The sequence below is a fragment of the Pistacia vera genome, unplaced genomic scaffold, assembly GCF_008641045.1.
Source record: "Pistacia vera cultivar Batoury unplaced genomic scaffold, PisVer_v2 Contig94, whole genome shotgun sequence".
Lineage (NCBI taxonomy): Eukaryota > Viridiplantae > Streptophyta > Magnoliopsida > Sapindales > Anacardiaceae > Pistacia > Pistacia vera.
This window is the reverse complement of record NW_022196823.1, coordinates 24,530-96,618: the sequence shown is the minus strand read 5'-3', so window position 1 is coordinate 96,618 and position 72,089 is coordinate 24,530. Positions and strand designations below refer to the sequence as shown.

The window sequence follows — 72,089 nt, the reverse complement described above, 5'->3', positions numbered from 1 at the left end:
TTGACTTATTAACCTCCATCTACACGCCTTACAGTAATAGCAGAGTAATATGAAAACAGTGATTTTTTATGATGTCTTGGGAGGTCGATTTGCTCATTCAAGATCTTCTTAACCTCACTACTTTTGACTCTTAAATTTTCTAGGCCTGATCCAACGTTAGTCGAGGGAATTGTCAAGGATATTTTGAAAAATTAGATGATATGTCATCCTCAGTATTTCCGAGGTTAGTTGGAGGTTCCCCACATCAAGTCAAATAAAATCATTGTTTTCAGAGTTTCAGATTGAGGAATTTGTGGGTATGGAGGCATAGGTAAACAACCATTGCTGAAGCTACTTACAACCAATAGTCGAGACAGTGGAAGGTCATTGCTTCATCGCAAATGTTGTGAAGAATTAGAAAGAAGTAACGGATTAATTCATTGCGACAAGAAATTATATCTAGAATACTAGGAGAAAGATTTTACATCGCCTCTCAAATACTATAACCCCAATTTATTAAGCATAGGCTTCATACATAAACGTTTCATGTTCTTGATGATTCAATACATAAAAGCATTTAGAAGTTTGAGCGGAGGACTGATGGATTTGGTCCAAGAAGCCGGGTCTCATACTGCTAGAGACAAACAATTGCTTTATAATTTTGGTGTTCATACCATATCTGAGGTTAGGAGGCTCAAATACATGAGCCCGTACCACTTTTTGTATTATGTCCTTCAAAAACCATCCTCCTAAAGATCTTGTGGAGCTCACAAACAAGATATAGGTTACGCAACAAGGTAACCCATTAGCTCTTAAAGTGTGTTGGTTCATCTCTCTATCGAAAGAGTAAACAAGACTGGGAAAGTGTGCTTTATGTACATTGAACATGATTGGTACTCTCCAAATTATGTGTTTGTGAAATCTAGTTATCATGGACTACATTGGAAAGAGAAGAATATATTTCTGATATCGCATTTTCTTTAATGGATTGGAGTAGAAATTATGTAACATATTATTAGGACATTGTTATAATTGCTCACGCAATATTGGCTGAGTTCCCCATTGATAAGTCTGATAACTATCCCAGAAGATTTGTTAGAGATGCATGATTTGTTGGATAGAAATTGGTCAAGAATGTTTTTGAAAGAATCAGAGACACAGCCAGCAATCGTAGTCAACTATGGGTGATATTGACATCTATCACATATGAAACAAAAGAAGGTATGAGCCTAATTAAGAATGATTTTTATTTTTTTCATATTCTAGTAAAATAACAATATTGTGTGTTTTCTTCTCTATTATAAATTGATTGGGTTTTGTAATTTCATGTTTTCTTATATTTTTTCATTTGTGTAAGGGAATGACACAGTGAAAGCAAAGTTCCTCTAATATGGTCAGAAAATAAGAGATCTTCAATTGAGCTCCAAGCCTTTACTAAGATGCCTAATCTCAATTGCTTAAATTGCTACAATTCTCGGGCTAATAGAGCTTTACAAAAAGTAGAAGATATTTCTAAGTGTATCTCGGGATTAAAATATCTTCTGTATGAATTGAGGTATTTGCAATGGGATGGATATCCTTTGAGAACATTGCATCAGCAGTGTAGTCTAGAGAACCTGGTCAATTGAGATTGCCTTTAGCAAAATTGAGCAACTTGAAAGGGAAAAAGGTATAATTTATTTTGCTTATAATTTAATTCTGTTCTTTGAATCCAATCTTTATCCTTCAGCCATACTAATTTATTCTGAAATTTGTCAATTGCAACGTGTCCATCCAAACTGAAAGCATTAGTCTTCAAAACTCTGACTGCTTTCATTGAGCTCCCACCTCTCAGATTCATGGAGCTGAGGTCATAATCTATCATCGTTGTAGGAGTTTGGTTGAAGTTCACACATCTATCCAATTCTTTACAAACCTTCATAACTAAATTGGAGATACTGTGAAAATCTTAAAATGCTTCAGAAACAATATTCATTTTAGGTCTAATTATTGACTTCTCTTATTGCACTAATCCTCAACAAGTTCCACAATTTCCGGAAATATAGTTGATTACACTTGTGTGGGACTGCATAGAAGAAGTTCCCCATCAATCGGGTCGTTCTCAGTGATTAGATTAGATATGGATAATTGTAGAAGGCTGTGAAGCGTCTTCCAACTAGTATTTGTAATTAAAATCTCTTACCCCGTTGATTCTTTCCACTGCTCAAAACTTGAAGTTTCCAGAATCTTGAGGAAATGGATGGTTACCATCTCCTTGTTTTAATGGGCAGCAACAATTAAAGACTTCCATCTCTATTGAATATTGAAAGGGCTTCACATTTGGAGTTGAAGGATGCATAAATCTTGAGACATTCCAAGAAGTATGTGTAGTTTTTGACGTCTATAAGGTTTTGATATTTCTGGTTGCTCAAAGCTGAAGACTTCTCTGGAAACTTGGAAAATTTAACACATTTTGACAAGTCTTTATGCACTAGAACCTCTCCGTAATAATTACATCTTCATTGCATGTTGGAATAACATTTATGAATTGTACTAGCTTCTGCGATCTAACAGAAATACCGAAGATCTTTGTTGTGTATCCTGCTTTCGTATTTAGATCTAGGGGAAACAATTTGAGAGCTACCTGCATGTATAACAGTTTTCTGACTGAAACAACTTTCTTAAGCAATTGCAATATGCTTCATCGTTGCCGGAGCTTCCATGTCTCTAAGCTACGTTAGAAGCAATAAATTTGCAAGCAGCTCCATCTTACCAGAGATTCCATCAAGTCCAGAAAAAATAGATGCATCAGAAGTGGAAATATAATGGTCGAATTTCTTCATATTCCAAACTGCACAGTCGGATAGAAAGCAATGAACGTTTTGGCAATGCACCACTAAGATTTCAACGTATGGCAATGCACAAGTGTAGTATTCGCAGAGGTCTCTCTTTTTTTCTCTCACACCCACAGACATTAGCATATTAATTATTATTTTCATTTTTCAGGAAGATAAACCAACACGGTTTTTCACTTGTTTGCCTGGAAGTGAACTTCCTAACTGGGTCCACTATCAAGTTCGGGATCTTCGTTAACTTTTGATCTACCTCACAATTGTGTTTTACAAGCTTTATCGGTTTGTCTATATGGGCCGTTATTGCTTTTGATGAGAGTTTGAGACTCGAGATCTTAGTCAGCTGCAATTGCTATTTTGAAACCAATGATGGTGAAAGGGTTGACTTTTCTTGCAACTTAATGTCACGTAGACTATTTCCAGGATGACCCAGATCATATGGTGTCAATTAACTCATATTGTGGTCTTGGGTAGCTATTTTGATGCTGAAATGGCTAGGCTTCTCAGGGTGACCATACTGCGTGACATTTGAGTTCGGATCAAATTATGATTGGACTCCAAATATAGAAGGTGAATGTTGTGGGGTCTGTCACTTTATGCACAGCCATCAACCAGGCTAATCCAAACCCAGCACTTTTGAGAATTTTGTAAGCCAAGGTTTTGGGGTAACAGGAGATCATGTGGACACACATGAAAGCCAAGTGACACACAGATGGCAGTTCATCTGATGGGAGGAGTGGAACCGAATCCTAAGAGATTTGCACAAACCAATTCGATACTTCTTAACAACATTTCTATTTTCAGTAACGGAGGTGGTTTAAGCTTTTCTCTTCCAGACTTCAATTTTGTTTGCGGACTTTGAGGCGTTCGAACACAGAATCAAGGTACTCAATGAAGCTACTCAATAATTTAATAATAGATGGGATGGTAAAATATCTTCAATTTGAATATTTTTTTAAAAGTTATTTGTAAGGTATTTTCAGAAACAACAAGGTTTTCATCATGTTTTGACCTAGCAAGTGCTTGTTGATCGTAAGTTTTTGACTTGGACATTTGTTTTTTTCGCGGACTTTTTTTTAATTTTTGGCTTCTACAGCTGCTAATTTCATGTGCAAATTCTTTCAAGGCGCTCAATCATGTAATGGTCAAGTAAGTTATAGCATATTGTGGCCAATTAGTTATATAAATGAATTACTAGTTCAGGTTTTGTTTTATTTTATGATTTTATTATAATTCCTCTTTTTAATTTATGTTGGGTAATTAGGTATCCTAAAGTAACAGTAGTAATGTTTAATTATTAGGATTTACATTTGTCATTACCTTTCATTATGATATATGACCTCGTTAAAATCGTGCGCGGTATTATTTTATTTTTATGATTAGTTTTCTAAATTTGTTGTATGCTCAAAGCTATATGTCTTTCACTACTCTCTAGCAGTTTTGCTTAAATCAGAGTGAATATTCTCACTTATTTTTGCATATTTATTAGCATTGTTTATTTTCTAATTTACAGCTTCATTTGCTTTCGAAGTAAGCAGGTGATTTAGTAGGAAAACTTTGTCTTTCTCAACTCCTATCATCTGCTTCTTTAGCTTTGATACTGAGATTTTTTTGGTTCTGATTTAGAGTTTGTGGAGTAATTTTGTGTCCTATGAAGTTGCAATTTGTTTGGTGAAGGACAAGCAAGTCAAGTTCTAGGTCTACAATTGGAGAAGTGTGTAGAGAACTCCTGTTGTTTCATCATTAGGTGAATAGGTGAAACAACGATAAGGACTCTGAAGATTAATAGCAATTTTTATTGGTCCCTATTCACTTTCACTGTTATTCCTCACTCTCACTTTCACTGTTATTCTTTAGTCATCCTGGTTGTTTCATCAACGATAGCAGACTTTGAAGATTTAATAGCAATTTTTGTTGGTCCCTATTCACTCTCACTGTCATTTTCCTCACTCTCACTTTCACTGTTATTCTTTAGTCATCCTGGTTGTTCATCAACGATAGCAGACTTTGAAGATTTAATAAGCAATTTTATGGTCCCTGATTACTCTCACTGTCATTTCCTCACTTCACTTTCACTGTCATTCTTTGGTCATCCTGGTTGTTTCATCACATAGCAGACTCTGAAGGTTTAATGAAATTGCATGATGAGAACTCTAGTGGAACTGAACATGTTACATCTAAAGAGGTGGAAGTGGAACCAATGCCAACAAGTATTGCTATTTAAGAGCTGGTTGCTTATTGCTTCTCTAATTGCGCTTTTTGCTGCTGCTGGAGCCTCTTATTGGTAATTTATCTATTATAATTTGCTTTTCTTTTCTTGTTCATATTAGAAATATCTTGTTTTTCTCTGGAAAATTATTTATCTCCTGTTTGTTTTGGCATAATAGAGAACTGGTAATTAATTTATGGTTTTTTATTGTTTTGATTTCTGGTTTACTGAATTTATCAGCAATTATTGTTCAAGAAATTTAGATTTGCTGAAAATCTAGTACAAGGAAGCATTGAGTTTCATATCACTAAATTAATTCTGTTATTTGGTTTAGAACACTTGGATGTCTCTCCTATAATTGATAGTGAGTGCTTGGAGCCTTGGATAGCTTATGTCGCTTTTGGAGTGTAATAACTCTTATTGATGTTTATAAAGATTTAAGGTGCTCAATTTGGGTTTTGGCGTCACCTTCAGCCTAGCTCCCCGATCCATAGGAATCTAGTTAAAATTACAAGATTCTGATGCTTACTTGGTGGTAAAGATGGCGAAATATTCCACCACCTCTTGCAACCAAAATCGACTTAGGAATCTAGTGATTCCTATAATCAGCTTGTTCCGATCTTAACGAGATCATATTTGACACTACGAATTACCTTAATTGACGTTGACTGCTAATAAAGTGGTTAGCCTGTCGTTGACTAGCGTCAGCGGTGCCCAACCATTGTCATTTCATCTTTTTTTTTCTTTTATAAAAAAAATATAAATTATTTATTCCATGATTAAATGCTTTTTTTTTTTTTGTTTTTGGTAATTTTAAGAATTGTTTATGATAATGAATTTATTTGGATATCCATAATTCAATCCAATCTATTTGTATTTTTATGGATTCTATCCATATTGATCTATTTTCATTTATGGACAGGATCAATCCAATCCATCAATTCAATCCAATCCGTTTGTATTTTTTGCTATTTGGCAAGTGAAATGAAATTTCTTAAACAAATGACACCCAGTGACTTAAGTCTCACACAAAAGGCCATAGGCCTTGATATCATGACCTTTGAAAAAGCATCAACATACCCATAACTCCACTACACCATAATTCCAACATTTTAACTCCAACACGTCTGGTAATTACAAAGAAAGCAGAAGCACAGAAGCCAGCTGAAGAAACTTTCAACAGAAAAACGTTTTAGGCCACAATTGAATGTAAAATGGTAACCAATTTTGTCATTGAATTGAAAGTTACGACACAACAAAATGTAACTTGTGAAAGAGAATGATTTTAGGATATAAACTTTGGCAGCAGAATTGAAAATTCTTCCGACTTCTTATTAAAAAAAAAAAAAAAAAAAAATTGTGTGTAAATTGTATAATTAACATGTTATTTTGATTAGCATAAATAATCGCTGTACCATATCATCTAAGAAATAGTTCTGTTCCATCTAAATCAGTACTTTCGGCAGAACAATATACACAACGGGGATGGGTTCCCCAGTTTCTGAGCACATATACAATACCAGAACAATCGTCATCATCAATCCACCAGCCCCTATTACTACTACTCACACACCAACACAAACACAAACAAATCACCAACATACAAGATTCAAAGAGAGTTAAAAAGAGAAGAGAAGAAGTGTGTAACTTGAGGCTTGAAGAGTTGAAGTCTTGGACTTAAAGCTTGGAGAAGAGAGTTAAAACTTAAAAAGAGAAGAGAAGAAGAGATCAAGACTCGGAGTCAAGAGATGAAGAAAAAAGAGTTGAATTGTTGAAGATTTGAAGAAGAGATGAAGACTGTGGAAGAGAGAAAAAAGAGAAGAGAAGAAGAGATCAAGACTCGGAGTCAAGAGATGAAGAAAAAAGAGTTGAATTGTTGAAGATTTGAAGAAGAGATGAAGACTGTGGAAGAGAGAACCGAGAAAGAGGAGAAGGATATTTTTTTAATTTTAGTCAAACCCCACCAAAACGACGTCGTTTTGCCTTATCATGTAATTATTTTTTTGTCTGCAAAAATTCGGCAATAGTTCGGGTATAATTCGCGAATTATACAGATAGGGTATATAATTCATGAATTATACGACAGCCCTAATAAAATACGTGAATTCACGTATAAAACGCGAATTTATTAACTAATAACACACCTATGTAATTAAAAGGTACTAGAGAATCGTTAGAAGCTTTACCTACAGTAGAGTGGCTACAGTGTTCAAGTACCTTCTAGATTTCAAGATCTTTTATCTGTTCTTACAGGCTACAGCCACCTTCTCTCAGGGCTAAGAATATTTTGTTCTGTTCTGTGACTTTGCGACAAAGCTTTCTTTTTTGATCCATGGCTTCATCATCAATTTCTTCTCCTGATATTTGTAAACCCAAATATGATGTCTTCCTTAGTTTTAGAGGGGAGGATACCCGTGANAGTTATTAGCATTATTGTGGCAAATTAGTTATATAAATGAATTACTAGTTCGAGGTTTTGTTTTTTAATTTATGATTTTATTACTAATTCCTCTTTTTAATTTATGTTGGGTATATTAGGTATCCTAAAGTAACAGTAGAATGTTAATTAATTAGGATTTTACATTTGTCATTACCTTTTTCATATATGATTAATGACCTCGTTAAAATCGTGCGCGGTATTATTTTATTTTTATGAATTAGGTTTCTAAATTTGTTGTATGCTCAAAGCCATATATGTCTTTCACTACTCTCTAGCATTTTTGCTTAAATCAGAGTGAATAGTCTCACTTATTTTTGCATATTTTATTAGCATTGTTTAATGTTCTAATTTTACAGCTTCATTTTGCTTTCGAAGGTAAGCAAGATGATATTAGTAGGAAAACTTTGTGTTTTCTCAACTCCTATCATCTGCTTCTTTAAGCTTTGATACTGAGATTTTTTTTGGTTCTGATTTAGAGGTTTGTGGAGTAAATTTTGTGGACCTATGAAGTTGCAATTTGTTTGGTGAAGGACAAACAAGTTCCAGGGCCGTCTCTAGAACATTTGTGACCCTAGACAGGAGTTACTTTGGGGCTCTCTAATAATATAAGCATATATTAAAAAAATTATTTTAATTATTATTATTATTATTTTATTTTATTTTTTGCCTTTTGAGATGAAAAATCACTAAGGGAGGTGGACAGCAATCGACAGGCTAACAAGGTTAGGTTGGTGGGGAGTTTTGGAGAGTAGATGTTGGAAAAGTGATGGGTGGTGAAATGGGTGATTTCCAATACCAAGATTGATAAGAAAAGGCTTGAGAAGTCATCGCCCAAAAGGTATCAGTGGCCAGCGATTGGCAGAGTAAACGAATGAGGTATGATAGGGGTTTTGGTGAGAGCGCTACGAGGAAGAAGATGGTGTTGTCGGGGAAGGCCAACAATGTCGGGTACATGCCGAAAAGGCTGGAAATGGCTGTCGTGTGGTGGAGTTGGGTTGCGAAATTCATCAAAAATTGGCCAAATCGAGGGCTATCAAGGTTGGGAAATGATAAAATGATGATTTCAGTCGATTTTGGTGAGAAAATTGACCGAAACCAAAATCAACCGAAATCAACTCCAAACCACTAGCAGCAGAAGATGGTTGAAGATGATTTATGTGAATGTCGAATTTTGGGATTGAATTGAGGGTGAGTAATTTGAGATATGTAAATAACTATTTTAGCCTTTCATTGTTAAAAAATATTCAATGTGTTAATTTAGGGGTATAAACTGGAATATATGAAACTAGAGGTATAAACTTGCTATTTTGTCAAACTTTGGGTGAGAATATATGTAAAAAGTTTATAATAAATTTGAGCTTTTTTGGTTTTTTTTTGGGGGGGGGGGGGGGGGGGGGGGGGGGGGGGGGGGGGGGGCCTTGGCTTGGATAAAAAATATAAACCATTTTCTTTTTTGTATCAAAAAAAAAAAAAAAAAAAAAAATTTATAAAAGATTTGGGGAAGCCGGCCCTGGCAAGTTCTAGGTCTACAATTGGAGAAGTGTGTAGATGAACTCCTGGTTGTTTCATCATTAGGTGAAATAGGTGAAACAATGATAACGGACTCTGAAGATTTAATAGCAATTTTTATTGGTCCCTATTCACTTTCACTGTTATTTTCCTCACTCTCACTTACACTGTTATTCTTTAGTCATCCTGGTTGTTTCATCAACGATAGCAGACTTTGAAGATTTAATAGCAATTTTTATTGGTCCCTATTCACTCTCACTTTCACTGTCATTCTTTAGTCATCCTGGTTGTTTCATCAACAATAGCAGACTCTGAAGGTTTAATGAAATTGCATGGTGAGAACTCTAGTGGAACTGAACATGTTACATCTAAAGAGGTGGAAGTGGAACCAAATGCCAACAAGTATTGCTATTTAAGAGCTGGTTGCTTATTGCTCTTCTTAATTGCGCTTTTTGGCTGCTGCTGGAGCCTCTTATTGGTAATTTATCTATTATAATTTGCTTTCTTGTCTATTGTTCATATTAGAAATATCTTGTTTTTTCTCTGGAAAATTATTTATCTCCTGTTTGTTTTGGCATAATATAGAACTGGTAATTAAATTTATGGTTTCTTTATTGTTTTGATTTCTGGTTTACTGAATTTATCAGCAATTATTGTTCAAGAAATTTTATGATTTGCTGAAAATTTAGGTTACAATGAAGCAATTGAGTTTCATATCCCCAAATTAATTCTTGTTTATTGGGTCTAGAAACACTTGGATGTCTCTCCTATAATTGATAGTGTAGTGCTTGGATAACTTATGTCGCTTTTGAAGTGTAATAACTCTATTAATGTTTATAAAGATATTAGGTGCTCAATTTTGGGTTTTGGCGCCACCTTCAGCCTAGCTCCCCGATCCATAGGAATCTATTTAAATTACAAGATTCTGATGCTTACTTTGGCGGTAGAAGATGGTGAAATATTCCACCACCTCTTGCAACCAAAATCGACTTCGGAATCTAGTGATTCCTATAGGTCAGCTTGTTCCAATCGGAATCTAGTGATTATAAAGAAGAGTATCCAGTTGTCCCAATGAAAGAGCAATAAGTTGCTAGGCTTATAAAGAAGCTCTCTCTTTCTCCACATAAAGACAACTTATTTTTCCATTCTGCTAGCATGTTCTCTTACTAAAAATAATAATTTTTTGCGTAAGATTTTTAAAGAGAAGATATGGTCCAGCTTATTGTTAAATTGAAAAAGTTTAAATGAGGCAGAATCTTCAGAAACCAAAATTCCATTGAAACCCTTATGCCTTTAAGAAACACTACCTGTAAACCTGCACCTGAGGAAGGCAGTACCTTGAATGTTCTACAAAACAGATGCAGCTGCCCAGAAACTCAGAGTCACCAATAAATTTCTTAAAAGAAACCAACAACAATTAACTAAAATGCAGAAGTTATGTTGACTTTTTTGTTCCTAATAACTTTCATAGTCGGATTTTATAAACTAGAGACCAAAAAAAAAAAAAAAAAAAAAAAAAAAAGGGACTTGCGATGAAAGATTTGTAAATATCATAACTTTTCTATCCAAGCTTCCTTTTAGTCCACTCATCAGTAACATGAATTGCTCATCTGGACGGAAACCCAAATATTGCATGAATCTAAAGAAACTTTAATACCCACAGTCACTTGAATCATAGATGCATGAATGTGATATACCAAAAAATCTGTAGTACCTGATTGAATAGGTAACAAAGCTACTTCCACCCACTACAGTGGGTGATGATGAGGTTAAATTCAGTTCAAAGAATCAAGGAGGGTGATGATGCAATTAAATTTAGGATCTGAGAATAGTACTTCATTTTCAACTTTGTTTAAACCAAAATACAGCAGATCTTTGGATCTCAGAGTCTGATAGGGAGATGTACTTGAAGTTTCAAATAATCCACTTTCATCGCAGGTACTAGCCTAAAAATGAATGAACAGTTACGTAGTTTATATATGGAATGTGATGAGCCGTCATTATCTTCTGTTTTCACCGTGCTGAAAAACAGTAAAAACTATATAATATAATAACCTAAGTTTAAGCATGTGATGAAATATGTTTAATATTGCAATATAAACACTCGTTAGTAGATCAGACAATTGTTGATCCACAATTCTTCAAGAAAGGTGAGATTTGGAAAACCTTTATGACATAGATATTTCGAGTACGGGAATCTAAAAATGATCAATTAATAAAATAAGAACTAGCAATAAGAATATTAGACTTGTGAAATAGAAAATTAGAAATGATTTGGGCATATCATGATTAAACTTTGGATATACAAGAGAGGCTAAATATATGGTTGCATAAAGTTGCAGAAAAATGCATCAGAAGAAACAAGACTTTTAAAGAAGTAATATACCTCTGAAATTACAACTTCCTTTTCGCCTCCACATCAGTTACATGAACTTTTAGCTGTTAATCTTTTGCAAAGAACTACAAATTATGCCACTAGAGTTGCAAATGATAAACTTTGAAAGAGGGTTCAACACAGACATTCCCACAACTCTCCAGCAGCCAAATTTTCAACATTGACCACTGGAACACCTATCAAAAGATTTCAGAAACCTTCAGTAAATTGCAACTGTAGGAGGCTAACAACAAAGAGTCACTACAACATTTGGCAAAAGAACAAAACTAAAATCTTCAACTACAATGCAAAAATTATGCCAACTTCTCTTCCCACAAATAACTTTTAAAATCCAGTTCTACAAGATCTGAAGTATAGTCTTTGTGGCATTTACCGGTGTTGGTCTAGATCTTCTAATTAAGGCTTCCCCAGGCAGAGTGTATCATCGCCTTCCACAACCAAATCTTGCTCCAGTACCCAACTGGAGTTTTTAATAAAAATTAGATATCTCCTCATAGTCCAAAGAGTTTAACTTAATAATAATGAATTACATTTTGTGCAGTACGACAAGCTCTGTTATGAAAGCAGAGGCCAATGATAGAATAACTTTAAAACTGCAATATGCTAATCCATCAGATTTTAAAATAGCTAATATACAAAATAAATGATTGTACTGCTTTTATTCTTTCCATATATATTTGGTGTGCTCTCAGTAGTAGTAAACTTGATGGTCAATTTCTGATTGGATTGTATGCTAAACCACTTCCACAGCAAGACAGAATATGTATAGCATGAAATGATGATTCTGGACTGCCAGGATTATTAGCCAGTTCCACCTCAGCATACCATAAATATAAAAGAGGAGCATTTGACTGTACATTCTGTTCATTACATTAAAAGTTAATACAACACTAGGTTCTAACAACTGAAATACCTATGGTTTTGGATTGAACTTTATACTAGGAGAAAAAAAGATGGAAGCTTCTAGAGAGAAAGAGAAAGTATTAGAAAGTGACAGTGCTATAATGAAAAACAAAATGAAGACCAACAAATTTACAATTTGTAAAAGAATAACTTGACCAACAGAAGAAATTTTTTTACAATTTGTATGAGTGCAAAAGCAATAAGATATATAGTAATTGGTTGCTATTTCATCATACAAAGAAGTCAATAAAAACATAGTAAAGGTATGAGGTATTCTGCAATCACCACTGCATTAAACTGAATAGCATCAAAGAGAGAAGCGAATGGAAATTGAGGGAGAGTAACAAATACAGTAAAACATTTCTATAGTGATACTCTATATAGGAATAAACTCTACATAGTCATAAAAAATTATATTCCCAATTTGGGATAGTTATAAATAAGAATAAACTTTACATTGTAATAAGTTATAACTTTTCTAATTCCCGTCTTAAGGAAAGTTGCCTCCACATAGTAATAATTATTTGTATATTGCAAAAAAATATATGGTATATTACATTAAAGCTTTAAGATGAAATAAAATATTTTTCTGAAGTTGTTGGAGACAATAATTTATGCTTTAGAGTTGTTACCACATCTTTTAACTTGCGGGTACATTACTCGTTAACATGGACATTTTCTTGTTAAAGCCAAAACATTTCTAACTTCTCAAACATGTTTAGAGCTTCTTAACATGAAACTTTTTGTATTTCCGTACTATCATCCTCATAATTATTTCCTTTCTCTTCTTGTTTAATTATAAAAATGATTTCTTCTTTTGTTAAAGTATACATGACTTGTAACTCATTTGGATGATTAAGAAAGACATTAATATTCATTTGATTAGTGTAGTGAAGTTGTCGAACTTGATCACTCAAATCTACAATGACTCTTTAATTCTACTCATCCACTTCATTTATAACTTGCAATTCATCGACATTGAGAGTCCTAATTTTGTAATGCTTTAAACAATCAATTGACAATTGTTTGTGGCTTCACATCAATTGCCATGCAGTAACTGTATTTACAATTCCATCAAGGACAGTTATCTTTGTTGGTTTCAAAACACGATCTTTTATCCGTTTCAAAAGTAGACAATTGAAGCACTGAATTGAAACCCTAATATTATTAAAACATGAATTGAAATCCTAATATTGTACTACTAAAACATGAATTATAAAATAAGAAATTTTTTTAACTACACCTCTATTAAGTTATAATCTCCTCATACTAATAAAATTAGTTAGTCCCACCATTATGACTATAAAGAGGTTTTACTGTACTACTAATATGAAAATTCGAAATAGAAAAATTTTCCTGAGCTTATCACAGATATGGTAGAATATGTTTTTCATTCCGTCATCAGATCATAATAAGTTATCAATTCTGGTACTGAAAAGGAAAATCAAATATTTGATTCATTTTCCCAGTCCACAAAAGTTATTAAATCAGTCATCAAAGAAGAAAACGATAGTGATAGTAGATAGACCATGCACTGGAAAAAAGAAAACAAAATGGAATCCAATTATATTGCTATCAAAATAAACGTTCTCCATAGAAGTAAAACTCACAAGGCAAGTTTAAATATATCCTCATAGTCAATTGCATTAGGTACTGTAATAGACACCCTTTTCTATCTTCACCTTGGCACAAAAGTTATCAGTATCAACTCCCAAAAACCTTGCATTTGAGCCCCTATAAGCCCCATTCCCAATCCTCACAACCCCCAACTTGAGGAATGGCTGTCTACAGCTCATTCTTATCAAATTGCACATGTTTATTATCAAGCATCTCAATTTCCCAAACAATTTTTTAGATGACCTTCCTCACAACACCCTATTTCAGAGATCACGTTTATTCGTATTTGATGCAATCTGGCAATTGAATCAATTGAAGTTGCGAAGCCTTTGTGTGGATTCCAAGAGTGCAATTCTGTTCTTGAATCGGTTTGCGAAACCTATTTCAGAGAGAAGAAGCCTCCAATCGCAGGTATGAATTAAACCTCGAATGGTTTGATTTATTGAAATTAAATCAAATATAATCAATCCTTGATCTTGGATTTCAGGGCTTCATTGAAAAAAAAAAAAATTTGTTTTTATTCCGCTGCATGATTCAATGAAATCCTTACATATAAATATCCTATTTTTCAGCTTTTAAAATATCAAAAATAGTAGTTCAAACCAAAAACTGACAACTATATATTTATGTACTCCTAAACAATTCTTAAATAAAGTATAATGACTCTTCCTAGTCTTCATTCCACTGCCTAAAGAGTTCTATATTGTAAAACAGTTCTTAACTGAAGTATATACGCACCAAACAAGTCAAGAAGAATATTTTTCTTTTTAAGATTTAACATTGATTAGTCAAAAAGACCATTCAAGAATTTTTGCGCATAAAAATCTTTTACCCAAAAAAAAAAAAAAAAAAAAATTGCGCATAAAAATCGCAGATTTTCTTAGTGTGATTAATCTTAATCAAATCAATAAGAGAATTAAAAAAAAGAAGAAGAAGAACCTGCTGCTTCGTCAGTCTCGCCGGAATTCTTGTCGTCATCAAGGCGTTGTTTCGGGCAGCTACAGGCGGCAGTTCACGGTGTTTCTCTGCGTGCTCAGCGACGACTTCCTTCGTTTCTCAAGCGACAGCTTCACTGACCGGATTCCTTGGATTCTCAGCTGGTGGTTGTGTAAAAAGTATTAGGGATTTGGAAGACGAAGTGTTAGAGAAGGGTTGAGTAAGAGATGCAGTTAAGAAGATGTTTGGACGTATAACCAACTCTATAATCACGGATTCCCAAAATGTATTAAATTTATTTAAATGACAAAATTAGTTACAAAATTCAATGACATTAATATTTTTAATAAAATTATAAATAATATATTTTTAATATATAACGATAGGAGACTAGATTTAAATTAAAAATAAAAAATTAATTTGACAGACACGTGGCTTTTTTTTGTTTTGGTTAAAATATAATTAGAATGTTTAAGAACTTGAAATCATTTTCCTTTGCTAATTTCACATGTTATTATTACATGGAAAAGGAAACACACTACTACATATATGTACTATATAAAGAGTGATGCTATAGAGAGAATGACATTTTTCCACCAAAGGTTTGGCGAAATGACACTTTTCGACCTATCGTTCCGTTAAAAATATTCGTTACTATTTTACTGTAAAGACAAAAATATCTTTTATTATTTGATTTAATAATTTTATTATTACAGTAAACCATTTCTATAGTTATAATGGTAGGATAAACTAATTTTATTATTATGAGAAAGTTATAATTTAATAGAAGTGTAGTTATAGAAATTATTGTTTTGATTTCTTATTTTATAAGCTATGTTTTACTAATGCAATATTAGAATTTCAATTCATATTTTAGTAGTATTAGGATTCTAATTTAGCGCTTCAATTACCTACTTTTGAAACGGATAGAAGATCGTGTCTTGGAACCAGCAAAGAAAGTGTCATTGATAGAACTATAAATATAGTTGATGTATGGTCAATTGATGTGAACCTACAGATAATTGCCAATAGTTTTAAGTACTACAAAATTATGACCCTCGATGTCGATGAATTGCAAGTTACAAATGAAGTGGATGAGGAGAATAAAAGAGTCATTGCAGAATAGAGTGATAAGATTCGACAACTTCACTACACTAATAGAATATATATTAATTTCTTCCTTGATTATCTAAATGAGCAACAAATCGTGTCTGCTTTAACTGAAGAAGAAATTATTGTTGCAATTAGACAAGAAGAGAAAGAAATAATGCTGAGGCTAATAGTATGGAAATACAAAAAGTTTTGTGTCATGAAACTCTAAACATACTTGAGAAGCTAAAAATATTTTGACTTCAATAAGAAGGTATCCATGCTAGTCAATAATTACGTACTTGCAAGTTAAAATATGTGGTAACAACTCTAAAACATAAATTATTGTCCCAAACAATTTTAGATAAATATTTTATTTTACCTTAAACCTTTAATGTAACATAAAAAATATTTTTTGTAATATTCAGATAATTATCACTATGTGAAGATAACTTTCTTTAAGGCAGGAATTAAAAAAATTATAACTTATTATAATGTGAAGTTTATTCTTATTTATAACTATCCCAAATTGGGACTAGAATTTTTCTATGACTATATGGAGTTTATTCCTATATAGGATATCACTATGGAATGGTTTTACTGTATTAGAATTTGACCAATGAAATGTCCTTTTTACCTTTATTAATAATTATCTAAATAATATATTTTCAAAATAATCTTCAATATTCATCATTAATTTTAAATTAATCCATAAACCCACCATTATTAAAACAATTTTAATTAATAAAAAATTAGTATCAAATTTTGCTTCACTGGTTAGTGATTCAGGTCTACCTTGAGGTGATGGACCATTGCCTCCAGACTGATTCCTGTCATGTCGATGTGGGACCAGGCAAAATAGTCTTGGTTCTGCCTAAGGAATTCTATCAACTTCTCTCTTGTCTCGGGCTTGAGTCAGGAACCTGTGTACCTCCGGATGTATCTGCACTTCATCTAACTCTTCCATAAATGGTTGATCCGGCTCAGTCGGAGGGGTTGGACGAGACTGTAATTGCTATGAAGTGTGCTTTTTACCCTTGAAGGCGTTCTTGTAGCAATCTCTGGAAGCTTTGGAGTCGCCCTTGATTTCTCGTACTCCCCAATTGGTAGGAAACCTGATTGTTTAGTGGAACGTGGACGGGACCGCTCGCATGTCATGGATCTAGCGTTGACCCAAGATGACATTGTATGGTGAAGGACAATCGATCACTAGAAAGACGGTCTGCTTGTTTACTCCACTAGCATAGATAGGAAGGACGATCTCTTGAATGGTGTACTTCTGCTCAGAGCTGAACCCAACCAGTAGGGTCGGTCGCCTGTTGATGTTTGCTTCTTCCAGACCCATAGCCTTTACCGTTTCTAGAAAAAGGATGTTTGCTAAGGATCCTCCATCTATGAATACCCTATTGACTAGGAAGTTGGCGATCTGGAGGGAAATGACTAGAGCATCATGATAAGGAGCGGTCAGGGTGATGGGCTTGTCATCTTCGAACTAAATTACCTAGTAGGAGTGTGACTGAGAAGCCGGATGGATGGATTGGATTTCGTGGTGGCTGTTAGCTTTGGCGTAGCGCTTGGTTGAAGAGTAATTGACCCCATTGATCTCTGACCCTCCTGAGATTACATTGCAAAATCCTTTTGGTGTAGGTTCTCGTAGAGGTGGAGATGTTTCTTTCGTGCTTTTCTAACTGATAGTATTTTTCCTTTTATCGGTCAACAAATCTCAGATATGTCCCCTCTTTAGTTGGTGCGGTTGGCCGAATGTGTAAGCCATTGAGTTGCTAGGTTGGTCATGATTGTCTAGCGAGGTGGGTCGATGAATCTTCAATTGAAGGTGCAAGTCAGTGAATCAGTCTAGGCCGACTAACAGTGTAAGTCCATGAATCAGTCTGGGCCAATTGAAGGTGTAAGTCTATGAATCAGTCTAGGCCGATTGAAGGTATAAATCTGTAAATCAGTCTAGGCCAATTGAAGGTGTAAGTCTATGAATCGATCTGGCCGATTGAAGGTGTAAATCTGTAAATCGGTCTAGGCCAATTGAAGGTGTAAATCTATAAATCGGTCTAGCTGATTGAAGGTATAACTTTATGAATCGGTCTCGGCAGATTAAACATGTAAGTCTATAAATCGGTCAAGGCTGATTGAAGTTGTAAGTCTATAAATCGGTCTGGGGCAATTGAAGGTATAAGTCTATAAATCGGTTTGGCTGATTGAAAGGGTAAGTCTATGAATCGGCCTAGGCCGATTGAAGGTGTAAGCTATTTTATCGTTGAATAGTACTTTTATTGAATTCGAGTGATGAGATCGACTGATGGTGAAGAAGGTGGATAGGCCCACTCATCCTTTTAAAAACAAAAACAAGGAAGTAGAAATGTTGATGAGAGAGTTAGACTACAACTAGTAATGTTTGATATGGATTGCATTCCAACTATTGTTGATATCCTTACCTTTGAGGGTTTTGAGTCTGTAGGTACCCTTCCCTATATCTTTAGCGATCTTGTGAAAACCTTCCCAAGTAGGGCCGAGCTTGCCAGAGTTGATCTCCCTAATGTTTTGAAAGACTTTGCGATGACCCATTCGTCTAGTTTGAAAGTTCGAATTCAGACATTACGGTTTTAGTGTTGAGCTATCTATTACTAATAGGCATTGCGGATGTTCGCCTGCTCGTGTAATTCGTCGACTATGTCCAAGTTGTGACAACGGTTCTGGCTGTTGGTTTCCTCATCTGACGATTAGAGTCTAGTGGAAGGGATCGATATTTTGACTGGGATGGCTGCTTCAAATCCATATATGAGGGAGAAAGGAGTTTCACCCATAGACAAGCGGGCTGTTGTCTAGTAGGACCAGAGGAACCCAGCTAGTTTTCTGTCCATGCGCCCTTGGCTTTCTATAGGCGCTTCTTTAAAGTCTACATGATGGTTTTATTCGATGATTTGGCCTAGCCGTTGGACTAGGGGTTACGGGGGGTAGAGAAACTAAACTTGATCCCCTAAATGTCACAGAAGTCTTTAAAGCATGAACTTATGAATTGGGATCCATTATTGGTGACAATTTCCTTCGATATCCCAAACCTCTAGATAACGTGTTTCTAGATGAAGGTTTTTACCTCTTGGTCTTTGACTTGTGCGAGTGCTTCGGCTTTGATCCACTTAGTAAAGTAGTCGGTGACCGCCAACATGAAGACCTACTGCTTGGGCACAATCAAAAGTTTTTTGACTATATCCATTCCCCACTTCATGATGGCCAAGGTGTGAGAGAGGAGTTGAGTCTTTTAGGTAGGAGGTGTGAGACGTGGGCGAACCTCTGATAGTTGTCACATTTCTTCACATAGGCTGCTGAGTTAGTGTGTATGATTAGCCAATAGTAGCCAACGGTGATCACCCGGTGGGCAAGGCTGTGTCCTCCTGCATGGTTTCCACATTCGCCTTTATGGAGTTCGGCAAGAACCTATTTGGCTTCTTCTGGGGTCTATGACCTTAAGGTAGGGGCCAGAGAACAACTTCCTAAAGAGCTGGCCCTTGTATATGGTGAACTTTCCTACTTTCGCTCTCAAGCAGCGTGCTTCACTCTTATTGGCTAGAAGCTCATTATATTCCAAGTATTCAAGTATCGAGGTCATCCAGGAGTCGACTAGTTCGATGCCCATTACTTCTTCGAGCGACTTGTTATTTAGGTGTTTCTTCTAGTTGGCTAGTTATTTGAGAAATAGTAGAGGGATGGACAATCGGGAGGAACCTTGAAGGCTGAGCCGAGGTAGGAAGGGCATCAGCATGGTAGTCTCTACTCCTAGGACTTGGGCGATGGAGAATTCTTTGAAGACTGTCTGCAATTTTTTGACCAAGTTCAAGTAGGTTGTCATCTTCGAGTCGCGAGCTTGGTGAGTGCCTTGTAGCTGGTTAACCATGAGTTGAGAGTCAGATTTTACCCCTAGCTTCCTTATTTCGATCTTTTTGGCTAGGGAGAGTCCAATGATAAGAGCCTCATATTTGGCTTTGTTGTTAGTGCACTTGAACCCATATTGTATGGCCTGTCTCCTTCTGGTGTAGTAAGTACAACACCGAGCCCACTTCCATTCACATTACTTGAGCCATCCACTAAGAGAGTCCACTTTGAAGGCGATCTTCTATTCATGCAAAATAACTCTTTTTTCGCTTGGACTGTGGTGTTTGGGGTGAAATCAGCAATGAAGTCTGTTAGTGCTTGGGATTTGACGGTGGTGCATGGCTGAAAAGATATGTCGAACTCACTAAGCTTTATTGTCCATTGTGTGAGTCAGCTTGGTAACTCTGGCTTATGAAGTATCTTCTTGAGTGGAAAGAGGTGAGTACGACTATAGAGTGGCATTAAAAGTATGGTCTGAACTTCCTAGACGCATGGATGAAGACGAGTGCTAGTTTCTCCAGCTGGCTGTATCAGTCTCTGCATCGAGGAGTGACTTGCATACATAGTAAGGTAGTAGCTGTTTTGCATTATCTTCCCGAATAAAATTACTGAGATTGTTGTCTCTAAGACGCCGGGTAGGTGTAAAGCTTTTCCCTAACCATGGGCTTGGAAAGGAGCGGGGGAGAGGTTAAGTATCTCTTCAACTGTTCGCAGGTAGGGGTTTGTTCAAACTTCTTGGATTTCTTTAGTGTGAGGAAGAAATGGTGGCACTTGTCGGCGGATCTAGATATGAAGTAGCTCAAGGCAACTACTCGCCCCACAAGGTGCTAAATGTCTTTGATGCAAGCTGGTGATGGTATGTTAAGGATCCCCTAGATTTGGTTAGGGTTGGCTTCTATCCCACGTTGAGTTACCATGTATCCCAAGAATTTTCTTGAAGAGACGTGAAATGAATATTTGGCTGGATTCAGCTTCATGTTATATTTCCTTAGGACGATAAACACTTGGCTGAGGTGGTCAAGGTGTTGCTCGGCCATGAGGGACTTGACGAGCATATCGTGATGTATACTTCCATAGTGTCCTCGAGGTGTTTGGAAAACATTCTGTTGACGAGCCACTGATAGGTAACCCCGATGTTCTTGAGACCAAACGACATTACTTTGTAACAATAAGTCCCCCCTCTCTGTGATGAAGGTTGTTTTCTCCTGGTCGTTCGAGTGCATCAAAATTTGGTTGTACCCAGAGAAGGCATCCATGAAGCTTAGGAGTTCATGACCTGTTGTCGCATCAACCATCATGTCGATATGTGGGAGCAAGAAGGAGTCATTAGGGTATGCATTGTTTAAATTCGTGAAGTTTATGTAGACCCTCCACTTTCCGTTCTTTTTCTTCACAACCACAACGTTTGCCAACCAATTGGGATAATAGACTTCTCTGATCAGCTTGTTATTCAGTAGTTTATCAATCTCCTTATGGACGATCCGGTTGCGTTCTGGTGTGAATTTCCTTCTCCTCTGTTTCATTGGAGGGTGATCCGGATCTACTTAGAGGTGGTGGATGATTGTCCCAGGGCTGACTCTTGTCATGTATACATAGGACTAGGCGAAACAATCCTGGTTTTGTTTGAGGAATTCTATGAGTCGCTCTCTTATCTCGGACTCGAGGCGAGAACCTATCTAGGTCTTCCGATCGGGGTGGTCTAGGTGTATCTGCACTTTATCCAACTCTTCCATGGATGGTTGATCTGGCTCGGTTGGAGGGGTTGGATGAGACTGTAGTTGCCATGAAGCATGACCTTTGCTTTGGAAGGCATTTTTGTAGTAGTCTCTGGAAGCCTTAGGATTGCCCTTGATTTCTCTTATTCCCCATTTCATTGGAAACCTTATAGTTTGGTGAAAGGTGGATGAAACAGCTCGCATGTCATGGACCCAAGGTCGACCTAAGATGATGTTGTATAGTGAAGGGCAATCGAGCACTAGAAAAATGGTTTGCTTGCTGACTCCGCTGGTGTAAATAGGCAAGGCGATTTCTCTGATAGTGTACTTTTGCTTGGACCTGAACCCAACTAGCATGGTTGGTCATCTGCTGATGTTTGTTTCTTCCAGTCCCATGTCCTTCATTGCTTCAAGGAAGAGAATTTTTGCCGAGGATCCCCCATATATGAATAATCTCTTGACTAGGATGTTGGCGATCTGGAAGGAGATGACCAGAGCATTGTGATGGGGGCGACAAGGGTGACTGGCTCGTCATCTTCAAACTGAATAACCTAGTTGGTGTGCGCTCGAGGGGGCAGATGAATGGATTGGACTTCAAGGTCATTGTTGGCTCGGACGTAGCACTTGGCTAAGAAATAGCTTACCCCACTAATCTCCAACCCTCCAGAGATAATGGAACATAACCCCTTTGGTGTAGGTTCATAAGGAGGAGGAGATGTTTCCTTCGAGCTTCTCTGGTTGACTGTATTCTTCCATTTATCCATCAATAGGTCTCGGAGATGTCCCCTCTTTAGTAGTGTTGCGATTCCAATCATAGGGCGATACAATCCACGGTGTTATGACCATGGTCACCATGGAATTCACACCACTTAGTCATGTCCCTCTTCACTTCGAGATTGAGCTTGGTTGGCCACTTACCTATAGGTCCCATTCCTTTCATGATTGTCACAACCTAGGCTAGTTCGACATTAAGGTTGCACTCTGGAACTTTGTATTGGTTTGATCCGGATGGTCTGTTGTCAGCTCTAGTTGGCGACGGTCATATGGTTTTTTTACTTTGTTCATATTGCGTGGAGCGGGTTGATAACGAGGCTCAAATGATCTGGACTTTGATCTTCTATCATTCTGCCTTTGGTGACGGTCGTCATATCTGGCATGCCTCATCCGGTTCATCTCATCTTCCTCCCACCTTATTTGAATCACAGCTTTAGCTAGGGCATCTTCCTCGTGGTGTAGTCGAGCTTCGTCAGGTCTTTGTATAGTTCTCCATTTGGGAGAAGACCTTTTCTGAAGGTGTCTACTGCCATCTCTAGGCTACAAGAGGAGATGGAGATTTTTTCTTTGTTGAATCTGTTGATGTATTCTCTCAATGACTCCCTCTTCTTCTGGTATACTCTGTATAGGTTGACTGATAGCTTCTCGAGTTTCTTGCTAGCTACTGGCGAATTGTTCAACGAAGGTGTCGGTAAGTTAGGCGAATGAGCTGACTGAATTGTTTGGGGGGTTAGTGTACCATTGAAGAGTTGGTCCAAAGATGCTTGAGCCGAAGCTCTTACACATGCAGGCTTCCCTTAGTTTTCGGGGTATCGAGACAGCAAACATCCACTGTTTGTACGGGCTTGGGCTTGGAAAGATTCTCTAAGCATTGGTTTATGCTTTTGGGTCAAGTCTCTTCAACTGGGCCTTGTACGGGTCTTGGCATAGGCCGGACTGATATTGGGCCATAATAATTTGGCCATGGCGGTGTAAAATTTTTATTTTTATTTTTAGTTTAGTTTTTGAGTCTTAAATTGTGTTTTAGGGTTGATTTGTGAGTTTAAGAGTATTTGGGTTAAAGGTTATATTAATGTTAGATTTTTTTTAGGCTTTTATAAAAACAAAGGGTGGAACATTAATCGGTTTCCAAACCCAGGGCACCACTTGTAGTTTGGACATACCTAGGGTGGGCTGACTGTTGCATCCCAAGCTCAATTGAAAAGAGTGTAGTAATTAACTTTACCTAAACTTTTGTCTTATCAACATGTGGTGAGCCCTGTTGCACCAGTAGCCTCTGTCTCTTTAAGCTGAAACAATAGTACAAGACTATTTGACAAATTGTAATGGAAGTTCGTTGGATCCTACAAATTGACATAATGAACAATCTATTTCATAATCTTTCAAGTTATAGTAACTCATGGGTACCGGTTTAGGCGTTATATTGTTAGACCTTGAATTTAAATTAGATTATAAAATAAAAATTTCATAAACATCGTTTCATAACAATAAAAAAATCCACAACTTATATGCAAAAGACGACAACAAAAATAGTCTATGGCTATTTTTGTCTTTTTACAAGAAGAATTAGGACTTAAATGCCTTTTTATTGTTATTTTAACGGTGAAATTGAAGAAAGGGTTAACGTTAATGGTTTTACAAACCCAGGTACCACTTGTAGTTTCGAGATACCTAGGGTGGGAAAAGGTTATTCGACCTTTCAAACACAATCTTCAACTAGTCCACTGCATATAATGTCAGGTGGCCAGTTGTTGCCTGATGGTGGCTAGAACCCGCCCAAATAGATAGATCATCGATCGGTAACACCTTACGCATCGGTGGTGGTTCACGGTGATGGTAAAGGTTCATAATCAAATATATTTTTTTGTTTTTTTTTTTTTTTTCTTTCACACTTCTTAGTCTCTTCCCACCAGATTGTGATGTGAAATAAAGGGAAAAGCTGAAATTCCTTTAGACTTTTTTTACAAGTTCATTCTCTTAGACAACAATGCAACTATGAAGTGCGCTGCCCATAACGTACAAAAATGAAAAGAGAGAATTTCCATTTGACCATAGGTGAGCCAAACTTCATCACATTTGATTCCGTTGCTTAATTTCAAATATTGGTTGTTCCACAATTCGTCAATAATTGAAGAAGAGAAATATATGATCGACGAAAAGTCATTATGGAAAAAATATATGAAATGAAATTCAAAAGAAATTTTATGGGCAAAAAGGTCGTTGTGGAAAATTTTTGAGCAGAATATTACGCACATCTCTCTTTTTTGTGTAACTAAACTTTCTAGTCCTATCATTATCTTTTCTCAAAGAGTCTTGTATTTCTTTTCTTTATGGCTTCTTCTTCTTCCACATACCAAACTAAATATGATGTTTTCCTCAGTTCAGAGGTGAGGATTCAAGTAATAGTTTACAAGCCATCTCTACGCTGCTTTGGTCGAAAACAATTGAAACCTTCATGATGATGAAGGACTCAAGCGTGGATGAAATTTCACCTGTGCTTTTGAAAGCATCGAAGACTCAAAGATTTCAGTCATTATTTTCTCAAAGACTATGCGTCTTCCCGATGGTGCTTAGATGAACTAGCAAAGTCCTTGAATGCAAACGAATGATGGCCAAATGGTTATACCAGTTTTCTACAGGTAGATCCATCACATGTACGTAGGCAGACCGGAAGTTTTAAGGATTCTTTTGTGAACTGAAGAGCGCTTCAAGAGATGAAGAAAAGATTCAAAAATGGAGAGATGCTTTGGCTGAAGCTGCCAATCTGTAAGGATGGTTCCTCTGTCACCAAGTAAATCTATTTTCTCTCATATCTATATCATATATATCGAAATATATGAATGAGTCTTTGTATTTATTCATTTAGAGGAGAAACTTATTGAAAATTTCTCCAGGTTTTGTAAAGAGATGGAAAACATGCTTTTGAATTAGTTTTACCCTTTTAGATACTCACTTTCCATAATCCAAAATTGGGATGAATCGATGATATTATTCATGATAATCAATAATTAATTTGAACAGAATTAAATTTTATAAGGGTATTACACTATTATATTAGGTACAATTTTTCGGTGAAGAGAATACTTTCTCTTTAGTAATAATTAAAAAATTCGCATTGTTATGTAAACAAAGAGCCCGCTTTCAAAGAGGGGACGCTGAGTAAGTTGACTTTATATCATTCAGTTTGCCGTGGAAGTAGGAAAAAGTGTATTTTACTTGTGTTTTTACAATTTTTTTTTTTTTTTAATTTCTTTTGCTTTTGGTGGTTGATTTCTACTTACACCATTGTTAATCTTCACATTGATAGGCCCAGGCACAACTTGTGACAAAATTGTTAAGACATTTTGGGAGAATTAAGATACATCATCCTCTAATGTTCTGGCCTAATTGGATTAAATTCTCGCATCGAGCAAGTTAAACATTATTATGCATTGGGTTGTTTGATTTTCGAATTTTAGGAATTGGAGAATGGGAGGTATAGGTAAAACAACCATTGCGGAGCCGTTTACAACCAAATTTCAAGCTCATTTGAAGGTTGTTGCTTCAGTAATAATGTTAGAGAAGAATGGAAAAATATGGCTAGTTCATGTACGAGACCAGTTCTTTCACAGGTATTGGAAGAAAATCTCAACATAGGCACTCCTATCATACCACAATATATCCAAGGCAACTTCAACGCAAAAAGGTGTTCATTGTCCTCGATGAGTAAATATTTAAGACATTAGAATTTTAACTGGAGGGCTGATCGGTTTGGTCAAGGAAGTAGAATCATCATAACAACAAGAGATAGCAAGTGCTCCATAGTTATGGAGTGCATAGCATATAGAGGTTGAGGGATTGAATTACAATGAAGCTCTTCACCTTTTTTTAACCTGCCTTCAAAGAAAATCATCCCTTGGAAGATCTTCGGGAGCTCTCGATCAGATACTAAATTTTGCCAATGGCAACCCACTGGGTCTGAAAGTATTGGCGCCTCCCTTTACCAAAGAGCAACGAGAATGGGAAGTGCATTTTATAACTTAAAAATGCTTTGTGATCCCCAAATCTATGATGTGTTGAAATTAGTTATGAGGGATTAAGTTGGAAAGAAAAAATATATTTCTTGATATTGCATGTTTTTTAAAAGGGTGTAAAGATTATGTTGCAGAATATTGATGGCCATTACTCTTTCGATTTTGGATTAAGTAGCCTCATGAATAAATCTCTGGTAACAATATCGGGCAACAAGCTGCAAATGCATGATTTATTACAAGAAATGGGCCGGGATATTGTTTTCAAAAATCTATAACAGAACCTGGCAAACGTAGCAGTTGTGGGATCATAGATGTCTACCACATATTGAAAAACAATGTAGGAGTCTAACTAATTTCATTATATATATATTTCTTATTGTTGCATCAATCAAATGTTAAGATATTCAGTTTACTGACATCCATTCTAATTTTGACTTGTTCCTTACTTTTGTTTATCAGGGGACTATTTAGTTGAAGGTATATTCTTAAATATGTCCAAAATAAGAGATTTGAGATTAAGTTCAAGAGCTTTGCAAATATGTGTAATCTTAGATTGATTAAATTCTATAATCATGCCCTTTACGAGGAGTCTGTGGATTCTCCAGTAAAGCTTCATGGAGGCCTAAATATCTTTCTGATAGTTGAGGTATCTCTATTGGGCTGGGTATCCTACGAAGACTTGCCGTCAAAATTTACCCCGGAGAACCTTGTTGAACTTAAATTACCTTGTAGCAATCTTAACAACTTTGGAAAGGAACAAAGGTACAATTATTATTCAATACATCTTTCTTTCGTTTTCTTTTTTTGATATATAACTAACAATTTATCTTTGATGCAGCATGCCTTCAAGTTAAAGTCAATTGATCTTCATAAGCGAAAAACCTGATTAGATGCCAGACCTGTCAGAAGCACCCCAACTTGAGATTATAACTTGAAGAATGCAGAAGCTTAGTTGAGGTTCCCTCATCTATACAACATCTGGGTAAACTCAGTTTCCTATGTTTACGGGCTGCGAAATCTTAAAAGCTTTCCAAGTAACATTCATTTTCTCTCGTACAACTCTTGATCTCTCCTTTTGCATCAATCTCATTGAGTTTCCGCAGATTTCGGGGAATATAAAATCTATTTTTAAATGGGACCGCAATTGAAGAAGTTCCTTCTTCAATAGAATGTTTAAGTGAGCTTGTATTACTAGACCTCACAAAATGCACAAGGCTTAAGAGAATTTCAACTAGCATTTGTAAATTGAAGTTCCTTCATGTTCTTTATCTTTTGAACTGTTCTGAACTTGAAAGTTTCCCAGAAATCTTGGAGGAAATGAAAAATTTGGTAGATCTTAATTTAAGTGGAGCAGCAATTAAGGCACTACCGTCTTCATTCAACATCTAATTGGGCTTCGTTCTTTGATTACGGATTGCAAGGATCTTCAGACTATTCCAAGCAGCATTTGTAATTTAACATCTCTGAGTGAGATTGATCTTTCAGGTTGCTCAAAACTTGATATATTGCCAAACAACTTGGGGGATTTAATATTTTTGAGAAGGCTTAAGGCACCAGAGCTGCTATATGTCAACTTCCTCCTCTGTTGCAGGGTGGAACAGATAAGAGTTTAGATTTATCTTCTGCGCTTTACAGAAATTCCAAAACATCTCTGCTGTGCATCCCATTGGTATCATTAGATTTATGTGGAAACTCTTTGAGACCCTCCCACCAATTTCAAGCAGCTTTCTCGGCTGAAAAACTATACTTAGAGAGTTGCAATATCTTTTATCATTACCAGAGCTTCCATTATGTCTAGATACATTGAGGCCGTAAACTGCAAGCGGCTTCATTCACTACCAGAGTTTCCTCAAATCCTGCATCCGAACTTGAAAGAGTATTTGAAAACTGCAGCTCAGATCCATTTTGGATGTAATTTCTTGTTACAAACTGCCTGAATCTAAATCAGAAAGCTCGTCAATATTTGGCAGATTCACACAAGAATTCAACTTATGGCAACTACTTACTCAGACTGGCTACGAAAAGGTTACTCTCTCTCTCTCTCTCTCTCTCTCTCTCTCTTCTCTTATCATAAATCATAAATTTTCATATTACAGGAAGGTGATGAGATACCGACAGTCAGTTTATGTTTACCTGGAAGTGAAATTCCTAACTGGTTCAGATATCAAAGTTTAGGATCTTTAGTAGCTATTCAGCTACCATGCATTGGTGCAATAGAAGATTCATCGGATTTGCTTTATGTGTGTTGTTTCCTTTAATGAGGGAAGTTGTTATGAGGAAGCAATTTATGTTAATTGTAGTTACCAATTTGAAAGCAGTTACGGCGATAGGGTTCACTTCCGTTGCAATTTCACGGTTGGTGCGGCCTTGCAAGATGGCATGATAATTGAGTCGGATCACTTGGTATTGGGGTATAGTCCTTGTATGGATGTTAAACTACTTAATGGTGTTCATACAACAGCCTTATTTGAGTTCAACCCAATTAGAAAATATCCCGTGGGGAACATCAAAGGTTCCAAGGTGAAATGTTGTGGTGTCTGTCCTCTATATGCACAACCTGATGTGATCGAAAACCACATTTATGTTGAGAAATTGGCAACCATAAATCAAGATTCTGGGGAAGCAATGCTAGAAGAATACACCAACGAGCAAGCTGACAGATTTGGGAGTTGCTGTGGCGGATCTGATGCGGAACCGGAACCACATCCTAAAAGACTCTGCAGAAATCAAATAAAGAACCAAGAGTAATAGCAGTGGCTTAGTGCTCTTATATCGTTCGACTTTGGGGACTTCTTCTTGTTGGTTTGCTAGACATACTCACGGTTTCTTCCTCTAATTTACTGGTAATTCAACTATCAAATACCTCAAATTTATTTATAAAGGTTATTATACTTTTTTTATTTTTGGTTGTTGATTGATTTATGTAGATTAAACAAGTTATTTAATTAGAATCAAAGTACCATGTAAGTTAGCACTGCATATTTTAACAATATTATAACTAATTCAGCCCTTCTATTTTTATAGAAACAAAAGTTCATGTAATTTATCTTTTGTTTCTGCATTTTGTGATTCCTTTTAGGTATTCGATCTGCTTGTAGGATTTTGTTTTGCTACAAATTTAACCCCACTTGTGTAAAACCCCATTCTATATATATATATATATATATATATATATATTCTCTTTGATTTTGTTTATTAGAAGAGACTTTTCTGTCAAATTTTAAAATTTGGTTGGGGATGAAAATGAAGAAATGGAAACTGTTGGGTTTGAATGGAAGATGGGCACAAAATCTGGAGGTTTCTGTTAGTAAAAGATGATGTGGCAGGTTTATATAGAATTAAGAGAATTCGGGGGCTGTTGTGCAAAAAAAAAATGTTTTATATAAATCTGGGCTGCTCATGAAGAAGAAGAAAGCCAAAGAGAAGGGAAAGAAGAGTGAAAGAGAGAGAGAGTGAGTGTCGGCTAAGTAAGGAAGGAGGAGATCTCACAAGTTTTTCTTCAATGGGTAACATGCATGTGATTTTAGAGTGCATATCATTCCACCATTCATACAGTTTGTGCATTTCTTTTTCTCTAAATTCTTGGGTGCTTCGGGTTGTTAGGTGGAGGAGAAAGGCAAGATCTTTGAGGCAGCTGGGCTTTTCGGGTTGAGCTGAATTTTTGTGAGTGGATCAATGAAAACTTATTTTCTAAAAGCTTGATTCCTTGTTACATGTAATGTGTTGAAGTTATTGTGGTGTCTAATGCATAAACCTTGATGTGTATGATACATAATTTTGCTTTAATTGTTCGGTTGGTTTGGAGTTTATGTGTTGCGTGTTCAGTTCGGTTTTTTAGCGGAATACTTGATGAAAAGCTGGAATTTTGGTGAAACTTTATGCTAATTTGAATTACATGTGTCGGCTGAACAAAAAGAGAAGCTTGCATGTTGGTTGATCTTAGCCAAAAACATTGGTGGAAAACTGGAAAACTGGGTGTCTTGTACATGTTATGCAATAATCTGACTTGTTTTTGGGTGATAATTGGGCAGTCCTGGCTTGCATGTCTCGGCTGTCTTTTTATTTATTGAAATGGTTGCTGGAAGTCTATATATATATACTTGCATTTAGGTGGACAGTAGGTGGGAATTGTGCTTGGGTTGCGTTTTATTGAAATGCTTACTAGGTAATACATTGCATGCACTTAGTTGGAATACCTTTGGAAAATTGATTGGTTTGTGTTTAGAAAGTGTAGGAATTTAAGGCAACCTGGGTGGAAGTGTATTCCGTATTGAGTAATATTTTATAGAAACTATGAAATAGTGAGTCTTGGAAGTCAAAGAAAGTACTTCTCATTTATGACTGTATGACATTCCTTGGGATTAATGGTTTCTTATATATATATATATATGTGCTTGGGGTAATGTGCAGCATGTGAATCTTGTCAAAAAAAAAAAAAAAAAATTAAGTGTTTTATAGTATGAAAGTGGTACATGCACAAGACTGGTGTCGGACATGCCATTGTGATGGGTTGTTGAAGAAATTCTAGATCTGGGCTAAACCGTCAGTTTTTGAATCATGTTTAAAAAATTATTGTTTCACCCCTATATGTGATTTTTGAATATTATGTCATATATACATGATTTATAAGCACATATGTAATATGTTCTTGACTTACATGTTACTTGAGATTACGCATGGGATTGTTGTGGTGCTAAAACCACCATACAAAGTACCCATCCCCCAGTTTCAGGCTCTGCCCATGCGATACAGGATTCGCATGCGTATTGAGAAATTCGGTCTTCAAGCTCTGCGCATGCGTATTGAGATACTTAGTGCGCTACCTAGGCTTTGAGTTTGTCCACCAGGTATTGAGATGGTTTTCTTCAGGCTCTGCTTGCGCGATGATAGATCTTGCTAGGTATTGAGATGTTTCTCCCAGCTCTGCCTGTGTGTGGGACGCCCACCATGTATCGAGGTTTTTTCCCTAGGGTACTAGTCGTGGTGAGAACCTTCAGTATCAGTTTACTGTTTCAGAGTAGGATATCAGTTTATAGTTTTCAGATACCGGCCTACTGTTTTCAGTATTAGTTAATAGTTTCAATAACAGTATCAGAATCAGCTTTCAGTTCTAGAATGTTCAGTATCAAATTCAGTTTTCATTATCAGAACAGTTATGGATAATTTGCATTAGTTATATGAAACATTCGATGTTTGTACCATGATTTATAGAAAAACATTGTTTTCAGAAGCATAAGCATTTACAGCTATACTTTAAGTTCTCATAAAAGAGTTTTTAGCATTTAGTGATGAGCTAGGATTCATAAATTGCTTTCAGTTTAAATGATCAGATTACAGTACTTAGAAAAATTAGAAACGAGATATGCATGCATACATGAATGATTAGTTGCTTCCATAACATGTTCATAGAATCATGTTGTTTTCAGAATTTCATAAGAACTATTGCATGCCATAACTATTGTTGAAGATATGTTTTGCAAACTCCCCTTATCCCCACTCACTGATTATTTCAGCTCACCCATTTTCAAAAAATGTTTTCCTCCCCCCCAGGTTTACAGGGAGATTGTGCTGAGCAGTGAGTCACCACTCAACGTTGTGCCACGCGTCGGCGTCTTCTCATGTGTGTATTATGGCTTATATTACAAAAATGGGCTTCTATTTTCTGTGATAGTCTTATGTTTTTGCTGTAATTACACAAGACTTGATACCTTGTTTCTAGATTTTTCATGGATTACGCATTTATGTTTTCCAAACCTCCTAAATATGTTTATGTACCTATTCATACTTATATTTCTAATTACATTTTCGTACGGATTATTTATGCATAGTATATTCAGAAAAACAGGATTTCAGGTTTCACAGTTTTTCCATATGACACATCTCGGTCATCCGAATCTTGTGGGAGCGCTCGGATCCTATGGGATGAGGAAGGTTGGGATGGGTCGTGTCAACTTGTGTTTTTATCTGCCATTTCATCAGAGATTTGATTTCTCATTTGGAGGAGGTGTCTGGTTGCTTAATTTAGTTGGTTGAAGACCAATTTTTCCGGATATTATTTGGAAGTACAAAGATGGGTTCTTTCTGCTGCATATGCATCAATGTGCTGGGACTTGGATTACAGTTGCTGTATTTGTACTTCTCTTAAATGACTGTATCCCATAGATGGTTTTAATTAAGTCATGGATAGTTGTTCTTCCCATGCTTGATTATATGGGGAGGGTAAAGTATTAGCTTATTCACTGCCCCTTAGCTTTCGTAACTAATTTTCACCAGTTCCTGACCTGAACAAAGGACCATGTTTAGTGTTAGATGTTTAAATAAAATGGATAGCTAATAGATATTATTTACGACTGAATATGTATGGATTGAATATATAGTTATAGCAATACATTCATTATTCATAATTATATATCTATTTGTTTATTCATGATTGAAATAAAGTTTGTATTATCAAAATTTGTAGGTTGAATGCTTGATCAAATTTGTCTTCTAATTCCATTTAAAATTGTTCCACCATTAACTGTTTATCTAGACGATCTAGAACTTGGTATGAAATTTTATTAACTTGAAATTCTAATGTTGATAGGTTCCTGTATGGTTAAATGTGCAAACCAACATTACCTTATATGTTTGTTTTATTAAATAAAAAAAAATCTGAACAGCGGATGAAAAGACATGTCTCGATCCGCCCTGAAACGTTTAGCAAGAAAGAGAGAAAGTTCCCAGGCAACGAAATTGGGAATTTGATGAACTGATTTTCATTAACTATCAAAGAGTGCTTTGGGAGCTGAGTTTCAATATTAAGTGCAAAAGCACACCGTTTCAGAGTAGTTACTTTTACTTGACTACTTAAGCAGAACTTAACAACCTTAACAGAAAACCTGAAACTATTTTACATTTTTAACCCACATTCTCTTACTTACAAGTTCAATTTAAATTTCAAACCAGACCATAATATAAAAAAATCAAATAACAATTTGAGGTATTATTGTTCTTTTTAATTTTAATTTTAATTATTGTTTGTTATATATTTTTTTTTTCAAACTTTAATCTTGAATTTATATACGCATTTTAATGCAACTTAAATTACATATGTTTCTTTGGTCAATGATTTTGGATTTCAATGATCTTTGCCCAAATGATAGGGGTATTAATGTAATTCCATTCCCTTTAAGAGACATCCTTCTTCGGCGATTTGAAATTCTTGCAATAAAGGAGTCAGATAAATGTGAACTAAACTAATTAAGACAATGATTCAATATTGTTGTGCCATGAAATCAAATTTTAGTATTCAAAATGCATAAGTCCCACATTAATTAAAAGTAAAATCGAGTGGAGAACAGTTCACAAATTCTTACTTTCCAAATAATCAATAACAAATGAGCCAAGTGAGCTCCCATTTTCACAAAACAAAACAACCCAATTTGGAAACCTTTTAATCGGGTCTGTGATCTAATGAATTCATTGACTATGTTATTTGATGATTACTTCATAATTTTTCCCTAGTTCTTCATTTAAAAAAAAAAATTGTCAAGTGAATTGATTTTTGTACCTAAACTTATAATATTGTTGAATTTTAGTACTCTCTCTAAAGTAATTTGTTTACATTCATTGAATTTCAACGATTCCATCATATCACATTGTTGTGCAGTCAATCCTGGAGCACAGATTCACACCATGTGTCATTCTGTCTTAGTTTAACTTTATTTACAAGTTTGTTAGTGTAATTATATATAAGTTGACTTTTCACCCAAATTGGAGAATCTTCTTTGGACATCTCATTCATACTTCATGCAAGCGGCAATTGTACACAAAAAAACAGAGAAAGCAATATAAAAATAGTAAACATAGGTTTTGCGCCTAGCATCCAAACCATTTTAAAAATCTTTTATTGTTTGTGTTTTTGACTCATTCACTGATCTCACATCAAATAATAGATTTCATACAATCTCTTGCATAGGTTTCATCANAAAAAAAAAAAAAAAAAAATAGAGAAAGCAATATAAAAACAGTAGACGTAGGATTTGCGCCTAGCATCCAAACTATTTTAAAAATCTTTTATTGTTTGTGTTTTTGACTCATTCACTGATCTCACATCAGATAAAAGATTTCATACAATCTCTTGCATAGGTTTCATCACCGATCTTGCGTACTTCTCATTGGTGCATACAGCATCAACACATATCATAAATTTGTTATCTACAACTTAAAATTTCAAAAACATTAATAGTAAAGAATGAATAGATGAGATCATTTCTAATCTTGATTTAATTACAACATTTTTTAATTCAAATTCCTATGTAAGATTCTGCACATTGCAGTCATGAAAAGGTTTTTATTCATACAAATGTTAATGATAAATTTCACTTTCTTTTTTTACTTCACTTCTAAGTTACAGGATTTGAAAGGCCAGTTGTTTGTTGATAAGCTTTTTGAGAAAGAGCTATACAGTTTCTTGGATTATGTTTCTGGTAGGTTCAAGCTTAATTTTATGCTTGCATCTGGCTTTATGGGTAAATAATCGTTGCCACTATAATAAGAAAATATTATATAATCTTTGACTATAATTCATTGTATAGTTTTCCTGGTTTTGTACTTGCTTTTTCACCTTTACCTTCCAGCCGTGATTTCACTCACTTTCTGGTGACATCTCACCTTCCAACCAGCAGATCCATCATCTCCATCACCTGATCTATCTTCCCGTATCCTCGGATCTCCTCTTCGTCGATCGCCATCATGAGCCGCCGTGAGCCGCCGTCGAATTCCGGTGAGTTGCGTCTGTTCGTCTTCCAGGAGTTCCCTTGGTCATTTTCATCACTTCTTCGCATCATCTCGTCATCAGTTACATCCTCTTCTCCATGATAGCTCCGTTCCCGACGTTCCAGCCTTTGTCGACACCACCATGAGTGGCTGCGCTCCTAGTTGCCTGTTACGGTGTAGGCGAGATCAGGATCGACACTCATGGATCTTCTCGGCAGTTCTCGACTAGTTGGATGAGCCCGAATGTTAGACATTTGGTTAAGTTTCTTGTATTCAGATTATATTTGTTTTCATTTTAGTTTGTTTGCGATGCTTTAATATTATTCTGATGCTCGACATGCTGAATTGATAATGTCCATTGAGAACGTATGTTGACATATAACTTTTCACATAATTGAATGTTGGTTTGAGATTATTGAGTGTTTATTATGAATTTAAATTGCTTCGGTACTAATTGCAATCAAGTTATATTAGCGTTTAATATCATTTCTACGAGGAATGCATTCGTTGTGTAATTAGTTGATTGGATAATACAAGTTGATAGGTTGTACTTGTTAACGTTGTACCAACTAGTGGTGTTTAAGGGTTTAGCATTTTTCGGTTAGTCGATGATAGTTTTTGACCAATCGATCTGTAACTAAGATGACAGGGAGACAAGATAGATTATACCTAGATTGCCGGGAGATGTTTTTATTGATTTGCCTAGCCTTGTAGGTTTAGAAAATTGAAGAGCGAGGAGAGGAATTGTGAGAGTTGGAATTGAGTCAAACCGAACCCATAGTGGCAACACTTTTAATATTATGTTTTAGTTAGCAATTTATTTGATGTTTTTAATTTCTTACAATTAATTAGTTTCCTTGGTTTTAATCAATCAATTTGCCAATTTCTCTTTCGTTAACTCAAATATACATTAGGTCATTGGTCTTGCTCTCTGTGGATTCGACCCTACTTACCGCTAACTAGGGTATTTAGGATTAATTTTGTGGCTGTGATGACCCGTTAGACCAACTTCTAAGATTTTGATATAAAAGTTTTATTAAAAAGTAGTATTTTAATTTATATTACTACAGGTCTGTAACGTAACAAGTAATGTAAGGACTCTTGTTTATTTTATTATATTTATTTTTGTCTGTATTTCAGTTAATATATGTCATCCACTTTTATAAATCAAATTTTATCAAGAATTACAGTTCTAAGACGATTAGGAAGTGTTTCATTGTTGATGCGTGGCCTATAATTTCTGAATTTTTATTCATTATAGCAATTTTGTAACATGTTTTATTGTTTTATTAATTTAATTTATTATATCATTACTATATTGTCGTCAAGATCCATACGAAAATGAGAAGCATTATGGTCTTTAAACAAAAAATACCTTTCTAGATAACTGAATCTAATAACCCTGAAATAGTAGGGTTAAATCAACTCTTCTCTCTCTCAATTCTGATCAATAGATTTACTGTTTACATTTTGAGTTGGGCTGAATATCATTGTAATATTGTACATCATTTCAGACATCCGCTGGTATGTCTCCTTTTGAAATCACATATGGAAGGGAGCCTCCGTCCTTGTTCAATTATTGTGCAGGTGAGAGTGTCATTGTAGCGATAGACCAAGATTTGCACAGTAGAGATGAAATTATTTCCCACCTTCATAATAATTTGTTGAAAGCTCAAACTGAAATGAAAATTCAAGTAGATAAGCATCGCAAAGAGGTTACTTTTGAGGTTGGCAACAAAGTTTTGCTCAAACTATAGCCATATCATCAAATTTCTATGGGACACCGGTCATCCAACAAATTGAGTCTTCGATATTATGGGCCATTAGAGGTGGTGGAACCAATTGGTTCTGTGGCATATCGACTTCGGTTACCTGCTCAGTCTCGTATTCATCCGGTTTTTCACTGTTCACTTCTCAAACCATTCTATGGAGTATCAGCTACAACTATCCATCCACTTCCAGAAGATTCTGATGCCAATAAGCCTTGTCATAAGCCATAAGCCTTCTTGTCGGAAAGGACCATTTTGCGTCAAGGTGTGCCTGTTTGTGAAGCTTTGGTTCAATGGGAACACTTACCATTAGAAGATGCTTTGTGGGAACCTTGGGATGATGCTCTAATTGATGGCCTTGAGGACAAGGCCGTTTCTCATGGGGAGGGGAATGTAACAAAAATACAACATGAAGCCAATTCTTCTCAACAGCCAGTTGATGTTTTGGATGGTGTTGTGACAAGACCTAAGCGTAATTTGAGGATGCCAACTCGCTTGTTGGATTAAAGGAAAGATTGAAGACTAATTAGAGGATGATTTATTTTTAATTTCCCATGTTATTGACGTAAGGAGAATGCTTGATTTTATTTCCTAAAGTAAGAAGGATTGCTGATAAATGAGACTATATTTATAAGGGATATAATTTTTTATTTAGGTAGTGAATAATAATAATCCTCTACTTCCTTCTCAATACTTCTTTTCTTCCTAAACTCAAAATTCTCTCTACTTCTGCAACTCTCTCATGTCTCCCTTACATATGGTGCTCTCGTTCAACCTCACCTCCGTGGCTGACAGAACGCGTAGCCGTGATGTACAGATCCAACTTAAGGAACTTCAACAACAACATGATGATCATGCCAGTCAATTAGCACATGTTCGAGATAACATGCTGGCTCTTATTGAATAGTGTGACAAACGACTGCTTGAACAAATCACAAACACCATTGCTGCTCAAATCAACCAACTTCTGCTTCTTCCTCTCATCACAATACGGCGTCAACAGGCATTTTGGGGCCTGCTGCCCAGCCACAGTAGAACCATATTCCACATTCTCAAAATACACAATCTGGTTACTAGCCTACACGACCTTTAAAATTAATATGTCCGTGATTTTCTATGGGAGATCCAACAGATTGGCTTTTTGCAGTTGGGCAGTATTTCAATTATTATGAAACTCCACATGATGACCGTTTGCTCATTACCTCAATGCATCTGGACAGTCCAACATCTCATTGGTATCAAGGTTTAGTTTAAGGGATTGGCAGACATTCGTGATAGAGATACATCATCGTTTTGGGCCCTCTAAATATAATGATCCAGTTGGCAGTCTCACAAAGCTTACACAAACTGGATCAGTTTTTGAATATCAAGCAGCTTTCGAAGGTTTTTCTAACAAGGTCTTCGGTCTATCTCCTGGTTTTTTGAATAGTACTTTTATCTCGGGACTCAAAGCCCACATTCGTCCGACACTGGTGGCTCAACGTCCAAGAGATTTCCATGATGCGTTTGCTCTTGCTCATGTTTTTAAAGAGCAATTCACAGAAGAACGTTTCGTTAACCGACCATGGAATTCTAAACTGAATTCCCCTATGTTTAATTCTGCAATGTCTACAAATCGGTAATTGCTTACTTCCACTACAATAGATAAGCTTCCTATTCGCCGCCTTACTCCAGCTCAAATTCAATTGCGTCGTGGGAAAAGATTATGTTATGATTGTGATGAAAAATTCATCATTGGCCATCGTTGCAAAGGAAAATCCACATTGCTTTATCTGGAAGGACTAGATGATGATATCAAGAATGATCAGCCACCCGAAGATAAACCTCTTTCAGATCCAGAAATTAGCTATAATGATTTATTTGGACGACGTTCTTCCAAATCTCATAGGATACAAGGTACAATTTGTTAGTAAATGATCCATATACGCAGCAGAAACAAAAAAATATAATACAAGGATCGTTTACATGAGCCAAGATCAAGGGTATAATTTTACAATTTATATTAAAGTAAAATCTGTACAAAAAGGTTAATCATGAGTTAAGAGAATCATACGCACGTTTGGAGGCTCCTCCAAAATAGTCTTTGTACGTATTTGTTACCAACCCAAGTGTAGGATCGAACTTATGAAGTCTATATGAAGACAATCACAAAGAACCAAAGAGGGATTTGCTAGATCCTCTTTGGCTTTAAGATTAAAGAAAAATGAAATCAAAATGAATTGATTTTAGGCAAAATGGGTTTCTACCGTGGGAGAGAAATGGGGCTGCTGTGTATTTGGTTTTACAATGAAAAATGAGCTAATCAATTAATTGTACCATTTTACAAAATAAACATTTTCTTTTATAGAAAAACCTTAATGCCCTATTCCCATATGGAATAGGCTTGGGCTCCAACCCAAACACCCCATGTTACCAAACACTCCCTGATTAGATATTTTATTTATTTCATCATTATTTCAATTAAACTCAATTAATATATATTTAATCTATGTATTAACATTTAACAATAATGATGATTTAATTAAATATATGTGAACACATATTTAAACGTAATTTCACTTATTTAATTTTTTTAATTAAATAAAGGCTGCGACCTTCAGTAAATTTAATTGAACTGTGAAATTACCAAAATACCCTTTCACCTTAAAAAGACGAAAACGCCATTCCCTCTTCTTGGATCTTAAATTATCTTCTATGTGTGTGACCCATAGGCTCCTCATCATACCGGCAGTGTATAGTATCGCGATTAACACCAATTAATCATCTCACTGTACACAGACCAAGATTGGCCCCTAGCAAGGCATCATGGCCACCCGATAGATTCGGATTCAGCAAAGTAGCTACCTGTTAACGATATGGTTACCGTACAGTTTGATCCTTTCATCATACGTGATCTCGACAGGATGAAGGCATAGAAATAGTGTCAACCTTCGGTTACTCTCGATATTATATATTCAGTTTCTGGACCAATGACCTGTATTAAATCCGGATAGAGCAACAACTCAATCCCACTGTGGCCACAATTTTGGTGTCATTGCCATATACTGAATTACGCCGTGAGATAACTTCTCTCGTACCCGGGAGTGATGTAACAACTACTTTCTTTCTACCAGATTCATAATATCGATTAATAAAAAGATAGCATATTTATCAAAACAAGTTGGGCCCAAAAATTTCCTTTACTTAGTAATCACATTCGTTACAAAACAAAACATCATATGTACAAGGACTTTCGAAACAAAACGAAACAAGGGACAGTGCAGCCAAATCTCCCCGCTTGCCGACGTCCATCCGACCAAGTCCTCACCTATTTCCTGTACAACAAAGAAAACAACGGAGTGAGCACAAAGATGCCCAGTAAGTAAAACAGTCTCTTACGCTATCATCCCCGTGCATTACTCATCAATTCTCTTTGTATTCTTATCAAAATTCTAATTCAACTTCTCATTTTTCTTTCTTTTCTTTTCTTTCTATTCTTTTCTTTTTTCTTAATCTCATACCGCCTTTCTCATGGCGGAAACCGCTCTCTCTCTCTCATAGCGGTTTACGTGTATTCCGCTCTCTCATGGCGGAGTCCGTCTTTCTCATAACGGATCACATGCATTCCGCTCTCTCATGGCGGAGATCGCTCCTTATCATAGCGATTTACAAGCACTCCGCTCTCTCATGGCGGAGACCGTTCTTTCTCATAACGGTTTACATGAGGATAACTCTATACTCACGAGTTCCCCATCGCACAACCTAGTTTCTTTTCTTTTCTATAGCACTTAAGAATCATTTTATCTTCTAGTGCTAGTTCTTTCTTTCTCTTTACTCTAAGAGAATTTGTTCTTTTCTTTATCTCTATTCATAGAGTGTTTCTTTCTCATTTCTCATATTTCTTTCTTATGTAATTACTCAATTAAACATATGCATATGGATGACTCATGCATAAAATCTTCCTTATATGCATTCATGACATGCAAATATGCTACGTTGCATAAGGTAAGGTTCTCTAATTCTACTTTTGCTTCTTTTAGGCATTTCATCAAACAATATGTGTGCATACATAAACTCTATTCTAACTTTAATCATATTTCTTTCTTAACCATCCAAAATTGGAGTTCAACTCCTTTAAATCATCACACATCCTGCAAAGAGAAACACACTTCAAAAATTCCTCTCAATTACTTCTAATTCTACCCATACTTCTACCACAATTTCACAACACAATCCACCCTCCTCATGGTGGAAAATCCTTCATGTAACAACATTGAACCCATTCATGAATTCATCAACTCATTTCAACATAAACAATTCAAGCATTAATCATAGATCTAAAACTCTCTACACATCATTCAATCAAGTAAATCACAACTTAGATGAATTTACTTACCTTGGACACAAGTAGAACCCACTTAAACTCTCCACTCTTGATGGCTTGACACTTTCTCTTAACCTTCAATACAAAACTTAATAAGGATCCCATTCTTTCAACAAATGAAAATTTGCTTCTAGAGTAAGGAATCTTACCTTTTAGTACTTAGGATCAATTTGTAACAAATTCTAGTCAAAAGCTCTTCAAGAATCCTTGGAATCTTGGATGAAAAATTGAGAGAAATAGGGGATGAAAGAGGCGGTGGTGAAAAACAAAAATGAAGGGGTTTCTAAAGCTAACCCTTAATATCACATATTTTTCTCCACTCTTTCCCAAAATACCCTTACTCACTCTTTGAAATTCCATTTAAGACCTTTCATTCTTTGCAAACACAACCCCAATCAAACTATTCTCCATGAATTTTCCTTACAATTCACTCCCCACTTTTCCTGCTAAAAAGGGGTAGAATTGTCATTGTGTCTCAAAAGAAAGAAATCTCAAAAACTCAAGGGGAATATTCAGCTGAGTCTTCGCCGCGGCGAAGCTATTTTCTTCGCCTCGGCGAAAACTCACAGAGGCCACCCGGGTTGAAGCACTCCCTCTTCGCCGCGGCGACAAAACTCCTTCGCCCCGGCGAAGACTATAACCCTAAAATTTTGCTAAATCATACTAACCTTCAAGGAAAACACTCAACCAAACCAATACACCTTTTCATCCAAGGATAAACCAAACAACAACAACAACATACAGGCTTAACTAAGGATAACTCGATAAACACTCGAACCATTCATCAAATCTTAACTACGTACCTCAAGTGGGGTGTTACAAGTGATGAATCCTCTGTCGATCCACCATAGTCTTGATACACTCCTTGATCACCACCGTATTGACAGCTCTGAAAAGAACTGCATTAGGCTAGTATCATACTACACCAATCGGTGCACAAGGCACTTCGGTGATATTAAGTCTAAGGATCACATGTACCACCATTCGTTAAAGGATTTGTTCCATAGACACTGGGTTACCATCCATATGGAATCCTCTGGTGGGTCAGTCTAGTGAACTTGTTGCTGTGTATTCGCCTACAGCAAGCACCCATGTGTTGGACCAGGTTGTCACCAAACAACCTTGACAAGTAAGATCAATCACTGCCTTTCGACAGGGTCGTTAAACACTATGATAGCCTTACCGTATTATATGTGCCCTTACTTTAGAATAATACTGGGGCTATGGATGTTTCTAGAATGGCCACCATATGTGCTCATAGGGTTCTCACTATCAAGATTTGAAACACTTGATACCCTCGTCACGGTTCCACCATTCTAAGGACATATATCAATACATATTGCAATAATAATGATTCACGCGATATAGAATAAAATGCCCTTTATTAATTAATGAACATTATTACAAAGAGTCAATTCTACAATAATTGATTGGGTTTAGGGTATCTACTCTAACACAATTAACTCAACTATGGTACAAGTTTTAATTGATGGTGGTAGCACCCACTACTTCATCACTGGTCATATGGTTGATTTCATTGGCTTGCCAATTTTCGCAATTAACAAATTCAAGGTTCAGGTGGGTAATGGTGATTCATTGACTTGTCATGAGATGTGTCGATCAGTGTCATTGATGTTGTAGTCTACTCTCTTTTCGTTAGATTTATTTATACTGGATTTACAAAGGGCAGATGTCATATTGGGGGTCCAATGGATAGAGACGTTAGGACCAATAATAACAAATTATGCAGAGATGACAATGACATTTCAATGGGAAGATCATAAGGTGGTGTTGCATGGTGATCCAAACCTTTGTGTTGAGGCAATTTCTCCTTCTCAATTCCATAAGCTAATGGCCCACAACAATGTCTCTTCATGCTTTATGCGCTTATATGTGGTGCCAGAAAAGGTGACGAATATCTCTGAGCAGGTGACGTCTAAGGTATAACCACTTCTTAATGAATTTGCTGGTATCTTCAAGGATCTTACACAGCAACCTCCGGTCCGATCCTTTGGTCATAGAATTTAGCTTACTGAAGGTACTTCCGCCATTAACGTGAAGGCTTATCGTTAACCCCATTTTCAAAAAAATGAAATTGAGCGAATGGTACAAGAGATGCTAGACTCAAGAATAATCTATCCAAGTCAATCTGAATTTAGTTCACCGATGTTGTTGGCTAAGAAGGAAGATGACACATGGAGATTTTGTGTTGATTATCGCGCCCTTAGTGCTGCAATTATTCGAGATCGGTTTCCAATCCCCACAATTGATGAGCTCTTGGATGAATTGCATGGAGCTGCCATTTCTTCAAAATTGGATCTCAGATAAGGATATCATCAAATTAGGATGTATGACGCTAACATTCTTAAAACTGTATTTCGCACTCATCATGGGCATTTTGAATTTCTTGTGATGCCCTTTGGACTCACCAACGCACCAGCAACATTTCAAGCTACAATGAATGAAGTCTTTCGACCATTTTTGTGGCAATTTTTTTTTTGACAATATTCTAGTTTATAACCATGACATTCGTGACCATATTGAACATTTGAAGGTTGTATTTGGGGGGTACTTTGTATTAACTACCTCTTTACAAAATTAAGCAAATGCTCATTTGCTTGAATTGAAGTAAATTTTTTGGGCCATCTTATTTCTCAAAATGAAGTCACTCCAAATCCAGATAAGCTAATGGCAATAAAGGATTGGCCAAAACTCCAAACACAACACCAAGTGAGGGGATTTCTAGGCCTTACGGGCTATTACAAAAAGGTTTGTCAAGCATTATGCCACAATTGCCGCCCCTCTTATGGACCTTTTGACTAAGGATGGTTTTACTTGGACATATAATGCAAGAAATGCTTTTCTAACTCTCAAAGAAGCAATGGTTAACACTCATGTTTTAACACTACCAAACTTTGCTTTACCCTTTGTACTTGAAACAGATGCTTTGGGGGTTGGTATTGGAGTAGTTTTTATGCAAAACAATCACCCCATAACTGTCTACAGCAGAAAATTATCAAAAATGATGCAAGGCAAATCAACATATATTAGAGAGATGTTTGCCATTACGTCTGTGTGGCGAAGTGGCGTCAATATTTATTGGGTATAGAATTTTTTACGTACTAATCATAAGAGTTTGCATAGTTTGATGACCCAAACAATTCAGACACTAGAGAAACAGCAATTTCTCTCCAAATTATTAGGGTTTCTTTTTACTATTGTGTACAAGCCTGAGATTTCAAATCATACTATTGATGCTTTTTCAAGGGCACGTGAGTGTAATGAATCTACTTCAACGGGTAAGTTCCTTGTGTTTTCCTACCCAACAAGCGATGACTTGCTTACACTGAAGGAGGAAATATCTTATAACGTAACTCTAAAAAAATTATCTCTGAACTCCCACTTAATCCTAATGCATACCCGAATTGGAAGCTAGTTGGTGATTTGTTGTTGTTCAAAGGTAAAATATATATTCCTCCTAATTCTGTACTCATACCGAAGATTTTGCAAGAATTCCATGCTTTCTTACAGGGTGGTCATTTGGGTGTTAGCCGCACAATTAAACAGATTAATATGTCTTTCACTTGGCCTGAATTGCAAAAGGATGTCAAAAAGTTTGTAAGAGAATATGCCATATGCCAAAAATGAAAACCAACAAACCATTCTCCATTTAGTTTGCTACAGCTGATTACTCCTCCCAACATGCTTTGAGCAGATCTTTCTATGGACTTTACCACTCATCTTCCAAAATCTAATAGCTTCACGGTAATCCTAGTAGTGGTGGACCATTTTTCAAAAGGGGCTCACTTTGTTGCTCTTCCTACTCATTACACTGCTTCTTCAATTGCTCATTTTTTTTTTTGGGATATGGTGGGCAAGTTTCATGGCATGCCACGTTCGGTTATAAGTGGTTGGGATCCAATCTTTGTCAGTAAATTCTGACGATCTCTTTTCACATTATAAAGGACAATATTAAAATTCAGTTGGCCTATCATCTACAAACTAACGGGCAAACTGAAAGGGTGAATCGTTGTCTTGAGCAATACATTTGGTCTTTTGTGCATGAACAACCTAGCCGTTGGTCTTACATTTTGAGTTGGGTTGAATATCATTATAATACATCATTTCAGACATTCGCTTGTATGTCTCCTTTTGAAATCACATATGGAAGGAAGCCTCTGTCCTTGTTCAATTATTGTGTAGGTGAGAGTGTCATTGCAGCGGTGGACCATGATTTGCGTAGTTGAGATGAAATTATTTCCCACCTTCATAATAATTTGTTGAAAGCTCAAACTGCAATGAAAATTCAAGCAAATAAGCATCGCAAGGAGGTTACTTTTGAGGTTGGCAGCAAAGTTTTGCTCAAACTATAGCCATATTGTCAAATTTCTATGGGACACCAGTCATCCAACAAATTGAAATATTATGGGCCATTTGAGGTGGTGGAACGAATTGGTTCTACGGCATATTGACTTCGGTTACTTGCTTAGTCTCGTATTCATCCGGTTTTTCACTGTTCACTTCTCAAACCATTCTATGGAGTATCAACTAAAACTATCCATCCACTTCTAGAAGATTCTAATGCCAATAGGCCTTGTCATAAGCTGTTAGCCTTCTTGTCAGAAAGGACCATTTTGCATCAAGGTGTGCCTGTTCGTGAAGTTTTGGTTCAGTGGGAACACTTACCATTAGAAGATGCTTCGTGGGAACCATGAGATGATGCTCTAATTGATGGCCTTGAGGACAAGGCCGTTTCTCATAGGGTGGGGAATGTAACAAAATTACATCCTAAAACCAATTCTTCTCAACAGCCAGTTGATGTTTCAGATGGTGTTGTTGTGAAACCCCGTTTTTAATCCTAATACATATTACATATTCTGTGTGATTTTATTTTTATGGAAGGGGATTTCGTTTAGTTTTAAAAGTTTTATTGGGAATGAAATTGCAAGATAAGGAAGCTGCTGGGTTTGCATGTAACAAGGGGCAAAATCTAGAGGTTTATTTGAAAGAAATGCTGATGTGGTAGGGGTTTAGCGGGATACCTGTAATTAGGGGCAGAAGCATAATTTATAAGATTAAAATATAAAAAAGAAAGAAAAGGGGCTGATTTTGGCCCAAATGAAGAAGAAAGAGACGAGGCAGAGGGAGGGGAAAGCGAGAGCAGAGCAAAAGAAAAGTTAAAAAAAAGGGAGGCTGTTTTCGCCCAGTGAAGAAAAGAAGAAAAAGGAGAAGAGAGGGGAATGGGTGTGGCTGAAAAATGGTAGAGTGGAGAGGAAGAGTGGAGGAGAGTGCAGGGAGCTTCGGTTGTTAGAATAGTGAGTGGATCTAAACTTTTTCCTTAAAAACTTAAGCTTATGCCCTTGCATGTTGATTCCTTTTACTACCGTCCATTTGCTTTTGCGAAAATCCTTACAAGCATGATGTTTGTAAGTGGAATAGTAGAACTTTGCATAAAATCATGTTTTTAGTGAAATGATTTCTATGTTTGTGCATAAATGCCTTACCTTCAAATTTGTTTAAGCTTTGATATGGTATATTCATCTTCTGTAAACTATCTTTGGCATGCATGTGAATGATTTTATATATAATGAAATTTGGAAGTAAGTGTGGACATGCATGTATAAATAATTATGCCTAACCAGATGTTGTTGAATGGAAAGCAGAATTTGTGTTTCCGCCTGTTTGATTTGGTTGATGATTGGAATTCCAGCTAATTTTGGTAGGGCTGGTTTGTTTGGAAATTAATTGGTGGCAGTAATGGTTGGAATGAAGGGTATGGAAATTATGGATTTCATATATTGATTATTTTCACAAGCATATGTGCATTTTATGCATATTCACAATGTTTGTGATAGGACAGAAATTATGGAAGCAGTATGTTGGATAGGGTGCTGAATTGTGTTGTTGACTGAAATTGGAGATTAATGCAATAGGTTTTTATGGGTAGAGCATATATGTTGATCCTAAAGAACCAAGAGGATTAAAGTATGTTTTTGGTTATAAAAAGTTATGCTGTGAAATTCTGACAGTCCAAACTTCTGAAAATTTTATATATGTTTCGGGTTTGCAAATGAAGCTAAATTTCAGGTATTTTGTTTTGACTTATTAGATATTGGTTGAAAATTGATTTCACCCCAAAATTCGAAGTATGGATTTATGAATTTTGATTCCGCTATGAAATTCTGGAATTTCATGTTTTCTGTAGAGCATGCATTTTCAGAACTGAAATAATGCACTTATGCTTATCCAAATTGAGTGATTTTAAATTCTAGTGAATCCTATATGTGTCTAGTTTAATTCTGGAGAGTTAGGTTTAGATTAAGGGCTGAATTGTTATGAATTTTACAAGTCAGTAACCTCAATTCTGGAAACAGTTGGCAGATTTAAATGAGTTTAAAGAAAATTGTGTTTTAAATAGTTATTGATTTGAAGTGACTTGAAAATATTACTGGATCAACATATATTTGTCTTGAATGCCCCATTGAAATTATGATTTGGTGAGTGGATTAGACCAAATCTTTCAAAAGCTTAAATCCATGTTTGCATGTTAACTTATGATTTTATTTAAATGTTTTGATGAAGTGGTATATAGAATTTATATGTATTCACGCTATATGAATAAAATTTTGAGAGTAGAGAACTTGAGATTGTATACGGGTTGAGGTCGTGATCTTGGTAGATGGTTTCTTGGTAAAAAGAAAAGAGAGGGGGTGCATTCTGTCAGTTCTGAAAGTATGTTTAAAACTTGCATTCTACCCCCATTTTGCATGGAATTTCATACGATTTGGCATGATTACTTTATATGAAATGTGGTATATATCTTATGATTAGTGATGGACATATGCTATGGAAATGTGATGTTGAAAGTAATTTTTAATCTGGGTTAAACTGTCAGTTTTAAAACATGTTGGAAATTTTAGTATCACCCCTGGATGTGATTTTTGAATATTATGTCATATATGCATGATTTATAAGCACATAGTGGTATGTTCTTGACTTATATTGTTACTTGAGATTAACATGAGATGCATGATTAAAGAGAGTTTAGTGATTTTGATAAATACAAATGAGAAACGAAAAAGGGTTGATTTGTTAGTTTTGGGGCATGTTCATAAATCTATATTTCCCCTTGGGCATAAATATCATATTTTCAAGCAAACTATGCATTTTCATGAAGAAAAGATGTTAGAACTATTAAGAGTAAAAGTGGTTTCAAACCACCCTACGAAGTACCATCCCCAGAGATACAGATTATTGGCTCTGCCTGGGCGTTGAGTGGTCCGCCAGGTAAGACAGTTTCAGTGGCTCTCCGTGCGATGAGAGTATTGCCGGGTATGACAGATTTTATTGGCTCTGCCTGGGCGTTGAGTGGTCGCCAGGAATGACATTTTCAGTGGCTCTGCCGCGCGATGATAGATCTTGTCGGGTATGACAGGTAACTCCCTGCTCTGCCTGTGTGTGGGACGCCACCAGGTAAGACAGATTTCCCCGAGGGTACTAGTTGCGGTGAGAGTTTTCTGTTATAACATCAGAACGGTTTTAGAATGTTCAAAAATCACATTCAGTTTTTAGTATGCTACGAGCGATAGCCTCAATATTAGTTTAAGAATGTTAAGAGAGCCTTCAATATTAGCACAGTTTTAAAATAAGATATCGCAAGTTTTCAGTATCAGTGAAAGCTACAGTATCCAGTTTAAATTTCAGTTATCAGCATAAAGTTTACAGTATTCCAAAATCAGGTATCAGTGCAAGCTTCAGAAAAAATCAGTCTTCAATTTTATATCATCACAATAGTTATAAATTTAGTTACCAGATTTTGTTTTGAGAGTCATGAGTGTTCATTGAATGTTGGTGTGATGTTTGTAGCATGACTAGTAGAGTTATTATTTTCATAATCATATGCATTCTTGAGTGATGACATAGATGGTTGCAGCATGACTTATAGGAAATATTGTTCCCAGAAGTAAGCACTTACAGTTATGTTTTAAGTTTCCAGAAAAAGAATTTTAAGCATTCAATGATGAGCTAAATTCAGAATTTGTTTTCAGCTTAAATGATGAGTTTACAGTACTTAGAACAATTTTAGAAAACGGTATACAGCATACAGGAATGATTAGTTACTTCCATAACAAGTTCATAGAATCATGTTGTTTCAGGATTTCATAAGAACTATTGCATGCCATGTCTATTGTTGAAGAATGTTTTGCAAACTCTCCCAATCCCCACTCACTGAGTATTTCAGCTCACCCTTTTTAGAACTTTTCCCCAGGTTTACAGGAAGAGTCGTGCCGAGGAGTGATTCCTCCGGGTTGGGCCCTTACGTCACGACTCACATGTGTGTAAAAAATGTATGCTTGTACGTTACAGAATTATTTTTATCCTTATGGTATCTCCTGTGTTGATTATAAAAGATATGAATATCTGATACCATCGTTTTTGGATTTTATGAACGTACAAGTTAGCTTTCAGATTTTCAAATGTATACATAATATATCTTATGTGTTTATGCTTTCAAAACGAATCCAAGCGAATGTTTTTATGAAACCGTTTAGACTACAGTTTTTTTTTTTAGATTCCCACATGGCATGTCTCGACCGCCCGAGTCTCATAGGTGCGCCCGGAGCTTATGGGGTAAGGAGGGTCGAGGCGGGTCGTGTCAGTTGTGACAAGACCCAAGCGCAATTTGAGGATGCCAGCTCGGTTGTTGGATTAAAGGGAAGATTGAAGACTAATTAGATGATGATTTATTTTAATTTCCCATGTTATTGACGTAAAGAGAATGCTTGATTTTATTTCCTAAAGTAAGAAGGATTGCTTATAGATGACACTATATTTATAAGGGATGTAATTTTTTATTTTGGCAGTGAATAATAATAATCCTCTACTTCCTTCTCAATACTTCTCTTCTTCCGAAACTCAAAATTTTCTCTACTTCTGCAACTCTCTCATTTCTCCCTTGCATTGAAATAGTAGAGTTAAATCAACTTTTCTCTCTCTCAATTCTGATCAATAGATTTACTGTTTACATTTCCAAGTTGATCTTAACAAAGGTCGAATTGCTGTTTCCACCCTATCCTTGCCTTAACACATTTTCCACTCCTTAGTTAGAATTAGAATACTATGAGTCTTCGATATTATGGGCCATTAGAGGTGGTGGAACCAATTGGTTCTGTGGCATATCAACTTCGGTTACCTGCTTAGTCTCATATTCATCCGGTTTTTCACTATTCACTACTCAAACCATTCTATGGAGTATCAACTACAACTATCCATCCATTTCCAGAAGATTCTGATGCCAATAAGCCTTGTCATAACCTTTTAGCCTTCTTGTCGAAAAGGACCATTTTGTGTCAAGGTGTGCCTCTTCGTGAAGTTTTGGTTTAGTTGGAACACTTAGCATTAGAAGATGCTTCGTGGGAACCATGGGATGATGCTCCAATTGATGGCCTTGAGGACAAGGCCGTTTATCATGGGGTGGGGAATGTAACAAAAATATAGCCTAAAACCAATTCTTCTCAACAGCTAGCTGATGTTTCGGATGGTGTTGTGACAAGACCCAAGCACAATTTGAGGATGCCAGCTCGCTTGTTGGATTAAAGGGAAGATTAAAGACTAATTAGAGGATGATTTATTTTTAATTTCCCATGTTATTGACGTAAAGAGAATGCTTGATTTTATTTCCTAAAGTAAGAAGGATTGCTTTTAGATGACACTATATTTATAAGGGATGTAATTTTTTATTTTGACAGTGAATAATAATAATCCTCTACTTCCTTCTCACTACTTCTCTTCTTCCAAAACTCAAAATTCTCTCTACTTCTGAAACTCTCTCATTTCTCCCTTGCACTGAAATAATAGAGTTAAATAAACTCTTCTCTCTCTCAATTCTGATCAATAGATTTACTGTTTACATTTCCAGGTTGAGCTTAACAAAGGTCGAATTGTTGTTTCCACTCTATCCTTGCCTTAACACAATTTCCACTCCTTAGTTAGAATTAGAATACTATCAACCTTAAACCTAGTTTTCAAATTCAGGCGTTAAGTTAAACGAGAAAAGGGTGTTATTGTCATTTCCTATCACATATATAACATAAAACCAACGTAAGACATAATCCTAACCAAAACCCCACCAAAAACATAGAAAAACACAGAAAAAAATATACACAAAAACTCAGCCATTCCCGGAAGCTGAGTTTGTTGCTGCCATGGCATGTGCCGTCGCACCGCCAAGGCCTTGTGTAGGGTCCAGATTTTGTTTCCTCTTCTGCTTTGATCTTCAATACATACTATTTTATTTTCTTCAATGTTTCATCACCCCAAATCTCCCTACCTACCTGCTGCTTTTGTGGTATTTTGGTTCTTCATATTCTTTTTTGTTTCCCACCTAGGTTCTGCTTTTGGGTTCTTCATTTTTTTGGCTCTTCCTAATTTTTTTCTTGGTATAATTTTGTACATTGGTGCCCTCTTTGGTGTGTTTTTTTGGTTATGGATTAGTTTATACTGATTTTTGTGGTGGAAAGATTGCTGATTTCGTGGTGTGAATGAACATAATTTAATTTGATGTGGATGATTTTTTTTTTTTTTTTTTTTATGCACGAAGACTGACAATTCGGTGTTGATTTTGATTTTTTGGTTAGATGAACAAGATGGTGTAGTGTGCTTAATTTTGGGTGATCTATTTTTGTATTTAGGATTTTTTTTAATTTTTATTTATGAGGGTAAAATCGTATTTTCTCAAAGTTGGTCAAATAAATTGACGGACAATAACTTTGGGTGAAAATTTGTTTTTTCACGAATTGGGAGGGACAATGTAATTTAGCCTTAAACAAATATTGCCCCTGGAGCATCAGTAAAGCCAAGCCCAAGCCCAAGCCCAAATCCTACGAGGCATTTTTGTCTTCATATGGATGTTTCTTGGTTAATTATACTGGTTTTTCATCTGCAGATTTCAACTTGTTTTATTTTGCGTTTATCATAATATATTAAAGTAGAATTGTGCATTGAATCTTTTCGGTCTTTGTTGGTTCATCCTCACGAACAAGAAGAGCAAACACTCGGGGTCTTCGACCAGCTACTTTTGTGATATATACTGATCAAGTTGCACTTGATCATTTTTCATTGTTAAATTCAACATTGCAGTTTCATTCTTGTTTATTTTTCTTGCCTCTGTTACTGTTTTCAAAATTAATTTTCAGTCATTTTCTAAGCTTTACTTTATCCCAGTGCTCATAAATATCCTTAAAAATAAAAATAAAAATACTTTTTTTTTTTTTTTTTGATATAGTTTTTCATATTTCTAGCAATGATTTGATGAATTTTTTTTTTTTTTTTTTACTTATTCTCTTAACCATCGTTTGTCAGTTGGCTCTAATTTGTTTTAAAAAAAAAAAAATAGAATATCTAAAAAGAAATAGGCAATGGCTGTAGAAATAGTAGGAGGCAGTGTTGTATTTGGCATGGCATCAAAAGTTATAGAGTTCGTGTATGATTTCATTGGACGACATATATCTTATGTGTTCAAGTACCAAAGCCACATCTGCGACTCCATTTTCCTCAAGATGTCTTGAAATTTGGTTGTACAGAGCGCCCCCTGATTGCACATTCATCTTGTTACTTTACTGTTTGGATTTGTTTTATGCATTTTTATTTCTCAAGATATTTGGATTAGTCAGTGACAATTCAGTTCTTACATTCCTTAAATCACAGAACAAATTGTATAAAAACTGAACTTCAGCTGTAAACAAACTCAGCCACTTTTCAGAACTGTCTTCAGTAAAATGTTCTGTTTTCTCTGTTTTTCTCATTGTATCAGAGGTTTGAAATTGACTAATGTCAAATGGAAAACTTTTCCGCCTCATCATTTTCTGATCTCCCAGGTTCATTTTCTTGTCTTTCACACTTTTGTTTCTAACATGAAAGATGAATCTGCTGAATTCAAGAAGAAGCCAAATCCTGAGTATGGTTGCCGATAAAGATTTGAAAGTTGCTTGCTTTCTTTGTTCTCAAAATCTATGTTTAATCATTTATCTAAATTTCAATTTTCACCGGAAATCTAGACAAATTTAGTGAGAACTTTTGTTTCTGAATTGAAAGTGAGGACTATGCATACTAAGAGTTTGTTTCAAATCAGAATTCTAAGTATTAGTGATTACAGGTTTAAGATGAAAGAAATAGCTGATAGTCCATCCTGGCCAAGAAATCAATGGTGAAGAGTTGTAAGTGTACAGGTTGGATGTTTAGGACTGAATTTGTTGCAGTAGCAGTCAATCTCACCTCTAGAATCAGTACTGTCTCTAAGCTAGAACCTAAGTTTTTACTGCAGAATTATGAGGTTATGTTAGATTAGAGAGAAATTCTACTCCTATGATGTTTTGATTTGTCTGCTAACACTGATCATAACTAATTAATCTGCTGATAATTCTAAATTTTTAAAGTTATTCTGTTATTGATCATTGTTTTCATAACAAAGATTGTCATACCGAAAAAAATGTATTTTAGTTTTATGAAGTTAAACTCTTTGGACACCAAGCAGATATCTACTAATTATTAAAAATTCTAGTTGGTTTTTTGTGTTTTTGTTGGACAGGTAGCGCTTCTTCTAACAAGAAATGGAGCAGGATTTGGATGTGGAATGCAATGATACCCTCTGCCTGAGGGAGCCTTAATTAGAAGATTTAGACCAACAACTGTAGATGCCACGAAGGCTATGCTTGATCTTGAATGACAAATTTCTGGAGTTAATTAGTTTTGCAGAGTTGGACTTTAAATGTTATTTTTAGTAAGAGAAGTTAACATTATTGTTGCATTGTAGTTGAAGATTTTAGTTGGTTTCTATCTCCAAATGTTGTTGTGACTCCTAGTTGTTGGCCTCCTACAGTTGCACATTATTGAAGGTTTCTTCTATTCCTTTCTGAAATTTTTCGAAAGGTGTTAGTGGTCAAATGTTGAGTTGTTTTGCAGCTGGAGAGTTGTTTTAAAATTTTGTTGAAACCTTTTCAAAGGTTATGGTTTGCAAACCTATAGGCATGGTTTATAGTTTTAATTTTTTTTTTTTTTTTTTGGAAAAAGAGCTGCTAATATTGAAACTGATGTTTCTGATGATCAGTTCATGATATTGTTGTGGAGACTTGAAGGAAGCTGTGATTTCAGAGGTATTTTTTTTTTTTGTGAAAGCCTTGTTTCTGTAGCTAATTTTCATTTTCTATGTTAAAATTTTTCATTTCTAACAATGGCTTTGGACATTGATCGGCTATCAAATATTTCAAAAAACCTAGTCGGTTGTGTTTGGAAGATAGGTGCTCTTCTTCTAATAAGACATGGCGCTTCATTTTGATTTGAGAGGGAATGATACACTCCCTTAAAGAATTGTCTTGGTAAGCCACAACAGGGTTCCCATAGCTTCACCTCCCTTAGAGAGCTTCATGTGACCGCTTCCAGATCTTGTTTCTTTCCAGATGGCTTTCTCTCCATCTTGAGCAAAGTTAAAATTAGCAAATGTCAGGCCATAACATCTTTACCGTCTTGTAATTGGTGGGGCTTCAATATCCTTTCCAAAACAAGATATTCCCACCACTCTAATATCACATTTTATTGACTATCAATTTTTTTTTTTTTTTTTCAAGTAAAAAAAAGCCATGTCTATATGGTCTTTTTCAAACTAAACTCCATCCTAACTGCAAAAAACCTTTTAGATTTGCTAGAAGTAGTATGGGATAAGGAATTGAGTTCGAGGACAGATGTTTATTAAGTTCTTCTACAACCTTCTGTCAACTCGGCTAACAAACGAAATTGTTTGATGTCGATCAAGGGTATATATGTAATTTTGTTTGCTGTCCATGATTTAAAACAAAAAGTAAAACCAAAGAAACTTTTGTCATTATCTTCATTAAAGAATTATTTTCTCCTTGTAAAAAAGATATTCATCCCCTGAGAAGCTATAGAGGCAGAAAAAGAGACAATATCATGAATAAAGTTTTTCTCGTTTTTGATAAACTCATCATAAACAATTTGCTACTGAAAATTCTCCTCTCATCATTCTATTGCTACTTGTTTCTTTAAAAAAAAAAATCCTACCGAAAGTGATTAGAGAAGAAGGCAAGTTGCTGTTCAGGCTTTGTACTTGGTTGTTGATGTTGGATCGAAGTTCTACTGTTCATTTGGATATAAATAAATGGTGTGATTTAGATATATGCTTTGTATGTGAAGTCCTTTGAATATATGAATCAGTATATAAAGTGTTTGATAAAATGACTAAGAGAGCAAATGCATTATTGATTAAGTAAAAGGATTTCACTGAATGGGGTTGTCTTGACTTGTATATGATGAGATAAAGTTCTTCAGTTTAGGACAGCAAATCCATTTTTGAGTTATACGAAAAGAACTTACTTTCCGCAATTGTGTTAGTTGTAGTTTCTTAGAAATATATGGGTAGTGTACTGATATTTATGAAGTGTTCATTTTTGCCTTCTCAATGCCATTGAATTTGTAAATAATGGTCGTACTAAGGTCAATTGTTAACACATGAACCAATAATTTTCTTTTCAGTATAATGTTGACATTTCATCCGTTTAGTAACTCTTTTACCGTTTGTTAGATAGTCGTTGGAGATGATGGTGCATATTTCACAAAACCTCAGGGGAGGTGAGTAGTATTTTTTATACTTGTGGGGTCTTGCACCAGATCTTGCGTCTTCTCTAGAACTATACTCTGTTTTTTGACTCTGTTTTTTATCAAGTGATTGCTTCACATAGTCAGACATTATTTCTCTATGGCTTCATCAACATCTTCATCTTCCACTACTCTTCAAGACAAATATGATGTGTTCCTTAGTTTTAGAGGTGAGGATACTCGTCATAACTTTACCAGCCATCTCTATGCTGCTTTTTGTCAAAAGAAGATAAGAACCTTTATTGATGATGATGGACTTAAGAGAGGAGATGAAATTTCGCCTGCACTTTTGAAAGCAATTGAAGAATCAAAGATTTCTGTAATCATTTTCTCAAAAGAATATGCTTCTTCCAAATGGTGTTTAGATGAACTAGAAAAGATTCTTGAATGCAAGGAAAAGAATGGTCAAATGGTTATGCCGGTCTTTTATCATATCAATCCATCTGATGTGAGGAAACAAACTGGTAGCTTTAAAGATGCTTTTACTAAGCATGAAAAAAAATTCAAAAAGATGCTTGAAAAAATCCAGAGATGGATAGCTGCTTTGATTGAAGCATCCAATTTATCTGGATGGGATTTAATGGGCTTTGATTGAAGCATCCAATTTATCTGGATGGGATTCAATGGTGATTAAGTAAGTTGACTCTTTCTTGTGCATAAAATTTTCTATTTATTTTCATTCTTAGACTATGATCATATAATTAAGACCCAATGGTACATGACTAGCTATCATTAGATCTTGTGGTAAATTAACAATGTTTTTATCAATCTTGGTAGCTTATATATTATTACCATCCTCATTTCCGATATTTCTCTTCTTTATGGTCTTTGCTTTAACTAAATATTTCTCTTCGTATATTGTAGGCCCAAGTCAAAACTTGTAGCTGAAATTGTCAAATAAATATCGAAGAAATTGAGTGACATACCACCCTCATGTGACTGTGAAGGCCTTGTTGGAATAGATTCTCGCATTTATTGTATTAAGTCCTTATTGCGCATTCAATTGTTAGATTTTAAAATTGTAGACATTTGAGGAATGGGTGGTATAGGTAAAACAACGATAGCTGGAGTTATGTTCAACTAAATTTCTAGTCAATTTGATGGTTGTTGCTTCATTGCAAATGTTAGTGAAGAATCAGAAAAATGTGGCCTACTACATCTACGAAATCAACTTCTTTCTCAAATGTTGGAAGAAGAACATCTCACATTAGGCTAGGGGTGGAAAAATCCGGTTAACTGGACCGGTTAACCTGTTGTTTGAACCGAATCGGTTTTCAGTTCTAAAAATAAATTGAACCGAAACCGGTCCAGTTTCAGTTATAAACCGAGTCGAAAATTTGGTTCAGTTAACCGGTTTATAAACCGGTTAATTAAAATTTATGATGGGCTGCCTTTTTCGGCCCAATTCAGTCACCATTATAGGCTGCATTTTCTGGCCCAATTCAGTCCTTTTTATTTTTTTTTATTTTTCCAGGTTTAATGACGTTGAAACACCAAGATCCAAAATCAAACAACTGAGTTATTTCTAACCAAATAACAATTGATTCTCAACTCCAAAATCATTATTATCATTAATTGATGAAGTAACACAAAAAACTTGTAGTTCTAAATCATTCATTCTAAGTTCTAACTAACAAATACACAGCCATCACCATCAGTACATATACAAGAATTAAAACCAAAATCTTCAATGTCAACACCCATATCTGAAAACGTGACAACACAGATCTGAAAACCCATCGGCAACAGACGACGACGGCGACTGCGCAACGACGACTGCGACACGATGACTGCAGCTGAGGCGACGACTACGTGAGAATGCAGATCTGAAAACAGAGAGACAATGAGAGTCTGACAGAGAGTGAGAGACAAAGAATGAGACTGAGCGCGAGAGTGAGAGTGAGAGACAGAGACTAAGAGAGAATGAGACTGAGAAAACTGAAGGAAGAAGACGAAAAAAAGGTGAAAAGTGAAAAAAGAAAAGGAGAAGAGAAGATGAAGATGAAAGAGAAAAGTAAAGGAGAAGATGATGATGAAAAAGGAGTTGAAAAGAGATACGCGGAGAAAGATGAAAGAGAAAATGAGGAGAAGATTGAAAATATGGAAAAGATAGATGAAAGAGAAAAGTGGCAGTGGCTTAATTATAATAATATGTATTATTTATTTTTGAAACGGTTTTATAGTTCAGTTTCGTTAACCGGTTTAAATATTTCTAAACCGAAAACCAACCAATTAATCGGTTTATGAATTTTTTAAACCGAAAACCTAACCAGATTTTAGAAAACCGAATTTTGGTTCGGTTCAGTTTTCGATATTTTTTTTTCATCCTACATAGGCACTCCAATTATACCAGAATATTTAAGAAGAGACTTCAATACAGAAAGGTTATCATTGTCCTTGATGATGTCAGTGGTAGAGAACATTAGAATTTTTAATCAGAGGGATTGATCAACTTGGTCCAGGAATAGAGTCATTGTAACACTAGAGATAAACAAATGCTTTGCAGTTATGGAGTAGAAAACATATATGAACTTGAGGGGTTTGAGTAAGACCTGGCAAAACGGGTGGGTGGGTCAAACAGGTACGGGCTGGGTCAAACGGGTACGGGTTGGGTCAAATAGGTACTGGCCCTTATACGGGTCGATATATACGGTCCAATATTTGGACCCGTGCCCTATCCTATACGGGTACGGGTGGACCCGTTTTTTTCTCTCAGATTTTAGTTAACTTTCACCACCACAGTTTCAATTATGACATTACACCCCCAAAATTCCTGCAGTTTTAATTTTTTACATTTACACCCCCTAAATCAACCACTCTAAATTCAATTCAATTAAGAATATAAACAAATAGGAACCAAAATAAACAAATAACACATAAACAAACAATACATATATACAACCAATAGGTGTGTTTGTATATCGTTACAATCAATCAACCAAGTAAGAAACAAGCATACCTAGCCGTAGCATTTGCAATCGGTACTACATTTAACAAACTTGATAATTTTTTTCCCTAACAGGAATCCTTTGTTCTACATTACTCGTGCAACCACAAAACTTGGAACAAAGCCAGCTCCTTCATGGCAGCTTTTTCATCAAGGGACCCATAAAGTAACCCCAGAGATATTTAAGGTATAATTGGCAACTCAGTTTCCTTAAACATAGATCTTGAGCCATCTGAATGGGATAATAATTAGATTTGTACATATGTTCAAACCTGATATCACAGCTCCAGGAGTTAGTGTTCAGCCTGATTGAGTCCTGCAGCAATTAAATCTGTAATGACTTCAATCTGTAATGAGTTGGAAATCTGTAACTACTCTTCAGCTTAGAAATCCCTGATAAAGGTGGAAAATTAGAGTTAAATAAATTTCAACATAAAAAATTTAGAGACAACAATTCATGCCAAATTCTTCATTCGGTATTCAACACAAAAGAAAAGAAAGCATATAAACTATTTATCGAAAAGACTGTTAAACATACTAAAAAGCAACCAATAGAAATAAAAAAAAAACAACGAAAAACATGAACCAGCTAACATAATCAATTCAAAAAATCAGCAAGACAAATAGTTAAATTCTAGGGTAGCATGGCATTCATGGCTCATTTTGAGAAAAAAAATAAAAAAATCCACGTAAACCATCATTAGCAACTACACTAAAGACGGTAAAAAACTTACCATGAACAAGGAGCTATGTAATAATCTCCTTGAAGATAATCAAACGACCTCGTCACTTCTGCCGATAATCGAACACAATATCCGCTGCAATAAATGAAATCAAGAAATTTCACAATTTCACTAATCCAATAAACTTGTAAGAACAATAATTTAGGAATGCCACCTCAAATGGTAGCCAATACAAAAGCTTCTTCCCAAATACTTCAGCATAAAAAATACTCATGTAATTGAGGATTCAATTCATTCCAAACAATAATTAATGAAGCCACTAGAAAGTTTCTGATTCTCTCAATTCCCTGAACTCAGTATTTCTTGCAATTTCGTAAATTTCCTCTTGCACAAACAAACACTCAAACCAATTGTATCTAATTTATTCTCATGTTTTCACATTCCTTCCTCCCAACAACTAAAAACCAGATTAAAACTAAGTACAATTATAATTTTCTCACTTTTTCACATTGCTCTCTGTCCAAACAACTCAAACAAGATTAGAACTAAATTAAATTCCAATTCTCTCACTTTCCTCCCACATTTTCTTTCTACCCAATTTTCTCTGCCCAACAACTCAAAGAAGATTAAAAACCAAGTAAAATTCTTATTTTCTTCCACTTCTCAAATTTTCTCTCCGTCAAAATGACTCAACCAGATTAAGAATAAATAAAATTCTCATTTTCTCAGTTCTTTCCATCCAACAAAGTCAAACAATAAAAGTTAAGTAAGAAATTATAATTTGCTCTCACTTTCTCATTTTCTCTCAGTCTAACAACTCAAATAAATCAAAAGTAAGTACAATTATTGAAAGTATTTCATATCATTAAAAGTTTTTCAGATTGATTTGGGCCATTCACTTTTCTTCTGCTATCTCTTATTAGCCATTCATGCTCATTGGCTGTTCTTCACTACCTTCATTTTGTCTCGTCCAACAACTCAAACTAGATTAAAATTGAGTCAAATAAGTGAAAGTTTTCATATCTTTTAAAGCTATCATTTAAAAAATTTGTGCAAAGACATCAGTCAATTTTTAAGGAAAAAACAGTTTTGGTAATATAAATTTCAGTGATAGCAAATACACATAACCGATAATAATTTATCAGTATACATCCCTTATACATTAAGTAAACGCCACTTGCAAAACCCATCAACCAGGGGAACCCAACACAAACACACTCAACGACAAGATCGACGTACAAGGAAAGCTCACAACAAATCTGTCAAAAAAACAAAAACAAACACAGGAATTAGGGGTTAGGGATTCATTACCACTATGAGCATGAGTGACGGTGGCCGGCGACTGTGGTACCGCTAACTAGGAGATGGGAATGACGGACAAGTGACGAACTGACGAAGTGACAAACTGACGAAGTGACGAACTGACGAAGAGGGAGACACCGAGACAGGGAGTTGAACTTTAAGCACGAAGAAGATTGATGATTGATGAGAGATTGAGAGGCAGGAGGGATTTGAGTTACTGAGAGTCTGAGAGATGAGATGCGGTCACGATCTGAGACTGAGAGATCAGAGATGAGATGAGAGTGAGACTATGAGAGGCGTGAGCGTGAGCTGATAAAAACGTAGGATTCAAATTCATTAGTGAACTGAATAGTGAATAGTGACCACAACAATACGGGTGCCGCGGATTCACCGTATAAAACGTGAGATATTGACCGGGTAAGGGTACGGGCTCAAAAAATAGGTTTAATGTATTGGACCTGTACCCTATATTTTTTGCCAGGTACGGGCCGACCTGCGGGTCTAGAGCCCGTTTTGCCAGGTCTAGGTTTGAGTACGATGAAGCTCTTCAACTTTTTTCCGGCTATGCCTTTAAACAAAAATGTCCCATCTCAAATTTTTTGGGAGTTTTTCAAACAAGGTAGTAGATTATGCCAAGGGAAACCCGTTAGCTCTTAAAGTGTTGGGTTCTTCTCTATATGAAAAGAGTGTGCAAGATTGGAAGAGTGTATTGCGTAAATTAAAAAATATTTCCAATCCGAAAATTCACAATGTGTTGAAGATTAGTTATGATGGACTTGATCGTGAAGAGCAAGATACATTTCTTAACATTGCATGCTCTTTTAAAAGGGATGATAGCAAACGCGTAACAGAAATACTAGATAGTTGTTACTTGTCTACACATGTTGGATTGAGTGCTCTTATTGATAAATCACTTGTAACTATATCATACAACAAGCTCGATATGCATGATTTAATACAAGAAATGGGTTGGGAAATTATTTGCAAAGAATCCTTCAAAGAGCTTGGCAAATGTATTAGTTTGTGGAATCATGATGATGTCTTTCATGTATTGAAGAGTAACACGGTAAGAATTAAATAATTTGAATATCTTTCTTATAAAATATTTTCAGATAAGGAATGAAACCACGTATTATCTATATAAATTTTACTAAATTTTATGTTTTTGTTATACTAACTCAATCTTTTCCTTTCATATGAAGGGGTCTGATGCAATTCAGGGCTTGTTTTTAGATATGTCCAAAGTACCAAACCTGCATCTAAGTTCTGAAGCCTTTGAAAATATGCCAGATCTTAAATTTCTTAAATTCTATGTACCGTATCAGCAAGTTAAAGAATCTTTAAATATCTCTAAAGTGCATCTTTCCCAAGGACTAAAATATCTTCCCAATGAGCTGAGATATCTCTATTGGCATGGATATCCATTGAAAACATTGCCATCAAATTTTAGTCCAATAAACCTTATTGAACTCCAGTTGCCGTATAGTAATGTTGATGTACAACTTTGGGTAGATAACAAGGTATGATTCAATAGTTAAATTATGTATTTTTTGTTATAGAATGTATTGTAATGTTGATTCTGATTCATTACAATCATTATGTTTTACTACAGCATGGTTCAGATGTCAAGTTGCTTGATCAGCTTAATCATTCAGATGGTCCAGAGCGTGAACATTGCCAAAGTTTGGTTGACATTCCCTTATCTATTCAATATCTCAATAACCTTCGTGTCTTAAATTTGTATGGCTGTAAAAGTCTCAGGACTTTTCCAAGAAACATACATTTTAGAACTCTTAACATTCTAAACATCTCGTATTGTAGTAATCTCAAGATGTTTCCACAAATTTCGGGAAATATCAAAAGATTATATTTAGATGGGACAGCAATAGATGAAGTCCCATCATCATTGGAGTGTTTAACTGAGTTAGATACGTTACGACTGTGGCAGTGCGATAGGCTCAAGAGTATTTCGAAAAGCATTTTCAAGTTGAAATCTCTTTGTAATCTTTCTCTTTGGCGTTATAGAATTCCCAAAAGTCAATCATCATTCTGTCCTTCATGTTGGAAGGAATTTAGAAGTTTAAGCTTAGGTTTCAGCTATATAAAAGAAATTCCCGAAGCTCTCTTTTGTTTATCGTCATTGGAAGTGTTAGATCTAAGTGGAAACTTATTTGAGAATCTTCCTACGAGCATCATGAAATTTTTTCAGTTGAGCGTGCTACGGTTATGCTATTGCAAGAAGCTTCAATCAATATCAGAACTTCCACAGGCACTTGAACATTTAAATGCAAGCAATAGCAGGCAACCCCAATCAATAGCGGTGCCTCCATTGAATCTAGAAGGATTGGATGAACCAGAACTGGAAATAGTATATGAAAGGCTTCACTCATCTTCAGGTCGACGCATTGGATTCGTGTTTACAAACTGCTTGAACCTGAATCAGAATACCGACAACAACTTTTACAATTCCTGGGTGGTTCAGCCATATCATATCATGGTTGATTTATTTTTTCTCTTATTTCTTCGTCTTGTGCGCTCTATCATATCATGGTTGATTTCTTTTTACAGGAATTTGATGAAATACATAAAATCAGCTTATGTTTACCTGGGAGTGAAATTCCTGAGTGGTTCAGCCATCAAAGTTCAAGATCACATAGTATTAAGATATACGCCTCATATAGATCTTAAGGGTGACTGCACAACTGCCTCGTTTGAGTTCAGCGTGTATGATAAAAATAACGTAAGCCCAGAAGCAGGTTTGAGATTGAAATGTTGTGGGGTTCATTCACTGTATATACAGCCCAACATGATCAGTACTGAAGATTTAGGTGAAACAACAATAGCAGACAATGAAGATTTAAGGAAATTGCACGATGAAACCACTTATGGAAGTGAAAGTGGAATTGAAAATGGAACATATAAAGAGGTGGAAGTGGAACCAAATGCCAACACATATTGCTATTTACCAGCTGGTTGCTTATTCCTCTTCTTGTTTGTGCTTTCTGGCTACTGGAGCCTTTAATGGTAATTTATCTATTATAATATGCTTTCATGTCTATTATTAATATTAGGAAAATCTTGTTCTTTCTTTGGAAAATCCTTTATCCTCTGTTTTTTTAGCATAATATGGGACTAGTAATTAAAATTATGGTTTGGTTTATTGTTCTGGTTTACAGAATTTGTTGGCAATTATTGTTTGCGAAGTTTTATGATTTACTGAAAATTCAGGTTGTGATGATGCAATTGAGTTTCATATCACTAAATTAATTTTGTTAATTGAGTTTATAAACACTCGAACGTCTCCCCTATAATTGATAGTATAGTGCCTGGATGACTATTGAGGCTTTTTGAAGTAGTAATAACTCTACTGCCGATGTTTATAAATATTTTAAAGTGCTCTATTTTGAAGACAAGAAACTAAAATTGAGCTCCCTGCTTATTTTCTTTTGCTAATTTTATGAATGGTTGGTGATGTTTTCATTTTGGTAAAGGGAAAGCCTTTGAAGATGAGGTAGATGATTTGCTACTGCTAGATTTGGGGTTCAAATTGGAGCTGAAGGAGAAGTTCAGTTAAATCTTTTGGAGCTTATGAATTAGGTATAGCTAAAAAAGTATATGAAATTTAATGAACTAGTTTTATTGATATTCTTAAGAATTGATTCATGATTTTGGATTTTATAGAAAATTTTCTGTGAAATGGTTGGATATAACATTGTTGGAATTGATCAAATGAGTGAATGATACTTTTGCAAACAAAACTAAGAGATCCAAATAGGGTGCCCTGTTTTTCCTCTGTTTCCTCTGCACTTTTAACACTGATTTTGTCTGGTTACTTGAGTGGTTATTAGCTGAATGCACATATCTCAATTTTCCAGATATTGTAGCACTCAAAACTTGATATGTCATGCTCCTTAGCACTTCTAGAAGGGTTATTGAACCACTATAAAGAAGGCTGCTATAGATGTTGGAATTTTACAAATAAAGAAGGCTGAAAACTAACATGAACATTAGATTTATGTTTTTGGAAGGGTTATTTGGTTGTGGCTATGGTTTCCATGAATTTACCACAACTCAGTGTGGGCTCTTGATAGACTTTGTTTTAGGGTAAATCTTATCTTATGGAAGAAGTGTCATATGAAAACTTGTGTACATGGTTCATTTTAACTTTTATTAGAATTCATAAGTTTGTCCTTGCCATTACTCTGCCCAAGTTGTCTTTGTGATGCATTGTAGGAGTCTATTACATAGAGGATGACATGTTTTTGCACAGCTTTATATTTGGTCAAATGAAAACAAATGATTGGATTTTTTTTTTTTTTTTTTTCAAGGGGATTATTTTCTTCGCTGGTTCACGTTTTCCATCAACTAGTTAGATTCTTATTCTCAGGTGTGCTCAATAATCATCTGTTTTATAATGATTTAATTTTATAGATAAATTCCTAAGAAATGACAGTGCATAATCATCATATTGGCTTTATAGAAAATTGATTAAGAACATGAAATGACAGTGCATAATCAAATATGTTTTTACTTTTACAAGTAGGTCTCTTATAATACTTTTGGACATTCAATTTAAAACTCTTTAGATGTCATGTCTTTGATGAACTGTAACTTGTAAGTCTAATGCCCTATATGCTGGACTGTTTTTGCAAAGGTTTGCACTTTTACTACGAAATTGTAAGTGATGAGGTTGACTAAGAGGATGGTGTTTCTAAGTGCGACATAAGTATAGTACAGAGGTCAGTTGATTTTTGTTAATTTGGGGGCAAGAATTGTGAAAATGAAGAATTCTCTTATTCAATGAATAAGAAGTCTGTTACATTGTTGCTTATATACAAAGAAATAATACACAGCCGTTTAACTAATTTCTTCTAACTATTTTAACAAACTTACAGCTCAGCATAACTAATTTCTAACTAACTAAGTTTTCTTCTATATACATAACAACTTGATCTTTAACAATTTTGATTTTCTTTAGTCCTGATTAAGGAAACATTTGATCCTAAAATAGAACACAAAATTTTAAAAGAGTTGTAGTTTATTTCAACAATTGAACATTGTTAGAATTTGATCAAATGAGGTACAAATTGTCTATGTATTCCTCTGTTTTCTCCCCTGTTTTTGGAAAATTTTCTGTTTATTTACTTTTTTTGAGTGATTTATTTCTGAATCTAAATTCAGCAATTCTTACTCAAATTGCTGGAAATTGAAATAATATAAATTCGACTTACAGTATTATAAGTTAAATTGTTTACTTATAAATTGAACGTGAATTAATTTGTCTGATAATGGTTGTTTGACATGTGAATGAACGAAAATTCTTAAAACAATTATGATATCTCAGTGATTTAAGTCTCACAACCAATGGCCATATTATGAAAAGCATTAACATATCCATAACTCTACCACAGAAGAAATTCGAACATTTTAACTCCCAGCAACTTTGGTAATTATGCAGAGAGCAGAAGCACAGGAAGCCTGCTGAAGAAAGTTTCAACAAAACAGCTGTTGTAGGTTCAATACGCATGGTTGCACAAAGTTGTAGAGAAAGACATTAGTAAAAATCACAAGTGTAGTTTTCTGTAGGTGCTCATGAATTTGAAGATCATCTCACAGGTTTAATTTTCTTGTCCTTCGTCTTTCATTTCTATTTTCTATTAAGGAGGATGATTCTGCTGAATTCATGTAGCTGTGAATCCCGTGTATGTTTGCTGGAAAAGAATTCATAAATTGTTGTGAGTTGGTCGCTTGCTTCGACCTTTGACTCTATGTTCAGATATATATCTAAATGTTTGTTTTCATTTGAAATCTGGACAAATTTAGACAGATTTTCATTTTGATTCGAAAGTAAGGACTATGCATCTGAAAAGTTTGTTGCGAACTGATGAGAACCTGGTTATTTGGCACTCAACACAACCAAACAGATGCAGAATTCACAACCATTGCTCACATATAAGAGAGAACAATATAAATAGAAACAATCCTATATTGCATAATTATGATATCAATTCAACTAGAGATGGCAATGGGTCGGNAAATGTGAAAATGAAGAATTCTCTTATTCAATGAATAAGAAGTCTGTTACATTGTTGCTTATATACAAAGAAATAATACACAGCCGTTTAACTAATTTCTTCTAACTATCTTAACAAACTTATAGCTCAGCATAACTAATTTCTAACTAACTAAGTTTTCTTCTATATACATAACAACTTGATCTTTAACAATTTTGATTTTCTTTAGTCCTGATTAAGGAAACATTTGATCCTAAAATAGAACACAAAATTTTAAAAGAGTTGTAGTTTATTTCAACAATTGAATATTATTAGAATTTGATCAAATGAGGTACAAATTGTCTATGTATTCCTCTGTTTTCTCCCCTGTTTTTGGAAAATTTTCTGTTTATTTACTTTTTTTGAGTGATTTATTTCTGAATCTAAATTCAGCAATTCTTACTCAAATTGCTGGAAATTGAAATAATATAAATTCGACTTACAGTATTATAAGTTAAATTGTTTACTTATAAATTGAACGTGAATTAATTTGTCTGATAATGGTTGTTTGACATGTGAATGAACGAAAATTCTTAAAACAATTATGATATCTCAGTGATTTAAGTCTCACAACCAATGGCCATATTATGAAAAGCATTAACATATCCATAACTCTACCACAGAAGAAATTCGAACATTTTAACTCCCAGCAACTTTGGTAATTATGCAGAGAGCAGAAGCACAGGAAGCCTGCTGAAGAAAGTTTCAACAAAACAGCTGTTGTAGGTTCAATACGCATGGTTGCACAAAGTTGTAGAGAAAGACATTAGTAAAAATCACAAGTGTAGTTTTCTGTAGGTGCTCATGAATTTGAAGATCATCTCACAGGTTTAATTTTCTTGTCCTTCGTCTTTCATTTCTATTTTCTATTAAGGAGGATGATTCTGCTGAATTCATGTAGCTGTGAATCCCGTGTATGTTTGCTGGAAAAGAATTCATAAATTGTTGTGAGTTGGTCGCTTGCTTCGACCTTTGACTCTATGTTCAGATATATATCTAAATGTTTGTTTTCATTTGAAATCTGGACAAATTTAGACACATTTTTATTTGATTCAAAAGTAAGGACTATGCATCTGAAAAGTTTGTTGCGAACTGATGAGAACCTGGTTATTTGGCACTCAACACAACCAAACAGATGCAGAATTCACAACCATTGCTCACATATAAGAGAGAACAATATAAATAGAAACAATCCTATATTGCATAATTATGATATCAATTCAACTAGAGATGGCAATGGGTCGGGTACCCCTTGGCCCGACCTAGGCCTGACCTCATGACCTTGGCCCGAGCCCAGCCCAGGCCCATAACGGGGATATTAGGTAATGCTAAGGCCCGACTTGATGGGCTTTCTTTGATATATTTTACTTTGTCATTTATATTAATTTAATTAATAATATCTCTTGCTTTAATCACCATATTTTTTGTGTGTATATGGTGGACAAGAGATCTTGGGTTTGACTAAAATCGCAATTGATTGTTATCTAATAAAATAAAATAAACTTTTATTTTTTTTAAATAATAAAAACTCGGGCCGTGTTGGACCTGGCGATGGCTGTCTCGGGCCCATCCTGTACCCCAGAGTGGGCCCTAAAACCATACCCAAGCCCATGCCCATCCTCGTAAACATCAGGTAATGATAGCTGGGTACCCTGAAATCTGAGTACAATTGTCATTCCTAAGTTCAACAACGATAATGAAAACAAGCAAAGTAAACAACAGTTAAATGAAATATAGCCTAGCAATTCGAGGAGCTAGGGACCTCCTTTCCAATTTCCCACTAAAATGATCTCTAGCCATTTACAAGTTGTATTCCTATTGTTATATCTTGAACGGCACACATAATCCATTGCTAATGCCACGTGGCTAACCAACTTCTCCCACTTGCAACAACCTTATGCTAATCAGCTATTTTGTTCCTTTTATAAATATGAGTTAGGGTCTTATCAAACTTCCAACCACCCCAACCCACCCCCACCCCCACCCCCAGAGCCACTTTGTCCTCAAGGTGAAAGAGAGAATATTGAAGATTGATGGTATCAAAGGATTCCCATGTGGCCTCATATGGAGGTTAGTCTTTCAAGTGAATCAGCACTTCGCGAGAACCATCCAACAAGGTGCGAACAAAATGCCTCGAGGCAAGTTGGACCATTGGCTCAAAATCTTCATTAAGGTAGGTAGGAAGAGGCTAAATTGGGACATAATTATGGAGTTTCTTTTTCAGCTAAGAGACATGAAAAACCGGATGGATTCTAGAAGATGCGAGGCGATATGCAACGACACCTACTTTGTTCAGAACTTGAAAGGAACCATAAAGGCTTGGGCTGAGTTTCTCATTGAGCTTGAGAGCCAAGGATCTAAATTTATAAGGCTGACGTTTTAAGTAAACGAAGTCACCTGGTTCCAAAGATACATCTCGTCGGTGAATATTAGCATTGGCCCTCATGTGATCTTGAGCTGCACTTAAATTGGATTTAAGTTCATCCAACAAGGCATTTCGTTCAATCATTTGCTGGTTGATATCTTCCACAACAGAGTGTACCTCAATAAACTTTAAGAGAGTTGGGGGGGGGGGGGGGGGGGGGGGGGGGGGGGGGGGGGGGGTGTGCACGACCATAGAGGGCATTGAAAGGTGACATCTTGGTAGAGTTGTGGTAGGAGGTATTAAGCGAGAATTCTGTACAATGAATCCATTTAGGTCATTGCTTCGGTTTGTTACTTATGAAGCATTGGTGATATGTCTCGATACAGCGATTAACCACCTCTGTTTGCCCATCAGTTTGGGGGTGGTATGTGGAACTGAATTTAAGAGTAGTTCTCGCTAAATGAAAGAGTTCAGTCCAAAAGTTGCTCAAAAAGAGTCCATCATGATCAGAAACTATGGAAACCCATGCAATCGAACTAGTTCTTTCACGAAAAGGGCAGCTACTATCTTTGCATTGTAAGGGTGACAAAACAACATAAAATGGCTATATTTGGTCAATCAATCCACCACGACAAATATAGTACAAACCCAAAACTCATAGGAAGGCTGCCAATGAAATCTATGGAATGATCATCGAAAGCCAAATCTGGAATTGGTAGAGGCTGCAACAAACCCACAAGTTTTAGTGGTAAGGATTTGTTTTGTTGGCACACACCAAAAGAGTTGACAAAATACTTTATATCCTGTTTGATGTCCTCCCAACAAACTACTTGCACAATCATTTTATAGGTACGAAAGAACCCCGAATGGCCACCGCTTGGAGTACTGTGGAATTCCTATAGGAGTTGCAGTATAAATCTAGAATTTTTTAGAAGTACCAACCTGCCTTTATATAAGAGGCAGCCACGGTGGAGAGAATAGTGGGCTTTATAATTAGGCTAGTGAAGAAGATCCTGAATAAGTAACTTAAGTTTGGCATCCGGCAAGGCTTTGATTGTTAAGTCCTCATACCCTTGTGGAAATGGCATTAAGTTCAAGTTCTGCCTCCTTGTGTGAAAGTGCATCAGCCACTTTGTTGGAACTACCAAGGTTGTATTGGATCTCAAATTTGTACCCCAGTAATTTAGAAATCCATTTATGTTGTTTTGGTGTGATTGGCCGTTGTCCCATAAAAAGCTGTAGGCTTCTAAAATCAATCTTAATGATAAATTTTCGCCCAATCAAATAATGGCTCCATTTGTGCACCGCCAAAACAATGGCCATTAGCTCCCTCTCACAGACCCATTTTAAAGGAGAGAAAGCTTTACTAAGAAATGCAATTGGACGTCCTTGCTGCACCAAAATAGCCCTCATGCCGAAGCCTGAGGCATTAGTTTGAAATTCAAATGGTTCAGCGAAATTTGGAGTGGCTAACACCAAAACTGAAACCATGGCTTTTGTAGACACTCAAAAGCTTGTTAGGCTACTGTGGACCACTTGAAAGAATCTTTCTTCAATATTTGGGTTAATGGGCGAGTAATCTAACCATAGTTCTTAAAAAAAATTCTATAGTACCCAGTGAGCCCTAGGAAACCCCGTAAACTCTTCACAGTAGTAGGAACAGGCTAGGACATCATACAATCGATTTTCGCAGGATCAGCTTCAACGCCCTTTTTGGATATGATGTGCCCTAAATACTCCATCTTTGCTTGAGCAAATTGGCACTTTTTTTTATTAACCACTAGTTTATGCTCCTGGAGATCTCAAAAACTTGTCTTAGGTGCATTAGATGGGTAATTATATCAGTGTTGTGAATTAAGATGTCATAAAAAAAACCAATATAAATCTGCGAAGGTAAGGCTTGAAAATCTCATTCATCAATGCTTGAAAGGTTGAGGGAGCATTGGTTAATCCAAACGGCATCAATAAGAATTCACAATGCCTCTTATGAGTTCTGAAAGCCATTTTGGGAACATCTTCATCGCAAACTCTAATCTAGTGATATCTATAATGACTTCTTTCTACTACCATATTCATACAATATATTAATAAAAACACAAGCATACTTATCAAAATAGTTGGGCTCAAAAATTTTCTTTACTTAATATATACATTCTTTACATAGTACAATATCATTTGTACAAAAAGACTCTCAAAACAGTGGATAGTGTAGCCAAGTCTCCCCGTTTGCCGACATCTATCCGACTACGTCCTCACCTATGTCCTGCAAAAACAAAGAAAACAACAGGGTGAGCACAAGGATGCTCAGTAAGTAAATCCTCGACTCCACTATCCCCGTGTCACTCTTCAATTCTTTCCTTACTCTTGTCACTTCCTCTTAATTTCTCTTGTTCTTTTCTTTCTTTCTCTCTATTCTCATCACCCATGAGGGATATCATGATAACATGCATGGATGAGATGCATATGCACTAATGCAAAGCAATGCATTTTCTCTCTTTTCTTTTCTTTCTATTCTTTTCTTATTCTTCTCTCAAATTTTCTCATTCTTTCTCATTCTTATGCTTTCTTTTATTCTTTGCTGATCGGTCTTGGTTGATGCATGGATTCGGAACCCTTGGCCATGTGAGTGTACTCTCTCTCTCGTGTATAGTCCTCATCTGCATGTATTCTCACGGGCTATACGAATTCTTTTTCTCATTCTCATTCCGCTCTCTCATGGCGGAGACCGCTCTCTCACGGCGGTTTACATGCGGGTAATTCTACACTCACGGGTTCCCCATCGCACAACCTAGTATCTTTTCTCTTCTTTAGCACTTTTTATTCATTTTATTCTCTAGTGCTAATTCTTTCTTTCTCTTTATTCTAAGAGAATTAGTTCTTTTCTTTAT

The 72,089-nt window shown here is 35.7% G+C and overlaps 2 protein-coding genes and 2 long non-coding RNA genes across 4 annotated transcripts; 3 read left to right on the top strand and 1 right to left on the bottom strand.

The window, feature by feature from the left end:
• Positions 1-28,262: 28,262 nt before the first annotated feature.
• LOC116120576 lies at positions 28,263-32,080 on the top strand. The gene is made up of 4 exons (XR_004126571.1): positions 28,263-28,317; positions 28,389-29,135; positions 29,896-29,955; positions 31,843-32,080. It is a non-coding gene; the product is annotated as an uncharacterized LOC116120576 (long non-coding RNA).
• A 7,909-nt stretch (positions 32,081-39,989) lies between these two features.
• On the bottom strand, positions 39,990-41,442 carry LOC116120578. Its single transcript, XR_004126573.1, has 3 exons — positions 41,334-41,442; positions 41,197-41,259; positions 39,990-40,135 (listed from the first exon to the last, which is right to left on the bottom strand). It is a non-coding gene; the product is annotated as an uncharacterized LOC116120578 (long non-coding RNA).
• A 14,280-nt stretch (positions 41,443-55,722) lies between these two features.
• On the top strand, positions 55,723-56,848 carry LOC116120575 (TMV resistance protein N-like). Its single transcript, XM_031406522.1, has 2 exons — positions 55,723-56,485; positions 56,716-56,848. The coding sequence occupies exon 1, from the start codon at positions 55,952-55,954 to the stop codon at positions 56,444-56,446; it is 495 nt and encodes a 164-aa protein (XP_031262382.1). The 5' UTR covers positions 55,723-55,951; the 3' UTR covers positions 56,447-56,485; positions 56,716-56,848.
• LOC116120510 (disease resistance-like protein DSC1) lies at positions 56,465-63,805 on the top strand. The gene is given in 7 exon segments (XM_031406454.1): positions 56,465-56,477; positions 56,799-57,062; positions 58,187-58,210; positions 58,213-58,256; positions 61,403-61,849; positions 61,986-62,303; positions 62,396-63,805. Coding segments are annotated over 7 exon segments (2,520 nt in total).
• Positions 63,806-72,089: the final 8,284 nt, after the last annotated feature.

Bases quoted from the DNA above. Each gene is read 5' to 3' on its own strand.
- LOC116120575 (XM_031406522.1), top strand. From the start codon at position 55,952: ATGGCTTCATCAACATCTTCATCTTCCACTACTCTTCAAGACAAATAT.